At 40.1% G+C, this 60,379-nt stretch overlaps 5 protein-coding genes across 15 annotated transcripts; 2 read left to right on the top strand and 3 right to left on the bottom strand.

Moving 5' to 3' along the window:
• Positions 1-775: 775 nt before the first annotated feature.
• On the bottom strand, positions 776-5,559 carry drc5 (dynein regulatory complex subunit 5). 4 transcript variants are annotated; one of them, XM_084378020.1, is made up of 6 exons: positions 5,462-5,559; positions 4,932-5,108; positions 4,275-4,843; positions 3,013-3,462; positions 1,783-1,939; positions 776-1,295 (listed from the first exon to the last, which is right to left on the bottom strand). In XM_084378020.1, exons 2-6 carry the CDS (start codon positions 5,086-5,088, stop codon positions 1,258-1,260), a joined length of 1,371 nt encoding a protein of 456 aa, XP_084234146.1. In that variant the 5' UTR covers positions 5,089-5,108; positions 5,462-5,559; the 3' UTR covers positions 776-1,257. The 4 variants fall into 4 exon arrangements, with proteins under 4 accessions (XP_084234146.1, XP_084234143.1, XP_084234145.1 ...); XM_084378017.1 differs by lacking the exon at positions 776-1,295 and adding an exon at positions 1,552-1,672; XM_084378019.1 differs by lacking the exon at positions 776-1,295 and adding an exon at positions 1,552-1,669.
• A 10,380-nt stretch (positions 5,560-15,939) lies between these two features.
• On the bottom strand, positions 15,940-24,182 carry rnf8 (ring finger protein 8, E3 ubiquitin protein ligase). 4 transcript variants are annotated; one of them, XM_084376683.1, is made up of 9 exons: positions 23,948-24,182; positions 23,576-23,704; positions 21,614-22,062; positions 21,263-21,470; positions 20,628-20,690; positions 20,386-20,475; positions 20,182-20,289; positions 19,778-19,982; positions 15,940-16,317 (listed from the first exon to the last, which is right to left on the bottom strand). In XM_084376683.1, the coding sequence occupies exons 1-9, from the start codon at positions 24,068-24,070 to the stop codon at positions 16,103-16,105; spliced, it is 1,590 nt and encodes a 529-aa protein (XP_084232809.1). In that variant the 5' UTR covers positions 24,071-24,182; the 3' UTR covers positions 15,940-16,102. The 4 variants fall into 4 exon arrangements, with proteins under 4 accessions (XP_084232809.1, XP_084232810.1, XP_084232811.1 ...); XM_084376684.1 differs by having other exon boundaries at positions 15,940-16,314; XM_084376685.1 differs by having other exon boundaries at positions 16,229-16,317; positions 19,771-19,982.
• A 1,159-nt stretch (positions 24,183-25,341) lies between these two features.
• On the top strand, positions 25,342-33,044 carry aida (axin interactor, dorsalization associated). Of its 2 annotated transcripts, XM_084378005.1 has the most exons (11): positions 25,342-25,713; positions 26,449-26,515; positions 26,602-26,655; positions 27,828-27,882; positions 28,079-28,142; positions 28,322-28,425; positions 28,589-28,597; positions 29,289-29,411; positions 29,633-29,755; positions 30,591-30,708; positions 30,798-33,044. In XM_084378005.1, the coding sequence occupies exons 1-11, from the start codon at positions 25,607-25,609 to the stop codon at positions 30,895-30,897; spliced, it is 924 nt and encodes a 307-aa protein (XP_084234131.1). In that variant the 5' UTR covers positions 25,342-25,606; the 3' UTR covers positions 30,898-33,044. The 2 variants fall into 2 exon arrangements, with proteins under 2 accessions (XP_084234131.1, XP_084234132.1); XM_084378006.1 differs by lacking the exon at positions 28,589-28,597 and having other exon boundaries at positions 25,343-25,713.
• A 1,414-nt stretch (positions 33,045-34,458) lies between these two features.
• Positions 34,459-51,308, bottom strand: mia3 (MIA SH3 domain ER export factor 3). Of its 3 annotated transcripts, XM_084377999.1 has the most exons (28): positions 51,083-51,307; positions 49,612-49,745; positions 49,428-49,514; positions 47,172-49,299; positions 45,236-45,565; positions 44,729-44,877; positions 41,356-41,487; positions 41,107-41,128; positions 40,928-41,016; positions 40,752-40,829; positions 40,464-40,574; positions 40,309-40,380; positions 40,112-40,216; positions 39,885-40,007; positions 39,703-39,790; positions 39,543-39,595; positions 39,328-39,418; positions 39,068-39,206; positions 38,705-38,867; positions 38,570-38,605; positions 38,396-38,463; positions 37,638-37,723; positions 37,254-37,367; positions 36,521-36,583; positions 36,387-36,433; positions 36,234-36,302; positions 35,410-35,794; positions 34,459-35,243 (listed from the first exon to the last, which is right to left on the bottom strand). In XM_084377999.1, exons 1-28 carry the CDS (start codon positions 51,201-51,203, stop codon positions 34,987-34,989), a joined length of 5,340 nt encoding a protein of 1,779 aa, XP_084234125.1. In that variant the 5' UTR covers positions 51,204-51,307; the 3' UTR covers positions 34,459-34,986. The 3 variants fall into 3 exon arrangements, with proteins under 3 accessions (XP_084234125.1, XP_084234127.1, XP_084234126.1); XM_084378001.1 differs by lacking the exon at positions 37,254-37,367 and having other exon boundaries at positions 51,083-51,308; XM_084378000.1 differs by lacking the exon at positions 36,234-36,302.
• A 1,164-nt stretch (positions 51,309-52,472) lies between these two features.
• Positions 52,473-58,138, top strand: taf1a (TATA box binding protein (TBP)-associated factor, RNA polymerase I, A). 2 transcript variants are annotated; one of them, XM_084378003.1, is made up of 11 exons: positions 52,473-52,631; positions 53,267-53,430; positions 53,733-53,896; positions 54,201-54,314; positions 54,418-54,616; positions 54,858-54,979; positions 55,343-55,501; positions 55,744-55,810; positions 55,952-56,075; positions 56,195-56,349; positions 57,211-58,138. In XM_084378003.1, the coding sequence occupies exons 2-11, from the start codon at positions 53,304-53,306 to the stop codon at positions 57,255-57,257; spliced, it is 1,278 nt and encodes a 425-aa protein (XP_084234129.1). In that variant the 5' UTR covers positions 52,473-52,631; positions 53,267-53,303; the 3' UTR covers positions 57,258-58,138. The 2 variants fall into 2 exon arrangements, with proteins under 2 accessions (XP_084234129.1, XP_084234128.1); XM_084378002.1 differs by having other exon boundaries at positions 52,473-52,746.
• The last annotated feature ends 2,241 nt before the right edge of the window (positions 58,139-60,379 follow it).

Below are 60,379 nucleotides of genomic sequence, written 5' to 3'. Positions count from 1 at the left end.
AGAAAGGATTTGTACTGTAAATAAAGTAGAGGCGAGAGGTTAGAATGACTGTCGAAGTGGATCTTGTGCTTAGCTGAATGTGTCATGCACACTTAGAGGTAAAAGAAGCAGGGACGTTTCTGACGTGTTTGTTGAGTCACAAATGGCAATACAATCCATGTAAAATGTTTCAGGCAACAGCATCTTTGTGCTACTTTTTATTTACAATTTTGGATTATTTTCTCTCCCCTTAAAACCCATTTTTACATTTTTTAAATCATATTTGATACACTTTTATTTAACTGAAAATGTCAGAATGATTCGACTGATTTAGGATCAGGTGCACACACACATAAACACAAACACGGGTGGTTAATGATAGCTAATACTGATCTGAAGAATATCAGGATTCTATCATATGTGGATTACTTTATGTACTTGTCCACCATCAATTTACTGAATAGCTTTGTCTCTTTTTCTATTATTCTAGAAAACAACTAGTTATTTTGCAAGACTAAAAACTAGGAAAATGTTACATTAATTACACTAGCAAAGATGTTACTACTATACTATTAGCAAGTAGATATAGCTAAAAAAAAAACACGAGTCTGTATGTATTTCAACACCACCACAACCACAACGATGCCTTGATGTTACATAAGGACTGAATACCAAATCTGTGTATCAAAAATGGTTAAAAGGCTCCTCAATAAACTGAAATGCTCACTAAAATATGTGTCAAAAATTACTTTATGACAACTGTTGCCACATTGCAAAAGATTTCAGCATGCAATGCTTTGTGTATTGTAAATTTCTACATCTTAAATGCTGATGAAATGTATCGTCACAGATTTTTGTCTCTGGTTTATATGCATGTTGTTTTGTTTGAAGTTGTGTTTGTAGTATTAACTGTATAAAATATAGATGAAGCTTCCAGGTCTGAAAAGTGAGGCTCACGCAAGAGCCATAACCTGCATGCTCTCTGGCCAGCAGGGGGCAACTCCACTACTTGCCAAAACAAGTCTGATTGTATGTAAGCTTATAAGAAAATGACCCTACTTCTCATTTGATTTATTACCTTAGTAAACAGTTTCCTAATGAGTTTATGTTCCCAATCGCTAGTTTCAGGTCTACTTCAACAAAGCAAGATGTTCACTTTGTAAATTATGGTCCCATTTAGAGTAAAATAGAGTATGCTGTACAGCGTGGCTACCTTGTGATTACCTCCTTGGGGTCTCAGTATGATCCAATCAGGATAGAGGCTTAGTAATGCTTATCCTACCAAGCTCCACTCTCTGGTCCAAATATGGTCACTTCTGGCTCAGAAAAAACAAGATGGTGATAGCTATCCCAAACTCGAGGCTTCAAAACACTAGTCCACAATTATCGGTCAGATATATCAGAATATATACCATCAAATATCAGAATGGACACAAAATGTGAAGCTGACAAAGACAAAGTGTCATAAGATAGGATCTGAAACAAAAATGTACTCACTGATAGATACCAGCCAACCAAATATGCCTGATTTCTTTGATTGGCAGCCCCAATGTTAAAGAAAGTGAGAAAAAATTCCTGGTTATGTCACTTTATCTGAATCTGCAACAAGAGTTAATGGGATCTATTGTGGGCCAAGACCCATCCTACAGCCAAGTTTCATGGATATCTGTTCCGTCGGTTTTGTGTAAACCTGCTGACAAACCAACAAACAAACAGACATGGGTGAAAACATCACCTCCTTGGTGGAGGTAATAAAGATGGGTTTGTATTCAAAAGGAGCTGCTGAGGTCTACTTGGTTTTACTTTCTTGAGCAGGTCTCTTTTGCTCCAACTCCTGGTTGGTCCAGACCACCTGGTTTATGAAGGCAACGCTCTGCTCATCAACCTCTGTCAGACGGATGTCACATTCTGTAATGCTGCTGTTGTGAGACATCGCCTCCTCCAGAGCTTTACCTCCATCCTGCACACACACAGGTAGGGAGAGAGAGAAATAAAACAAACACAGTTGGCAATGATGCATGCCCATGTTGAACACATCACAGGATGCCGTTCTGATGAGAGTCTTGACAACCTTGAAAAATCACCCCTCAGCAACTCTCTCTGTCCCAAATAGCCTGCAATATCTGAGCTGCTTATTGTGAGTGTCACCAGTGTTTTATTATTGTGTCTGAAACAGGCATTTCTATTTTTGTGGAGAGCAGACCAAGGTCACAGATATTGATGGAACTGAACGTTGCATTTCAGCTATGTGGGTGATTTTTGATCCTCCGCAATGTATTCCAATGGAGATACATACTGTACAGTGAAATCTTGAAGAGCAGAGAGCATGAGAAGGAGAAAAATCTGATCTACCTCTCTTGGGGAGACAACACTTACTCAGCTTTCCATTATAGCATGTTTTCCACACATCTATGAATAATTGAAACTCCTTGCACTTTGTGTCTGCTACCTTCGCTATACTATGTCTACACAGGCACTAGCATGGTTTGGGAATGAAGAAAATCCAGCATCCACACACAGAAGGTTCTTCTGCTGAGGAAATTTGATAATTTTTATATGAGAACTAGTTGCCTAGTTGTTTTTACAATAACAATGTACACACATTGTTATTGTAAAAACAAAACCTTTAAGGATTTTAAAGTTTTTGTTCACATTTCTTTTATCCACTTTTTTGGAAAAACAGATATTTCTATTTCCATACCATATCTTGAGAATATCTGTCGATATATCACCAAATTCTGCTCTGTTTCCTCCATTATAATGTCAGGCTTCTGAACTGGTAGCACTGATTTTGAGGCGTGATAATAGATTTTCTATGGTTAGTTTGACGCTCATTTCCAGATTTAATGCAGCTCAAAGTGCATCTAAGCGCAAGTATAGCTGAAGTTAAGGAAATACACATTGTCTCATGAAATTTATCCTAAATTGAGCTTGACAAGCTGGCACTGCAATATAATAAATCTGACTGTAACCCTTTTTGATTTGAGTAACAACATGGTCTTTTCTCTGGCACCACCCTCAGGTAAAACTCACCACACCCAGGTTGTTGCAGGAGAGATTGATGCTCCTCAGCGTGCTATTCTGAAACAGCACTTTAGACAGTGCAATAGCAGTAGGTGCCGTCGCCTCATTGCCTTCCAGGTGCAGGCGACGCAGGACGTTGTTGCTCAGCAAGGCCTTGCCAATCGCCTCACCCCCTTCGTCTCGCAGACGGTTGAGACGCAGGTTCAGTGACAAAAGGGTGGAGTTCTTGGACAAAGCATTTGCTATAGCTTTGGCTCCCGGGCCTGTAATATTGTTGTCGCACATGTTCAGGATCTCCAGTTTACTCCTATTGAGCAATTTGCCGATGGCCCTGGCTCCTTTGTCTCCGATCAGGTTGTGAGAAAAGTTGAGCTCCCTCAGGGACGGGTGGTCCAAAAGGTGTTTCACCAGCACCCTGCACTGTTTGTCTTCAATGTGGCTTTGACGGAGCCTTAGAAGCTGTAGAAACAGGTTTTGCAAAGATTAGCAAGGTTATGTGATGTGTTGCAGAAAGAATTTGATCACTAAGAGTACAGATAAGTATGAAAGCACATTTCCACCAGTTAAAGAGAAAAAAATTAACGAAAAAAAAAAAGATAATTATGGGATGGATATTTGGAATAATGATAAAAAGTCAAATTATGAGATAAATGTTGACTTTAGTCTCATAATTTTGACTTTCTAATGTAATAATTATGACTTTTTAATTTTATAATTACGACTTTTTTTCTTCAGTGTGCAATGTGTTTCTTCAACTGTTGGTTTGGCAAAAGAAGCAGTCTAAATTATCGCATGGGAGATTCTGGAGGGCATTTTTTCTATTATTTTCTGCAATATTATAGACGATTCATCAAAACAATTATCAACCGTTTAATCAATCATAAGTTGCTGCCCTACAATCAACTGCAATAATCTCGTTAACTGTTCCCATATCATGCACAGAAACCGGTAACAGATATATGCCATTTTCTCCAGCAGTGATAAATTACTGTGACAAAAATGTTGTGGCAAATAGTGACTTATTTAGGTTGCAGCCAGAGGCTCTGCTGTCTTTTCTTTGACATTAATCAAGCATGAATTTAATGCTTGGGTACTGCCAACAACAATTTCCCTGTTTCATGTCATCCGGGACTGTAAAATGTCTGTAAATGATGCTTTGTTACTGGCAAGAAAGTCAGAAGCGCTGAATTACAACAAACAAACATCCTCCAGACAGTCGGAGCTACAAAATGCTTCATTTTATCAACCAATGAGCAGGAATCAATATTCACCTTTAGAGTCTTACAGGACTTCAGGGCCTTGGCGAGGGACTCACAATCTCTGTCGGTCATCTCAAACATCTTCCATTCAAAGTTCATACCACATTGTTTGACCCTGTACACCAAATGGAGCTCTTCCAGGTTCGTCAGCTTGTTGAGCAGGATGTTAAAGTCAAAGTGGTCCATAGATGGGCCATCATACTCATTGTCACTCACCAACTCTGAGCCATATTCCTCTTCCTCCTCCTGGGGCTCCTTGACAGGCGGCAGGAGTTGGGAGATGTCCAGCCTCTTGACATAGTTCTTACAAAGGGGCACCATTGCGAGAACTGTCTTTGTCTCTGTAACATCTGGGATAAAAAGCTCAATAATGTTCTCCAAGTACCTCTCAAAGAACATTCGTTTCCAGCTGTGGCCATAATGAGAGACGTCACAAAGGTCCCACCGCTGCTCGCAGCATCGCTTCCAGTAGACACCATCGCTGATCAGGTTGGATGTCACCTGCAGTGGCAGGGAAGTAGACAACCTCTCCTGCACAAAGTCTTTCTGGATGGGTGTGAGATCTTCAAATATGGGCTTTTCTGTAACAGGTTTGCATAAAGTTCAATTTATATTATAAGTGAGTGTGTAAAAGTGGGGATGATAATGGCACGGGAAACAAAAGCATACCCTCAAAGTTTTTCACGATGCTCTGCAGGCAGAGGTTTGATAAAAAGGGTACTATAGCCAGGGACCAGTTTGGATCCTCAGCAATGATCCTCCTCATCTTACTGTAGTCTTCAGCTGGGTTGAGTTTGGATCCTGGAGAATAAGTGGACCTGGGCATTGTTGTTTGCAGTCTATCCTCTGCTTAAAAAGAAGACACATAAAATAACACATTAAATATTCCAGAGATTGTTGATGGGTTCTTGCTTATTTTCTGGCTTGGATATGTGGTGACAGTTTGCTTGAGTACATTCAACGCCAAAATAAATTGTTACTGAATATCTATTAACATTACCCACTAAGCTAACTTTAACTGCTAGCTAAAACGGTGCCGAAAGTAAGTTAGCTAAGAGTAACATTTAGCTCAACACACCCTCATATATTTAGTTTAACGTCCTTGACCCTCATGTTAGCTTAAATGCCACTACTTTACAACTGTGAAAACCAATGAAAAACATCTTAAAAGTGATAAATATATATAAACATATACTTACATGTTCATACCGTTTAGCCACACACACACGTTCAAACGTCGTAGTACGCTGCTCTAGCCTTCACCTGTCTCCTTGGTAACAGAACGCTCTGTGCTTACTTCTCTTAACCCGGGAAATTTGAGAACTCAACCCTGAATGCTACCTAACGGCAAGTGTGCTGTACAGTACGTCGAGGATAAACATGCTGTGACTATCAAACGCTTTTATTTTAACAGAGTTTGACACTTTTGAAAACAAAAGGTGGAGAAATCGTGAGTTTCCATGTCAGTACTGTGTATCTTTGTATACATTTAACTGTCAGGAAAACGGAATTTCCGACGTCCATGGAAGGTATCGTACGATTTCCTCACCTTACTCGCTGTGTGTTATACAGAGTGATGGAGTATAACTAAGTGCATTTACTTAAGTACAATTTTGAGGTACTTGTACTTTACTTGAGTGTTTCTATTTTCTGATACATACTACTTCCACTCTACCACATTTCAGAAGGTAGCCTACATATTGTTGAAACTAACTTAACACTTTATAGTGCAGCAGACATATAAGATTAATTAGGCTAATTAATTTATTCAAAGTTGAAATATAATGTCGAAAACTGATGCATTTTAAAATGCTAGACAGATGTCTGTCCATATGCTGATTTGAATACGATACAACTTCCCCACAAACACAAGAATAAAATACAGAATTTCAATATTTTGCAAATACGAATTCATTCTTGAACTTAAAGGCAGTGCTGTGTAAATGCAGGAATAAAAGAGAGTTGCCTGCAGATGAGCACAAAATTAACATTAGACTGCTAATTATTTAATCACAGTAATATCTCATCAGTTGGACATAAAAAGAGATGTTATATGAGTGTGTGTTTTGAGGTCTGTGTGACATCACTGTTACAGGAGGCTGCTGCAGGGTAGAGCCTGATCATGCTGTGAAGAACATTTGGAGTCCACAAAACTGACAGATGGGCCACGGATATGGATCATGGGCCTTTTGGACACGAGCACGCTGTGAATCCATCTTTCTTACAAAACAACAACACAGAACAGGTGCACAGTGACAGTGTAGCGGGTCAGAAATCAGTAGAGACTGCATGAAAAACAAGCAAAAACAGTAAATATGGTTTTTCCCATTCCCCAATCAAATCTGCTGAGAAGAAAAACTGAGATAAATTAAAATTCTGCTTGTTCAGGCTTTAACATATCAGAAAATAATTTAAAATGTCCACAACTTCAATCCCAAGGCAATGTATTCCAATTTATTTTCCAAAAAACAGCACAAAAACCCAAAGATATTTGGTTTACTATATATGGTACTACTATATGTCAAAGAAAAACATCAAATCTACACACTTAAGAAGCTGGAACCAGTGTATTTTGGGCATTTTTTGCTCTAAAACACGTCTGAAACCATCAATAGTTGCAGCTTATTTTGCTGCCTATCAGTATTATAATTTCAACTTGAGCTACTTTCATGCATTATTCATAGGTAACTCGTTCACATGTGGATGGAGGCAGGGAGGTGATGCAGCAAAAAAACGACTCCTATGAAGGGCTGGCCAAGAGAGAGGGAGGGAGGGAGGGAGGGAGGGATGGCTGTAACTGGCATCATAAGGTTGCATCAAGAGTGGGATGGAGGGTCGGAAGGAGGAATGAGAGGCTCCAACTGTAGCCCCGAGGCAGTCCATCACTGTCGTCCTCGTGTAATACGTCCTGACAGACACACGCTTCCTTCGTACTCCGGCTTTAATGGACTGGCGTGACATCAGCCATCCCCAGCACAGGAGGCAAACTCTCTCTGTGAGCTGTTGTTCCAGTGCACTCGAGTCAGTGTGGGATGAATCACCGTGTTGGGTGTCCCTGAATATGCAAAAAAAATAATAAAAAGGACTGTACAGGTTGGCTGATCAGCTCGATAATCATTGAACACATAATAATGATTGATTTAGTGATTGATCAGTGAACTTATATATGAATCCCAAAAAAATACAGTGTGTGTGGAAATTTGTTTGCATTTCTGTTCTCAATTAATCAATCAAACTTTATTTATAATAGCACCTTTCAAACAAATCAAAATGCATTACAAAGTGCTTCACAAGTGACAGAAAAGAGAACATGGATTCTTACATCACAAGTGCTTTTTCTTGGAAACTGTTAACAAACAAGTTGACAGTTTCAGAGTACTTCTTCAGTGAATTTTCATCTTTTTATTCAGGAATGTTGTGGAACCTATATGGTACAGCTTTGTGTTGATTGCACTGAAAAGGGAGTAATCTCTGACAAGTCATATAGTAAAATCCTGGTAATACCCTGCAAACAGACAAGAGAGAAAGTGCTCCGGTGGTGTGCGTTACCAGGTAAGGATCGATGTCATTTTTCAACTTAAATAGAAACATTGCCATAGTTTCCAAAGTAAATCAAAGTACATTTTGTGGCACTTTGAGCACAACAAGCTGAGTGTCCCATTTAGCTCCATTGCTTTAAGAGAAGGCAGACGTCTCTACAGCTGATATCTCCAAAGCTCAAACCAAAACAATACATACAGGTAAGACGAAAAATGTGTATTTTTGATTTTGGGATGAACTGACTATGCTCATTATGAAGTAGTAGTATTGTGTAAATGTATAATGTGCTCATTCCTTAGAGGCACATCAGGAAAAGAAAAAGTGTTACAGCATCAATCATGGCTGTTCTTCAGGTGCCCCAGTAAACCATGACAATGAAGCAGCAAGAACAACATCGGGACCCTGAAGCTGAAGCAGCTAAATGGAATTCAGCCACGATCATGTCTTTTATTTATTTACATCGTTGTGATTTCTACTCTTACAAGTCAAAATGTCATTTAAGTAAAATGCTAATCTATCATCTGCCCAAGAACTGTGACTGAAAAGGTGTAGCTGGATCCTCTGTCAATATTTGAGAGAAGCATCTGCAGGTGCTTGTCATCTCCTCCTGGTGTCAGCAGGTGGAGCTGGGGCCTTGTTGATGTGACATCACATGGAGACCATAAGTTTCTGTGCTGCTCTATAAGTCCTCCAGGTCTGATTTCACAGAGGCACAAAGACTGAAGAAAGCCTCAGAGTGGAACAACCGTGAGAACGTATCTGAAAAATAAGAATTTTAGGCAAATTTTATTTGTTTATTGTTTATTTTCCTTAATTTATTTTTGTGGAGTTTGTGTGAGACATCATATGATTATTTAATAATCGGATGATAATAAATAATAGATAATAAATAACCAGGAAATGACTGAATGTGAATCTGAATGTATGTAATTTTTGTCCATTATTATGACTTAAAGCATGATTGCAAAACATCTGCCAAGTTCTATCCAATCCAATACTGCTGTCATGTCCACTAACCCAGAGGGACCAGAACTCTTGTTAGCTTGAAGTCATCCTCAACTTTTTTTTTTTCTTAATTTCTTCAAGTCAAGTAATCATTATCCTTGATTTCTTTATTTGGCCTGTGTTTCTGTGCAGAACCGTGTGGACCGTCATATTTAAATGTTATCAAGACATACATCAAGCACACTAATAGGGCAAACACATTTATATACAACAATGGGATTAATATATAAACAACATTAATACAGAGCGCCTGGAGTCCCAAAAGCTTATATTTTGTGCCAGGATTCATCTTTTGTAAAATCGATATTGTGCTCGAAATGAGTAGATTTTTTCTTCATATATTGTTTAATTCCCAACCCCGAAATAAACTGAAATAGCAACAATGATCAAGTCGAGATAATTTGGCCAGGACGGCCGAAAATGCCGGGACAATGACATGAATTCACCTCTTCTATTTTTAGAATATGAACATACATCTTAGTCATTGATCCTATTAGACTGATTGATTTATTGATTGATTGGTTGGTTGATCAGTGTGAGTGGAAATTATTCGCATTTTCTGTTTGCTATCTGTAACTATTTGGTCCTATTACTGCAACTTCACTTCCGCCAAAATGTGCCGAACGTGTCCTAGTGCGCGTGCGCGTGTTTGCGTGCGTGCGTGTGTGTGTGTGTGTGTGTGTGTGTGTGTGTGTCCGGTGCGCGCTTTGATGTGCTCTGATGTACTTTGATGTGCTTTGATGATGTGCTCTGATCAAAGCTAAATAGTGACGTCATAGAATCCTGGATGCATAAATACTAACGCAGGTTCATAAAAGCTACTTTTAGTTTCTACTAAAAACAGGCGCTGACCAGAACAGACCACACGCAGGAACCACAGCTAAAAACTACACATAACTGGACAATTTTTAGCTAATTTCAAACCAACTTAAAGAAAGGAAAAGACATGTTTACAGTGGAGCAGTCCGTATCCCCGATGGATAACAGTATCGTTATCTATCCAGAGGCTGTGAAGCCCATCGTGAACAGACATTTTAATCAAATCTCTGAAGCACAGTGGAGCCTGTTAGCTGATGGGATTTGTGAAACAGGAGTCGACACAATACTGACTAATATGCTGTCTGAAATCATACAGACACTCTCTGCATCAGCTGTGAGCATAACCTTACCAATGTTTCGGGAGCGTCTACTGAGGAATGATTCACAGGCTGAAATAAGTACAGCTTTGAAAAGCCTCAACACGCAGCTCGGAGACTCCCTCATTGGTACTTTTGCTGAAGTTCTTCACGTCTCACCGGAAAAATGTGAGAGTGCAGAAAAGCTGACAGAGCTGGTCGAGGAGGAAGTTCTACAAAAGGTAACCTCTGCTGTATCTCTGGCCATCAACAGCCCTACACAGCAGGCAGGGTCTGCCGTTTTTGTATCTGGCTCCATGTCTAGCACACCGTCTCTTTCTCAAATGGTGAGTCATGCTACAACATGTCTGAAAAGATTTACAAGTATGCTGAGCTCCAGTTGCCTATGCTGTTCGAGGTTCGACTCCACAACACCGACCCTTGAACCAGAGAGATGTGAGTCGTCTCAGAGCACGACATCCAAGATTTCTGTTCCCTGCGTAAGACTTGAATCTTCTCAGAGCACGACATCCAAGATTTCTGTTCCCTACGTAAGACTTGAATCTCCTCAGAGCACGAAATCCGAGATTTCTGTTCCCTCAGAGAGATGTGAATTGTCTCAGAGCACGAAATCCAAGATTTCTGTTCCCTCAGAGAGATGTGAATCGTCTCAGAGCACGAAATCCAAGATTTCTGTTCCCTCAGTGACATGTGAATCTCCTCAGAGCATTAAATCCAAGGTCTCTGCCATTTCTGTGACTCAAGAAGTGGCTAAAATCCTTGACAAATGGTCCACTGAAACACTGGATATCCAAGAAGAGGCTGACTCTGCTCTCCAGCCTCCCAGCCCCTCTTTGGATGCTTGTGATGCAGCGTTTGAAATTGTCTCCATTATAAAGAATGACCTTCACTATTCGGACGGCGGAGATGATGGATGCAATGAGAAGAGTAGCTCATCCAAACATCATTTCAATTTGAGATTAATACTTAAAAATGTGAAAGACTTTTTTGCCTCACGGGCCACACCTTCAAAGGACACCACAAACCAAGAGAAGTGCAAAAGCAGATGTTTTAAGTTTGCACGAACACAATTTAAGAAACTGACATCAGAGCTGAAAACATCGCTTGAGAAAGAAGACCCTGACTTTATCGTGCCTCTCAGTCAGACACTCAAAAAAGAGGATGCATCTGATGAAGATTTTAATTTACCGGGAGCTGTTCCAGAGTCTCCAAGACCAAACTATGAGACTTGCATTCAAACCAGGACAAGGCCATTCATCAGTGTAGAACGGAAGCTGGCCTCTTCACTAGAGTGTGATTGGATCAAATATGCTGTTGAGGCCTTGTTTAATATTTTTAACCCGCCAAAGAAATCTGCACCACACGACAAGAAAAACCTGAAAAACTTGGCCAACCAGCTTTCAAAAGACTTGTCTGATGAATTATATGGTCATTGCATGGCTGTCAGCACTTATCAAAATCCCCCAAATACAGCAAGAGGAAGTTTATCTGACCCTGTCATCATTCGTCTTGAGCGGTGGGTGAACCCAACTGGGTCCAGCCCTTCTCTTGAAAGTATCATGATAGAAGATTCAGTGGGAAAGTTCTTGCAGCGGATGTGTCTCTGGGTGGAGAAGGAGCAATCAAACCAGGCAAGTCACAGTGAGAAAGTGTCTGGTGCGCTAGGCGACATCGAAGACCTAATCCAAAGAATAGTGACCCCACCAGAAGAAAAGGACGCCGTCGCACCAGAGCCCCTTGAAGCCAGCGTCAATCACACTACAACACCCTATTGTTCAACTCCAGTCTTACCTTTCAACGATTTCTGCAATGACGACAGTGATGACAGGGAGTTGAACCTGACTACTGATGATAGTCTGATCTTGGAGAACAATGTCAGAGTGGCTTCAGGAGACATATCTCCTAAAATAACTTCTGAGAATAGACTGATGTCTTCCCGCTGTCCTTCAGTGTGTCAAAACAACAACGTGACAAGCACTGAAATATCAGACGGGGGATTCTCATTAGAGTCAGCTGACACCTCATCTTGTATGTCAGAGAGGACAACCAACAACATTATCACGGTTCTGCTCATGAGACTCATCATGACTGCCTCTCAGAAAACCAAAAAGTCCGCTCAGTCAAAAGACATAGACAACATCGTGAAGCGTCTCTCAGAAATGGCGCGGAATAACATCGACATTGCTGATTCCAATGTCAAAAAAACTAGAAACAACATGAAAAAAATCAACAAAGCAGTGATCAAGGACCTTAAGGAGAAGTTTGGCTCTTCTGAACAGATACTGGAGGCTGCAATGGCAACAAACAATTCATCTTTTGATGAAGCTGTAATTAAGTATCTGAAAATCCATCTGGATGACCTCCACAGACCAAAAAGGTCTGCAGTTGCCAGATTCTTTTCAAGGGTGCGAAAAGCTTTAACCAAAGCCTTTAGGTGCACCACTGATCACAGCGACGACTAAATAACCACCTCGACCTTTTTCACCGCCCCCAGCTTCTTTTAACATCTCGAAGCCTTCAGCAATCATCTTGAAGGAAACAGGTTCCCAAACTATCACACCTTCCATCTCACCTGAGTTGTAGTAGGTCAGATGAAGTGGAAATTAGCTGTGGAACTTCTTTCCTTCAAGATGAATGCCATCAATGGACCTTTCTCAAAGCAATGGTTAGGGTTGGATTCCCAGCCTCCATCGTAGCTTTGTGGAGTTTCTTGACTCCCTGGTAAGTACGGTTTCCTCCGAGTTGCTTCGGTTCCCCGACGCTACATTCGTAATATAAAAAAAAAACGCTAACCAGGCCATTCATGCAGTGGTCAGGGTTGGATTTCCTGCCTCGATAGTTGCTGTGTGGAGTGTCTCGACTCCCTGTGTTAGTACGGTTTCCTCCGAGTCGCTTCGGTTCCCCGACATTACATTCGTAATATAAAAAAGCCCGCTAACCAGGCCATTCAGGCAGTGGTCAGGGTTGGATTTCCTGCCTCGATAGTTGCTGTGTGGAGTGTCTCGACTCCCTGTGTTAGTACGGTTTCCTCCGAGTCGCTTCGGTTCCCCGACATTACATTCGTAATATAAAAAAGCCCGCTAACCAGGCCATTCATGCAGTGGTCAGGGTTGGATTTCCTGCCTCGATAGTTGCTGTATGGATGGTCTTGACTCCCTGGGTTAGTACGGTTTCCTCCGAGTTACTTCGATTCCCCGACATTACATTCGTAATATAAAAAAGCCCGCTAACCAGGCCATTCAGGCAGTGGTCAGGGTTGGATTTCCTGCCTCGATAGTTGCTGTGTGGATTGTCTTGACTCCCCGGGTTATTACGGTTTCCTCCGAGTTACTTCGGTTCCCCGACATTACATTTGTAATATAAAAAAAACAATGCTAACTAGGCCATTCAGGCAGTGGTCAGGGTTGGATTTCCTGCCTTGAACATTGCTGTGTGGGGTTTCAAGACTTGCCATGTTGCGTGGGTTTACCCCCGAAATCCAGTTTCTTTCCACATAGAAAATAATTCAAATCCGATATAACAATATTAAAAATAAAAGAATCAAAATTGAAAAATAAAAGCAAATGTTTGTATTTTTATAATGTATACTCAAGCTGATTCAAAAGAAAATAAATCGTGTGCATTTATATAAACTTATTTTATTTCGATTACCTTTTATTATTTATTTATTTACATGGTAACAACACTTGTTTTGTTGGTACATGTTGTTCCACTGAAAAAGAGATTTTTGTCATTTCATTATAGGCTACATTATAGAAGGTAGCGGTCTATTGTGTTTCATATGACTAAACCTACAATTAAAAATATTTATTCCTATCTCATACCAGACTTTGATCCTTTGTCTGCTCATCCCTGTGTTCATTCATTTATTTAAAAAGATCTAGGTTATCTAATTGTTCTATATAGGTTATTTGGGCATTTTGTTGAAAGGACCTAAAAGGTAGTTTAATAAGTAATATATTACTAGTAATATGTATTATATATTGGAGCAGTTGGCACTCACATAGCTACCTTAACCGGGAACCTCTGCAGATCTTTTTTTTTTTAATTTTGGGATATTAATTAAACTAAAATTCATACATAATGCACCCTTCGAGGAATTACCTAAGGCTTGTTTTGTACTGGAAAACAGTACTTCCTAGTTCAGGATAACCCTGTTGAGTTTAATTAGAGCAGCTTTGTCACAGCAGACATTTTGATTTGTCATAGCAGGAGAAGCACATGCATTACTAATCATCTTTGCAATGGCTCCATTATGTTACAAGTAAGTGGATATAATGTGACAGTGAGCCTGAACCCTGAATCTGAAGCTACTAAATGGAATTCAACCATCATTGATTTTCACCGTTGCTTCTTATATATTCCTACATTATAATGATCTGTTCCTGTGGATATCAACAACTGCTCAAAACACAACTTTAAAGTTTAAAATTGTCCTGTATGACACCAGGAATACTCCTTAAAAAAGAATGCCAGCATAAAACCTGACAGTGCAGCAGGATACTGGCTCACACATCTCAGTGTGTGCAGGACATTTCATATGGATATTAGAGTATTGAATATATGCAGTGATTATTTATGGTACAATTAACACCCCTAGCCCACTTGTTGGAAAACGCAGCATCAACACTCCCTATCTCCAGCATGAGAAACGCATGCTTCACCTTCCACTTCACACTTTTATTTGCTTTCACAGCCCAGGGAGCTGTCAGCTGCTAGGCAACACTGCCTGCATGTGATTACCAAAAGATGGAAGGATTTAGCAGTTTCTTTCCAAGAAAAAGTATCTTTTTTTTTTTAAATGTGACACCCACAGCACAATGAAATACCCTTACATAAAATAATAAAGGCGAACATGACAGCTTTTGCTTATTAGTGAACTTAAAGTGAACTTAATCAACATTTCTCACATTATGTTGTGAGGTGGAAGCATTCAGTTGTTTATGTAACTCAGGACCAGTGAGATATGAGATAAACTCTGGAGAGTTGCCAGTGGAGGTGATTAATGCTCTTCCCTTTTTTTATTTAGCAGTGCACCACACAGCTTGTGTGCAAGGCGAGGCAACTCCCAGGTGGGCATGTAGATGAATAGAAAGTAGGGCATCGCTGAATGAAACATAAAATCACAACAATGTGAAAAATGTGAACCGTTTTTGGTGATTCAGTGACTTTCAGGAATTATTCACACTTAACGGTTCATTTTACTTGTGCTGTTGGTGTTCTATAAGTTGTATTTGAAATGAGACTTTACATCTTTGCAAACCACATACACCCTTGTATCAATACCCAGCCCCGAAGATTAAGTATCAGTCAGGCTGAGTTTGGAAAATGATGATACTAACCACTGACTGACAGCTCAGAAAACACTTTAAAGCCATGGAAAACGGTCTGCAGTGATGTACTGTATGAGAGTTCAAGAGTCTGCTGCCTTTCTAAGGTTGTACTTAGTCACAGTGGTGCTTTGAGCTAAATGCTAATACCTGTCAGCTCGGCATGTTAGCATGACATCAAATTATGATTATCACTAAACACAAAGTACAGCTGAGGCTGATGGGGATGCCATTAGCTGTGCAGGTATTTGGTTTCAAAGCAAAAGACTGGAAAATGTTGTTTGTTCAAATCTTGTAGATATTGCAATAGTTCACAGGATAAAAGAAAACTTGGACCTACTAGTGGCACAAGAACAAAAGTCAGAGTATCAACAAAGTTATTTGGATTTTTTCCCCCATCTGACACTTGTTGAGATATTTCAGTCTGAATGTGGTGGACCATGTGTTAAGCCACGCCTGAAAACAAAAACACTGGTCTGGTCCTTTCAATCCCAGCAGGTTGTTTTCCAAAAGTCAACATTTAAACCCACCATCACAACTTATAAATTCAGGCAGCATCAAGAACACTTAAAAGTACTCTGATTTAATAAGATTTACTATTTCCTTAGAACCATAAACACAATGAAAGTCAACATGTACATCAGAACATACAGGCAGGAGTGACTGTGAAAATGCATAGGAAGAAACTTTATTTATTATAGTTGAAAATAAGGACAATAAGACAACAGATCATTTTACAAAAAGAAAAACATACCTTGACTGAATTCTGGACTGATGATGAGACCTTCTTATCAACACCAAAAAGTCCAATTTATGTTACAGACCCATCCTAATCCTCAAACTCATCAACACTTTCATCAGAGTAACCACTGTAGGCCGGACTGGAGTCCAAGTGGATGCTACTGTCTGTGTCCACGGAGACAACAGAGCTGAGGCTACTGTCTATGGACACCATACTGCCGTCACTGACATCACTGTCACTGCTGCTGCTGCTGCTGCTGCTGTCATCATCATGGATCACCATCACCTGGGCAGAGTCAGCTGCTGGAAAACAGAAAACAGTTTCTTTTAACACACATCTACACATGACTTTTTAAAGAAAAAAAACTTGCAATATTCTAGATTTTGCTTTAATGTCAACAAATCCAACAAAGAGTTAGTCTCTCAATACTTTTTAGGTGGTATTTGTTTATTTATTTACCTACCTTCTTTTCTCCTGTTTTTTCCCTTGACTTCCTCTTCTGTTTGTGAATACTCTGATTTTCCAAACATATTAAATATCTTTTCATCTGCTAGTTTATCTATATAGTACTCTATGTGCTAAGTTTTAGGTTGCTGCATACATTTTTGTTAGAGGGGCACTATCTAGTTTTGGAGAAGAAATTCAAACTCATAATTTCAATATTTACAATATTAGTGAGTCACTTATACAAACTCAGAGATATTTATCTTTTCCATAACTGAAGAAACAAGCTGTTCTCAGAGGAAAATAAGGTCCCCAGAACACTGTTTGAAGCTAGAAAGGTAGCAGGGTCCGCCACATATAAACAAAGTGAAACAGTATGAAATTGTGTCAATTAAATCTGATAAAAATGTCTCAATGCCCAAAACTACATAGTGCACCTTTAAGGAAACAATACAAATCAGGATTCAGAAGAAAAAACTTTTCTGGCACTGAAGTTGTAACTCTTTGAAAACAGGTCACAGATACATGAAGTTTCATTTTTAAAGAAGGCTCAGGGATTTTCTAAAACAGCTGGACACTAGTTTTTACAAAACAATACTCACCAAGGAGTAAATAGGGTATTTATTATACATTTTTCAGCTTTTTTGAGTATTTACAACAGCACTGTGAAAAGAGTTACAACAATTTGTCAATTAATCGATTAATTGAACAAAAGAAAATCAGAGGAAGCCGTTTTGACATTTATTTAATTGTTGCAGTCATTTGTCAAGCAAAAACATCAAACACTTGCTGGTTCCAGCTTCTTAAATGTGAGGATTTCTTTGTCATTCATGACGGTAAATTAAGAATCTTTGGGCTTTTGGACTGCTGGTTTGACAACTGTAATGAGCATTTTTCAAATTTTCAACAATATTTTATTGACTAAACGATCAATCGTGAAAATAATCAGCAAATAAATCAATAAATAATTAATAAGTAGTAAGTCTCAGCCATAACTGTGTATGTGGGAATGGCCCTGTTTGTGGTAATGAAGGAGCATGTAATCCAGTGCAAGTGGCTCTTTGATGTGTTTTTCATTTTTGGACAACAATGGCATTTTACACTACAGAAATATAAGCTGTGCCAGGCTTTGGCTACACAGACAGTACTTGTTAGCAGAATTAATTCATGGTTGGTTTAGTCTTTTATTTTAGACTGATCCTTTAAAAGCAAACTGGGCATCCTTCAGGCTTTTATCATGGTTAGACATGTGCCTAATCCTCAAAGATGATTTTTTGCTTTAACTATCATTAAATCAAAATTTCCCACTATGTTTTGAAAATCAATTTAACACAGTCAGGAACAATCAGCATGTGTCTCATGACTGAGATCAATCAGACCACACTGCTTGCTGTTTTTGATTAGAAATCACGTTGAAGCATTGAGAAAATAACATGTGTCTTTTAAGTGAATTCCTCCACGATCAAGGCTCAGGGTGAACTACCGTCCCGCTTTTACTGTTTTTGCTCAAACAATGTTGTAAAACAATATTTCCCTCAGTATTATATCAACTGAAACAGTGCCACATTTTAAAAATCTTTAAAAAACTTCCCCTAAAGATAACATTTTATCTTAGATCTTGCTTCATTTTGATTCCCTGTGTTTCACCTTGTTATCATTATTGTACTTTTTTGCATTTATATTGTATGAATCATAAAGCATTTACTTACAATAACCTCAATTATATCCGTTAAGTGCAGCACATGCATGTTATTTTTCCACTTTTATCTGGAGAAATTAAGCTCAATTTCAGCACCTTGTAACCTCATTTTCATAGTAGGAGTATTTCAATGCTGCATGCTTCTTTTTATGGAGAATTTAATTGTATTTTAGCTGTTATTTGACCATTTCTAAAATGACATGATACAAAAGGAAGACAAGACATGAATCAGCCTCATTGTGCTGCCACCTTGTGTTCACTGTGCTCTACACTCTGGACCACCCACCCCCAGCCCTCCTTCCCTCGCTCCACATCTATCAAGCCAAGAAAGGGTGAAGCAGCGAGTCCGTAAACAGCTTGTAAACATATTTTCTTCACATTTCCGAGCAGCTTCACCACACCAGCTCAGGGTCGAGCACTTTGCTCAAGGACACTTGAGTGGTTGCTGCTGAGGGCGAGAGTCACTGAGCTCACCCACACATGTCAAGGCTCTCCAGTCATTTGATCTGATGAATGTGGCATTACACACCATTGCTAGTAAGTAGACTGTCAGGCAGATATTAATGCTGCATGCCGGGTCATGCGTGTGGGTAGCTTGTGCATGAGTGTGGTCCTGACTGTCACACACTGTAGTTTGATGGTTTTTTGAGGGTTATAGATACACTTCTTGTCTATCTGAGTAAATTTACTAGTGTTTTCAAAAAAACCCTGATGTTTTTCAAAATGACAGCAGATGCTGAGTCGAGTATTTAAGACCGCCGACTGGGACAATTGTTAACTGGTCCAATTTCACTTGATATGCTTCCCTTTGGTGGAAGAAATGTAAATTAAGCCAGAGTGTGTTTTGTACAATAGCCGTTTTTTTTTGAGCCGATACTGATAACCAATGATTTCACATTTTTGTATTTTAAAAGGAAGCTGGTGAACTGTAGTTTATGCACAACCGAGGTTAAGAAATGCCAACATGTAGTGAGCAAAGACAAATAACTCAATATCGCCTTCTCTTCTCCTCCTCTGTGTTTATTGGTGGATTGCAAACCCACTTCCAAGGTGCAAACAGTCACCTACTGTATCTAGGTTTGTAAATGCTGCTCTTGTTAATTCAGTGAAAGCAGTTTGGCGTCTTATTATGGGCTTTATTTACTGGCTAGAATTTCATCAAAACCGATAAATAGCCAATAACAGAGCTTTCTCAAATGGAGAGAAAAAACATCGAAAGAACCTTCATGCAGGATTATTTCCAGTCTTTGCTGCAAGGACAAGTTCCATCATCTGAGTTTGAATATAAACCACCCCAAAAGGATGATATTTTATTAGACCTCACCCTGTTTAACGGTCAGACTGACTCTTATCTGCTCCTTAACTCATTGTTTACCACTCCCAAGGACATTTCAAGGCTTTCCACTGACCTGACCTGCTGACATCATGGTCACAAGCCATGGTCTCTAAAACAAGGAAAACTCACCTGGATCAGTTTGTGTTACCTATTTTTTCTGTAAAAATTGGAAAGGTAAATATTATGTATGACATTGCCTCTACTGGGTTCATGTTCACGTTTCTCTTAAAAACAAAATCAATCTAACTCTAAGATATGGCACTACTGGTAACGCACCTCTCACCTTTCCTCTCAGTGATGAGCGTCTGCCGCCTCGCCTTCATGTCCAGGCTCAGGTTTTCCACCATGCTGTTGATGCAGTTGTCCAGGGCCAGGCAGCGGGTCTGGGACTGGATGGCTTGACGGCAGATGGGACATTCGTCTTTCTTTTTACGCCACTGCTTGATGCAGTGACAGCAGAAGCTGTGGGCGCAGTTCAGGATGACTGCCTGCAGCGATATCAATGCAGAGTCAATAGTTTATTTCATTGTAGATGTGTTCTGAAACTTCTGAAGTACCTCACAGAGGTACAAGTTTTTTTTCTGACAGCTGTTAATATTTTCATTGCTGTCAAACACAGTCAAAGATTTGTACAGAGAAATCAAATACAGCCCTTATTGTATTAGTAAAAGCTAGATTGACTCTTACCTCGATGAAGAGCTCTGAGCAGATGATGCACTGAAGCTCGTTCTCCAGAACTTCAGTCACTTGTGTGACTACTTCCTCTTTTTGGGCCCTTGCCTTTTCTTTCTCCTCCTACAAAAATGGACAAAATAGTTAATGAAGCTGTGTTGATGCCATGTGCAACTATGCAGAAAGCATGCTCATAGGACTATGAATATATAGTCATACCTTTGTCACTTCCAGCTCTTTGTTTTTGGCCGAGAGAATCTCTTCAAAGGCTTCTCGAGAAAGAGAAAGTTCGCCTATAACTTTCTTTTGCTGCAGACATTGAAAACAGATAAAAATTAACCAACGTATTAAGAATTTTAGTCCAATTTATGTTTTTTACATCACATTTTAACACTAAATTCATGAGTTGCTTGTACTTGTGCTGTAACTATTCATTAATGTTCCAGTTTAATGCTGCGTACCTCTTGCAGTGCATCTTCCAACTGTTTTTTCAACAGTTCCTCTTGTTGCTGTGTTTTCTGTGCCTAAACACATTAAAAAAAAGTTTTCTTTTAAAAGTTTTTTCTGATTAGCAGTCGTTCATATAAAATTTGTGCTGTTTTTATATGCGTCCACATCTTTATACATAAATGAGAGAAAAAGAACTTTTTACTTTTAGGTTGCATATTATGATAAAATAAATCAAACATTTTGACATCAAAATAAAAGACAGACTTCTCTGCACTAAAGAAGAGTAAACTGAGATCACCAAGTGTAAGTTTTAAGTGAAAAGGTTTCAAGGCATTAATCTCTCTAAAATGTGCCACCACACTAATACAATTTGTGCTAAACAGAACTGCATGTGTGTTGCTCAAAACACTGAACAAAATGAAACCTGAATCTCAGAATTGCAGCACATGCATCCAAAACTATGCGCAGGGCCAGCTATCACGATTTGCGTGAACTGGCCCTTTAAATGATCCTGACTTCTTCTCTGCTCTGCAATTTAATGTGTTATATGAGGCTGTTTTTATTTTTCAGCAAATCTACGTAAAAACTGACATACGACTGAAGAGGAAAGAAAAGAAGAAGAAGAAGCTACTGAGACACCTCTCACCTCAAGCTGCCTCTTAGTTTCACTGAAGGACTTCTCCAACGTCTCCATCCGGTGCATCTTGGCTCTGAGCGTCTCCAGCTGACCTTGCAGCTCCTTGACCTGCTCCTCCCTGAGCGGGTCTGTCTTCTGGGGCTCTCCACCTAGTGATGCTACCTGCCTCTGGGTGTCGTCCACCTGCTCCCTCAGCATCAGAATGTTCTGGCTGTACCTGCAAACGTAAACAAATTTTAACAAAAACATAAGGAAAATCAAACTGAGCATCATTAACTCTTTCGTTTAATTTGTACAACATCTAAACAACATAAAATATTATGTTGTTTAGATGCATGACAAGCACAAACTGAGGCTTACATCTGCAAGTTATCCATGTCGCATGGAGTGCTGGAGCCATCTGAGGGCCGGTCTACTTCCTGGACTTGTCTACTGGTTCCAGTTTCCTCCGGCTGGCTGTGACTAGGCCGCTGCTGGCGTTTCACTGGTGACAGAGGACAGGGCTTTGCAAATGACTTGTCTGCAGAAGAGCAGCGGTAGAGCTTGGGCTTTGAGGTAGACGGCTCAACTTCATCCACGGCCAACTTCCTCTTGGGCTTCTTGGAAACGTGGGCTGCTTTAGCCCCCTGTCCATGTCCCTTTGCCAGGTACAGTTTAATGTCTTTGAGCGGCCGCTGGACGAGGATGTAGTCAAACTCTGCTTTGGTTCCGATTACAGCAACCCCAAGTTGTATGGAGTCGCCGAGCCTCAGCTGATGGGCTTCTTCCGCAGGAATGCGGTTTCCATTCACCCACACACCGTTCAGACTCTGGAAGAAAGAAGCAAGACTGTGTTTTTCGGATGGTGATAAACAGAATATCACAATACAAAGAATATTAAAAAAATACATTCTGTGACTTCATTGGGTCCACCTGTTAAATCGAAATGCAATCTAACACAACAGCCCAGCCTCTACAAAGATAATAAAATTAAGCGGTATTAGTTTAACTAATAATTGATGAGCCATAACATTTAAACCTCTTACAGGGGGTCTACATGTTGTTGATGATCATCTCAATACAATGTTCTGCTAGGAAACCTTGGATCCTGATCCATGGTTGGGTCTCTGTGGATCAGACTTGTTCCAGCATGTCCCCATGGGTGCTTGATCTGATTGATAGTTTGAAAGCGTCCTTATAAATTAACATAAAGTTGAATTTAAAGAACTCAGAAAGTTTAATCGACACTGAAAATTGTTACCTTGTATCTCATAAGAGGGCCAGGGAGTGTATCATTAAACTTAAAAAAACAAAGTGATTTGGTTCAAATTTACGCTTCGAAACACCCTTTTGTTTTAATTCTGATTTCAATACTTAATTAAGTATATTAGGTGACCCACTCAGTATAGTGGACTGTAACGACTTAGTTCTTTTTGTGCTATAACCTGCAATTACATAAGTAATAAATGGGAGATATTCGGTATCCAGAGAAGGAGGTCTCCAGTTCAGAGCTAATTGCCCATCGTCCTCTGGTGATATGCTGAGAGCTCAGGATTTGGTTAAGGCGGTGGACAGCTTTGCACAGAAAACTGATTTACCACAAAATTGTGGTTTAAGCTAGGATGTTCCTAATGACTATTTACCCCCATGTTTACACAGAACTTTAAACTTAGACTAGTCGACTAGCATAAAGGTTTGAAAACACTTTTATTTAGCACAGTTCAAACATTTAAAGTTTAAACATTATCCCCAACTACAGTACGTGTATTTTTTACCTTTATAACCGGTGTTAACATCAATAATGATGCTCTTTTTTCTATAAAGCAACATGTGACTAGGAAGACATGACATTTCAGTGCAAATTATATGGATTTAACTGACCGCACCCATGCCTTTTGAGGTGAGAAAGATCACAATGTTTTGCATGTTTATGGATGTTTCATGAAAACTGCAAAGATTTGACTCAGCAGCCTGACATGCATTGGGGGCGGTTGACAGGTGCAGACCGGCTTTTGATTGAGAAAGCATTGTATTGTTTGATTGTAATGTTCCATAGCATATTTTAATGATCCTGTGTGGCTGATAATTAGCGTTTAGTTTGTTGCGAGCAAGGCTTTTTCTGTATACACTGCAGTCATTGAATTCTGCTGATGTTAACATGAAAACATGAAAGAATGGGTCGTTCTCTAGTCCACGTCGTTGTTTGTTGCCATTTTCCACATCAGTTATAATATCTTACTAGAGAATAGTAGTCAGGATTTGTTTGTGTAGTAAAATCATTAAAATGTGAATCAAAAAAGATAATGAAATACTCGTAGGTGAGCAAATAATAAACCTGGCTACCTTCCTATCTGTCACTGTCCACTGGCCATCTTCCCTTTGCTTGAAAGTGCAGTGCAGTCTGGAGATCATCAGAGGACAACTTGGAGACAACAGTTGGTAGGTTACATCCACACCACGTCCAATGGTGATCTGGACAGCCACAAAACAAACATGTCAACAGTTAGCAAGCTTTCTAGCCTACTGTGCAGCTCTTTACCCCATTAAGACACATGAATACTCTTATACAACCACAAGCTGAAGAAATAAATAAACACTGAATGCAGAGTTTATTTTGTAAGAAAATCTGAATCTACTGAGAACTTAAAAAGTTTTATGGTTATGAGTGCAAGGCTAATTTGGCTAAGTTAGTTAGCTAGCATTAGCAGACTGCACCTCAGTATTGTCGAACAAGCGGAGCCAGTCTGAGTTTCTCCCGACTCTCATCAAACATAAAACCTCTGAGTCCGAACAATCATCCTCCTCAGCCGCAGACGAGTCTGCCGTTACAGTCTCCATCTTATCTCATTCTGTCAGCGGCTAATATCGACCCGAAACACTTGCTATGTTGTTCCTCCGTCCATAGCTAACGTAGTAGCACAAGTGTCAAGATGGACACTGACAGGGAAGAACCGGAAGACGATTGGCTTGTTTTCAAAATAAAGGCGTCAGATGAGTTGAGCTGACAATTAACTTTTAATTAATTTAATTTGATAATTTTACATGAAAAACAAAATAGATTTAAAAATTCACAAAGAAATAAATGATAACTAAATAAATATAAAGTACGGAAGCCCTAAAGGGCCATGCATATCTCCGGAAAACAAAGTTTCGTTATCTCGAGATCTCCAGAAAATTATCCCGTTATCTCGGGAAAACGGCAGTTGTTATTTCGAGATAATTGAGATCTCAAGAAAACAAATGAAATTAATTTGTTATCACAGGAAAACGGAGGAAATAAAATGTATGAATGCATGGCCCTTTAGGGCTTCTGTACATTCACACTCTTATATTTCATACATTTTATGACAAAGTGCCACTTATTGAAGTTGAACATTCCTGAAAAACTTTTTAGATCCTATTTGACCACAGTGTGATATTTTCTCAATTTAAAAGATCATTTTTCAAGTCTATAACATCGCATTTTGCCTGTGATAATACATAGCCTAATAATAAAGACGAAACAGCTAACAGTCAAGTTAGTGACGTTGTCTCCTTGAACGGCCACCAAAACCCGTAACTTAAACATTGTAGAGCTGCTCCTGTATATCAGCAGCTCACAAACTGACAAACTCTCTCTTCACATAACTGCAGTTGACAATATGACCAGATTTACTTCTTTAGTCCCGCTCTGTGCCAAGTTGGCAGCCATGTTGGTGTTGGTGACATACGTTGAGCGAGACGATGTAGTTCACTGAGCAGTTTAACACAAAACTACAAGGTATTTTACTTTATTTATGACAAACGGCAACTTTCTTGACTTGGGAAATTATCTTTGTAATTCACAAACGTGTAATTCATGTCACAACTCAAACGGGATCAAACAGCATCACCGTCTTGCTCGACAGACGTCACCGACACCAACAAGCCCGCGACCCTGACACAGAGCGGTACATACAAGTACTTTATGTGTACTGGATACTCCTTTCAGCCCAGTACTCACTCAACCCTAATGTAAACTCTAGCTTATTATATGGTGAAAAAAAAAAAAAAAAATCCGTCTGCACCTTTAAATTAAACCCCACTTGACCACTTTGTTTCCCCGCTGCAGCGCTGTACACCACCGACATCCTGTTGCCGTCCACCCGGGCGACCCCACGCACCAAAACACGCGCACCCCGAGCTCCGGGCGGGACTTCCTCTGTATTGCGGATGCGATATTAGGGTGAGCAGGCAGAAAGGGCTTGGTCGGGGTGTCACTGGTCTATCTGTGCGCCTTTGGACAACAGATAACCGGGCTGACGACGCCGCCGCCGCCGCCGCCGAAGCCCCGTAGATGAATCTCCTCCTCGGCTATGCTGCCCTGAGAGCGCCGCGAGTACCCGCCCTGCCAACATGTCTGATGTCAACAAGACTATTCAGAAATGGCACGCCAGTTTTAGGAAAGGCACAGACTTTGACTCGTGGGGACAATTAGTGGAGGCTATAGATGAGTACCAAATGTAAGTTGCATTCAACATGTGTGTCCTCTCTCTCTCTCTCTCTCTCTCTCCACACACACACACACACACACACACACACACAGCTGCAGCAGCATGTTTCTCTTTCCTCTTAATCCACCTCTGTCCTGGAGGCGATCAGCATGTGGCTTGCATGGTGCTTCACAAGAAGAAGTTGTCGCCTCTCTCTGAGCCGTCAGTCAGTAAACAAACCCTAACCCATCCATGACGTGATGTGGCAGTTGTTGCAGAGGGAGCAGTGTGCATGTTGCATCCCAGATCCATCCACCTCCACCTCCACCTCCACCAGCTATAGTTCAAGGAGTCCTTCCCCTGATCCTGTCATGGAAAACCATCCCGAGCTGAATGTTACATTGTGTGTCATGCAGTGCAGAAAATGGGCCAATATTCCTCAAGAGTGTTGGGAAATAGTGAGCCACACCCTCTCATTGTTAAGGGTGGGTTTCATCTGTGCAGCGAGGAATGTTTCCTGCGTTTCATCACCGTCTCTGCAGATGTTTCAACACCTGATCTGCTTTGTCACCTCATTAAAAACCTTTATCTGAAATTAGACAAGACTAATAATACAAAGATAATCTAGATCCTGACATCTTATTTTTCTTGACCGCAAGGGGGCGCAAACCTACATGATGTAGCCACCTTACAGTACAAGTTTTTTACTGCAGAGCTTTAACGCACTTCTCTGTTGTTGTTGTTGTTGTTGTTGTTGTTGTTCAGTCTGGCGAGACAGCTGCAGAAAGAGGTCCAGTCTACAAATTCAACAGACTTCACAGAGGAGCAGAAGGTAATCATTACATCTGGATTCAACCTTTTGTACAGAAAAGTTAAGTCCTGCATAAACTAAGACGTGTTTTTGTTCCTGTTTTAAAGAAAACTTTAGGAAAGGTTGCAACATGCCTGGAGATGAGAAGTGGCAGTTTGCAGGTTTGTGTTTGTGTCTTTTTGAGGTAAACATGGCATAAGTGCACATTGTCATATCTGGGAGCAAGTTGATTTATTTATAGAGCACAAATGTTGCCAAAGTGCTTTAAATAGAGATAAAGATTACAATCAAATAAGATGAAGTGTGGTGTCAGTATGTAAAATTGTGAGGCCCGTTAGAGCTGCAGCGATTACATGTCAACTATTTAATATAACTATTTTGACAATTGATTTATCATTTTATGGAGTAATTTTATAAGAAAAAAGGTAAAACATTCTTAGTTTCCAGCTTCTTAAATGTGAAATCTCTCTGGTTTCTTTACTCCTCTATGACAATAAACTGAATATCACTGGTTTGTTGACAAAACAAGACATTTGAGAATCACTGATTTTGACATTTTAAAGACCGAACAACTAATCGATTAATCGAGAAAGATTATCAACAGATTAAAGAGCAGTGAAAATAATTGTTAGCTGCCGCACTAGAGGTCAAAGGTCCAAACCTTTTTGGTGCTCCCCTCAGAAAGTGATTTTTTAAAAACATGTCGCACAACAAGTCTTCTCCAGTACACCAAACTTTATTCAAATTTTAAGCTATTTAGTGTCCATCAACCATCGCGATAAAGATATGAGGAAATATCCTCAAAGTTATATAGATTTTTTTTATGTAACTGTGTAGTTAGTTCATTTTCTGTACATTTTTATCCTCCTGGTTGAAATCCTGATCAGAACCTGTCAGGATATAATTTTGTTTGAAGAAATTTATACCTTTTTATTTTAGTGAAATTGTAATGATTAATATTATTATTATTGCAAGAAACAGACCTTTTTTTAAAGTATATAGAGTCCAAAAAAATATTAGAATCTGCCTAAAAAGCTCTTGTTCAGTTCATGAAAGCCACCGAATTCCCAGAGACGATGTCGAGGGCGGACATCAGTGTTGTTACTGGTACCTGTGATAGTGGTATGTTGAACTGTTATAGTTTAGTGAATACACTGAAGCAACTGGTAGCTGAAGAAATGTCACTAAACTGGGAGGAGAGGTGACATTATTATTATTAAAGGTCCAGTTTACTCATTGCTTTGGTGTCTGTTTCTCTATCAGCCATCGCAAAGGCATATTTTCTTATGAATTTTGTAAAGATGTAAATAATAATCATTGATCTCCTCTGTAGTGCACACAGTCGAAGGAGGATTTCAAGTTAGAAGAACTGAAGAAACTGGAAACCAGTAAGTATCAGGTGTTGTACTTTCAGACCTATAAAGCTGTAAAAGGACGAGCTCCCTTATATTTTTACAGCTTTATTTCTGACTCTCTGGGTGATGTGCTCTTTAAATAAACAGAAGTCGAGGTTACTTGTAATCCTGCCGTCATGACTGCGTATTCTGATCTACTAACACCTCACCTTTCTCCTCTTGTTGACAGTAATTCAAAATATACTGACCTACAACAAAGAATTCCCCTTCGATGTGCAGCCAGTGCCCTCAAGGTAAATATCTGTAACGATGCTTAATTTTACAGGAAGTGTTCACAAGCTAAAAAGATACTAAACTGCTAGTCTGAAACTCTCTCTCGTCTTCTGGCATGGTTTGATTTCATCACAGGAATGTTTGAAGTTTTATCTAATCTGCAGATGAGGTGATCAAACTTGCTGTTTCTCTCTGCCAGGAAAATCCTCGCTCCAGGCGAGGAGGAGAACCTGGAGCTGGAGGAGGAGGAGGATGCTGCAGCAGGAGCTGGTTCTACAGAAGCCTTCCCCCCGCGAGCCCCCGGTACTGTTCACATGTCGATAACAGTTAATCAAACGCTTGATCCGTTGTGTCATGTCGTCGCGTTGTCCTGTCTTTGGAGGGCTGTTTGACTGTGTGTCTTTTTGTTCTCTCCATCGGTGCTGTGCATGGCTTCATCGCTCATTCCTGCCTGCTTCATTTGCAGCTTCGCAAGGTACGGCGTTATCGACCGGCAGCATCTGAATTAGTTCTCTACTGAAGGAGAGTTGTGGGAATAAGCAGCCTGTTGCTGCATTGACAAAAATGTGAATGGATGATATGTAAAATTAGTGACGAAGCATCATTTGTTTGATTTGTTTAAATTGTCTTACATGTGAATGAAACATGAGGTTAATGGGATTGGGATTTTTTTTGGCTGGATTCTTAAAAGATCTGTCCGACTCTTACTGTTTTCTCTAATTTAACGGCAGCTTTAAAGTGTCAGATATTTTCCATAGGAGTTGGTGGAGACCAAAAACAGAGCTAAAAGCAGAGTAAATATTCATCAGGTGTGCAGAAACATGAATCCAGTGCTCAGGTTGTTTCATGTCTGCATGATGTGTTAACAGGCAACTGCCAGCTCACAGGTCTGACAGATCATCTTTATGTGGTCATTACATGTCTGTATTTTGACAAGTGGCTTAAAAATAAATGACTGCGACTTAATGTCTGTTCAGAAAACCTCATTGTCATGTAAGAAAGATAAATTCAATGGGAAAATACATTGAAAGCTAGCAGAATAGAAGCTAACAGAAGCTAACCCTCACACTGAAGATGATCTGCTATTGGCTAATCTTTGGTCCCAGGTGATGTCATCACTTACTGTTATGGTAACTGTTAATGTCTGTACCCTTTGTCCTCTACAGGTACCTTGTTGCCACGGTTACCCTCAGAGCCTGGGATGTCACTACTTACTATAAAGATTGAAAAAATTGGGTTGAAAGATGCCGGCCAGTGCATCGATCCTTACATGACCATTAGTGTCAAAGGTAATTTCATATATGTGTGTGTTGTTTGGGTTAAAGTGAGCAGTTTGGTGACAGCTGCTGGTCTCAGATTACAGCCACACCCTTTTCTCTGCTGCGGTGGTTCCTCAGCTCTCTCACTGTCTTTTTAAGGAAAAGTTACTCAAATGCTCAGAAAATGCCAAGACAGTTCTTGTTACCGTTGTGCAAAAGCAACAGCGTGTTCTGTGTTTTTGTGCCCGCAGATTTAAATGGTATAGACGTGAACCCAGTGCAGGACACCCCTGTAGCCACCAGGAAGGAAGATACCTACATTCATTTCAGTGTGGACGTGGAGATCCAGAGACATGTGGAGAAATTACCAAAAGGTAATAAATGGCATTGAATTTCGACATTTCACAAAGGATCTTACAAAATTAAAAGGAGCGATTTGTAAGATGTGGTCAGAATTTAAGTTTAAAACATATTAAAAAAAACTAACATTATCATCAGAGTGTAAAGAAACAACAGTGGTGACATTATGTTTATGTCTACTGAAGTTAGCATGCTAACCACCCAGCCAATGAAGGCAATGAACTGTTTTTGCACCTGCTTTCCTTACTAAAAAGAAAAATGCAATGGCACGCCTTCTGAATTCAAGTCTCGTTCTATGAGCTACATTGCCTCGTTAACTCATTGTGAAACACAGTATATTCAAACTCGCCAATATCAAAATAAAACTCATTAAAACAGTCTCAGTTTGGTCCGTTTTCACCCGTTGCTGATGTCTGACTCACTCTTCCACCGCTTTACACCTCTCCTGTTCCTGCCTGCCATGTCTTCTCGTCCTCTGAGTCATAGTCTGTAAATCGCCTCCATACTGTATCCCCTGTCTTCAAACTGGCATCTGTCGGTCTCAGAGGCCTTGTTCAGTCCAAGTCCGGCGATCCACGGATAACTGAGCTACTTGCAAACAGCAGCTTGTTACTCCAGCCACAGATAGTTACAGCAGAGAGTGTAGTGAGCAGCAGTAAGTGATATGCTGCCCCCGAGAGTTTTCTGGCCATTTCATCTTTAAACCATAAACTGACTATCTTCCACAGGTTTCTTATAGTTTACTGCCCAGAAGTCTTAGGAAATTACTACTTTGAAAAATGAATTTGTCGACTGTATGATGATGATTAATCCTCTTTATGTTGTTAAACCTGCTGTACATTCTTCCAGGAGCAGCTATATTCTTTGAATTCAAGCACTACAAACCTAAAAAGAGGTTTACCAGCACAAAATGTTTTGCCTTCATGGAAATGGACGAGATCAAACCCGGCCCCATCGTCATTGAACTGTGAGTCGACTGTATTCTTTGTCTGAATGATTTGAGCGATACCTTTGTTGTGAAACATGAAGTATACACTGTACCTTCTCGAATTCCAGCTACAAGAAGCCGACAGACTTCAAGAGGAAGAAACTGCAGCTTCTAACAAAGAAACAACTCTATCTCCATCTTCATCAGACGTTACACAAGGACAGCTAAGTCGGAGCACGCCTCGAACTTTGAACCACCTCGTTTAATCTGTCTCTTGAATCCACATCCAGCAAAATGTGGTGCTCCACCTCATCACATCCAGCAATACTAAAACAAGGTTGTAGTCATTTGTTTCCCATGAGTATATGAAGAAAGTAAAGGGAACTGAGCCAAACAGTCACATCCGCTCAGACTGCCACATTAGTTCTACATTTTTGTATTCTTTGATTTTGTTTTCGATGTCTGTTGCAGGAAACGCTCCTCAAAACCTTTAAATTCATTTTCATTTCACTAGTCAGAGATACAGGAATTTCATACTACAGCAGGGTTATGTTAAGAAAGTCAAACCAGCTCATCTCCAGTCTTCCTTAGCTCGCTGATTTTGGGAAACGGGACACAATGTGAGTTATTGCAAGTGCTTAATTTGAGTCTTGATGGAATTTGACTCACTCTGATTCGGGTTTGTGCTGTCGGACTTTGGACTCTCAAGTTAAATTTAGCAAAACATTAAAAGCAACTTGAGTTGCTAAACTGCAATGCAAAGCCATTGAATAAATAACACGCAAACAGAGACGACAGTGTTTGCTACATCGAGCCACCAGAAGTCACTAAGTTCTGTCAAAGTCCAGAAGGGTTTCAGGAGTTTGGAGTGTGCCATAATTGTAGACTTTTATAGTGTTTAATTATTATCAATTAAATCAGTTAATTAAAAAAGTTATTAAAACTATTAATTTGTCCGCCTACATAAACATCTCACACTTTGATTTCTGCTTTAACATTCTAGGTTTCCATTTTGTGATTTCTTTAACATTAACCAGCGTTAACTGATTTTACTTTTGGCCACTTGGGGGCAGCGGATACCAGCTGTAAATACAACACTGACATATCACCACCTTTTTATAGGTCCAGCGTGAAGGATGTAGTTGCATCCAGCCGTGCGGTTGAGGATTGCTATTCATCCTCCCCTTAAGTGGCTGCGAAAAACACAAAATGCGCTCTCTTGAGCCAATGTCTGTTTTGCTCTTGTGGGCTACTGTAGAAACAAGAAGGCGCGTCATGGCAGAAGAGGACCTGCATCCTCTGTAGCTATAAAAGACTGGATGACTGGTACTCATAGGTAGCGTACACATCTCTAAATAAAGAGTTGCGGTTATATTATGGCGATCATGAAATGGAAACTGTAAATTGATTATAATTACACATAATAATCATAAGAAGAATATTTAAACGCTAAAAAAAGTTAATAATTGCCCTGGTGGCGCACTCAGACTCTATAAAGAGGTGTTAAGTCATAGACAGTATTCAACTCAGCAGTGGCATTTATATTTTGAATAAACAGTGGGTTTAATTTTTATTGGCTTTGTCAGAATATTTCACAAGTTGTATTTTAAAGCCAGCAATTAAGCAAATGTTTGTTTAAACCCAGAATTAATATCATTATGAGCCAGTAACAATTAAATGCCCCCATATTTCTGATGGCCTTCACATGCCAGTGTTCAAGCTTCAGTATGTATTGGATAAAGTATGTTTAAATACGAGCAGTATGCTTTAAATAAGAGTAAATTGGATGCAGCATTGGTTGCATGCTGTGGACGTGTATCCTGTATTCAGTGTGAGCGGCCCAGATGTTTAACACCCACTAGGAAGTGTTTTTTAATCGAGTGTTTCTTCACAGATCAGATGTTTTATACGCGGTCAAACTTAATCAGTGCTCACATGCAGGATGCAGGAATTGTGCTTTTGGTCTGACTTTTTAAGAAGCGAGAGAGATTTCTCTTACATTGCTCCCCAGAAAAGCCCACTACTTTTATTTTGAAATGACACGTCACCCTGTTATTAAGGGCTGTTGAGGATGAAGTTGCATGTAGCTTTATGTTTCCGTTCTAACTTTGCAGATTCACTAAAACATCTACATTGTAATATTTGATTTCAGATTTTTATTTTTGTAACGTCACAATATTCAGGACTGTAAATTAACTGTAAGATACACTAACCGATGAGTATATACAGTAACTGTGTGTATGTATGAAGCACTATGATGTGGTAGGACTGAGACCTGTGGAGCGTTTTAGTTTTGATGACAGACTGAGGGGAATTGTATCAAACATTTACAATGCTTTTAATTTCTAATAAACTACAAATGAAGCAGTTCGGTGGATGATTTCAGCGTTTTATTTGGGTTCATTTAAATAAAATGCAGTGGATTCAGCAAATATTATAAGCCCCTCGAACTTGTTGTATTTCTCTATCAAGGACTGAGGATTGTAAATATGAATTCAAGGCTTTAAACAATGTCCAAAACTATGACTTTTGTTTTTCATTCTCTCTAAAAGGCTTCAGTTACTTTACTTTTACTTTATTTCTCAAACTGATGTACTTCTTTCTCAAAATAATGATATTGTTGATTAGCAGGCCAGGCTGTTTCTTCAGGCTTGCTAGTACTATAATTTTTTATTGGTTTAAATGTCATGAGCTCTAATGAAACACACCCTCTAATGGTAGTATTAAAAAGTCAGTTCACTCAAATTACAAAAAACCCCAAGCAAACCTATTTTTTTACTTGCCTCTTGTTGCAGCTAGCCAGGCAAACAACCAACACCGCTCACAGAACACAAATAAATACTAAATTAAAGTTAAAATTAAATCATAAAACAACATAAGGATGTAATTTCCTAACAGTTTTTATTGTGCAATATAGTTTTATGTTGTGTTCGTCTATGGCTTTATTTTACGAGCCATGTTCTGCTGCTGGTGTTGGTGTTTTAGGAAAGAACTGTAGAACGCTGTAATTTACAGACGCACTAAGGAGCAAGTGAAGGTTTTTTTCTGGTGATCCGTTTTCTAAGTCTGATCTCTCCTGTTTTTATGACTTTGGAACGGGTGAAAAGAAAATTTTGCCAGGATAAAGTTAGTCCGGAGGAGAAAAAAACATGAACTTGTGGTGCTTACAGCGATCACATTAAAATAATTTTGCAGTAACACATCGCTTCAAAACCAGGCAGAAATCTTAGATCTTAAAATCTGGCCCAGTTAAACCAGTTGTCTGCTCGGTGGAAGAAAAGAGACAAGATTTTTTTTGGCTATTTGGGTAAACTGATCCTTTGAGCCTCTTACATCTATCTATCGTAATCTATCTAAATATAGTCACTCAGTGTTTTGGTCATGCAACAATGTGCCCTAATGCCCCAGATTTGCTGTAATCGCTCACAATGCCAGACAAGGAAACGTCCAACCTTTTAAGTACTACAATAGACCGTCCATGGGAGCTGAATCTCTTTGAGCTATGAGACCATGGTTCCACATGTTTGGATCAAAGTGATAGATTATCTTAAACAAAAAAGCCAAATAGACGGACAGATGCCTCGAATTATTACTGATATTCTACCAGTGTTTGTTTCTGCTTCTCACGAAACTCAATGATGATCATGAGCAGAACTGAAGTTGATGTATGAGCACAGATGTATGCCTTATTTTTTCAATAAAGCAAAAGCCTCAAGACACATGTTGAAAAAGAGAGCCTGTGTGAAAAGCATCTTGTGAACTGCACCCACTTGATAACATAACACTGACAGCTTTTACATTCTTTATTATTAAAAGTTCTACCAACATAGTAAAATAAGTTATACATCTGGCCATCAAATTACACATTTTGCTTTACAGTCGGTTCTAGCGCAACAGCTTTGGGAAATGATGGTATTCCTGAAATGCTCGAAGCTAAACCTCCCTCCCGTTTCTCCTTTTTTAAAATAATTTCCACAGGAAATGACATTAAAAAATTCGCCCCTTAAAAATCATTGCTATATAATTTTTTTTAAAAGATCAACAGAAATGAAAATCCTCTGGCTTATAATGAATTATTATTGCACAATAAGCTGTTTATAAAAGTGGTAACCCTCTTTAACTCATATTCATTCAGACACAATTATTGATGATGCTTTAATTAAGGACCATGTTTTTTTTTTTGTTTTTTTTTAATAAACATAATTTGCGTTTTTTCTTTTATAACTGAAATAATCATGACCTATGTCTCTGGATCTTGGTTGTTAATGTGATGCTTTCGGGGTAAGTTCAAGTCCTCTGCCGTAGCTGGCGGCATTTTTAAGGCTTGACCATGGCTGGCCTCGCTGAGTCCTGAGGGGCCTCCTGCTTCACATGCAGGTCCTGTCCGGGGCCGCTGTGAGCTCCTGCTGAGTTCTGGAGGGCATCGTGTGCAGGCTGACCGTAAGCATCACCATGTGCAGGATGGGGAGGGACACCTGGAGGCAGGTTCATTGGTGGGCCCGTGTGGTCACGTGGTCCTTGGTAGCGCATGTCAGGAGGGATGGGTGGACGTGGTCCCATAGGTCCACGGACAACTGGACGGAACAATTGTGAAGAGAAATATTAATGATATGATGGGGAGAGACGGGCCGAAAAACATTGACAGCGAGTTCATTTCATCTTATTTGGGTCTTAACACTCAAACTAACCAGCACTACTCAGTAGCATGATGATGTGTTGGAAAGAAAGAGCAGAACGCACCGTGTTGCGGAGGCACCGGTCCAAAGTGATGAGGCAGAGGGGGACGGAAGTGTGGCAGTGGTGGACCCCGAGGATCAATGACATGTCCAGGGCCTGGCCTGGGGTGGAAGGCATGTCCGTTGGCAGGTCGAGGCCCAAACTCTCCTCCCATCGGTCCAGGCAGGGGCATGCCTGGGTGTCCGTTGGCTGGAAGTGGAGGCCCATGAGGACCAGGCGGAAAGTGATAGGGGCCGGGTCGTGGAGGTCTGTAAGGTCCAGGAGGTGGCAGACGGCCGTGGGGTCCAGGAGGGGGGAGCTGGTCATGGGGCCCAGGGCCGGGTGGAGGTCCTTGGACCATGGGGCCTGGCGAGTCCCTGATCGGAGATGCTAGGAAGGATCCAGGGCCCTGAAGAAGACAGATGAAAGCAAAAAAAGGTAATTTGTTAGTCCTGTGAGTGATGGATTAAAATATCAGTCATGCAGTGAAGATCCACAAACCAAATTACTCCCAACAAAAAGTGCATTTTGCCAGGGCTCAATCACATGACCAGCAACCACACACCATGATTATTTGGATGAAAAAAACAAACCACTCACATTTATTGAACCTCTGACACACATACTTGCAACATTCACAGTTCCTAAAAATTTCCAAGACACATTTCAGCTTAAGTTTAGACCCATTCAGTGCTGTGAGGACAGGTGAAACCACACGCTCAGCCCAAAAAGTTAAGTCATCCCCAGTGAAGCAAAAACGCCTTGAACCTCCTCCCAGATGCAGCTTGAGGGAAGAGGGGGTGCTGGCATACACCTTCACACCTGGACTGAACAGCCTCTATACTCACTGGCTCTGGACTCTCTGTGGAGGCCTCAGCCTGTGTCTCTGCTTTTATCTGTGGATCTACTGCTTGTGTCTGTTTTAGAGCAAGGACATACATAACGGACATGAAGGTAGGCAAATATAAAAATGAGTCTGATCAGGTTAGAAAAACACTTACAGATATGTCCATGTTGGCAGGTGAGGAGCTACGGGGGCCCATCATGTCTGAAAGAGGAGAAACATCACAGTGTTGGAGGTAGGTACAAAGGAAAAGGTGAACTCTTTAGAAAACAGAGACGGCAGAAGACATACCCATCCCAGACATGTGTTTGTTGTCAGGGTAACGACCATGTGGGTCTGATGGAGGTCGTGGACCTGAGGGGAGAGGAAAACAAGATTCAATGAAGAAGGACATCTCTCAATACTAGAGCACTTTTCCAGGAAAGACACAGATGTAAGAGAGAAATGCAGAGGAAACTAAAAGGGAAAATGTTGGTCATCGCTACTCGAGGACAATCTGAGAGGAACAAAGTGATCTGGATGAGTTTAAAGCCCCTGAAAACTTTTGAAATTGAATTTTCTTTAATTCATTGCTGCAAAAGCCAGGATCAAAAGGTTATACCTGAAAAAGAAAAACCCAACCACTTGAAATTAGGCTCATCTGCTTCATCAGGACGCTTATGCTTAGACTAAGAAGCTGAATGAGTAAACATGTTTTTAGGGGCTTTAAAGAACAAAAAGATGAAGCAAATTTGAACAGCAACACAAGAAAAGATCCTCCACAATACAGACATTTCTAGATGATTCAACTGAAAGAAACAAGAGCAGGAAAACGGGAGTTGAAGATAGAGGAACCAGGAAGAAGCGGGATGTAAAACACACTGGGAAGAAATAAAAGGAAGAACTCAAGAAGGTGAAAGGGCTGAAAGGAAAAAGGAAGTCAGGTGGGTAAGAGGAGAGAGTGAAGGACACCAGGCTGCAGCAGAAGGATGGTGTCCAACAGTGGTGAAGATCAGAGAAGGTGAAGTAATCCGCTGGGACTCACCATACGGGTCAATTCTTCGCCCCACTGGGGCAGAGGGAGGACGCCTGGGACCCTCTATCATTAGTGGAGGGGATGGTGCACCCCCACTCACAGGAGAGGGCCCATATGAATCACCTGTTATGATCAAACCATCCATTTACTGAAGGAAAACAAACGGCTGGTAATACACAACTGGTGCAAAGAAGAGCTCCTCGGTCCAGGCTCTGACTTCGAAATGACAAATGTACAATCACAACAACCTCCTTCTCATTTAGCAAAAACAAAATACAGGAAAAAAGGAAATGCAGGATTTTATTAGAGGACAACTTCTTCTTCTTAAAGCTCTGGAGGATTAGAACTATCTCAATGAAAGATAACAACAGGCAGGGGTTGTGGGCGGGTTACCTTGGCGAGGGCCTGCATTTTGTCCAGAGTTCGGTCTGAAGAGAGGAGCGCGGCGCTCGTTCAGTTGGGAGGTCAGCACAGCCAGTCTGTTAATGGGCAAAAGAAAGACATGTTAGATGAAAATAAGTGGTGCAGGCTAACTTTTATTTTTATTATTGATTAATCTGCTGAGTGTTTTTTCAGAAAATGTCTCAGAGCCCAAAGTGACACCATCAAATTGCTCCTTTTGTCCAACCAACCACCCTAAACCAAACCATATAACATTTACAATGAGATTACACAGAGAAAATGCTCACAGTTAAGGAGCTGGAACAAGTGATTTTGCTTAAAGGGAAAGTCCACCCATATTATACATTAAAGTGCGTTTACATGTCTTGGGAACTACTACTGCATGTATGAAAATGCTTTGTTTGGCTCCAGAGAAAGCTGCATGTAGTCTGATAAATTTCCTCCAGTGATGTGGCTGAAAATGCATTGTGGGTAATGTAGGCGCCAGGTATTGAAAAGCGGTCCGGTGGTCTAACATTGCACTCCTATAACACTGTTAGACCTGTTATAGACAGTTTAACAACTTCTTCTTTTTCTCTTTCAAAACCTGGCACTCACAACGCAATTTAACCACGGAGTGACATCACTGGAGGCAAATTACATGCAGCTTCCTGTGTAAAACTGTCGGAGTTATCCTTTAAATTTCTGCTGTACTACCCGGAAACCTTCACACTTTACAAAAAAAATTAAAAATCTGTAATTTTACTTACTTCTCACGGAGCTTTGATGCTTCGAGCTTCTCTTGATTGAGAGCTCGCTCTGCATTACGAGCATTTACCTGGAGACAGAATAAAAACTTAATGTGCAGGTAGAATCTTATTATTGAACTGAAAGACACTGTTTAAAGCATATTGACATTAGTGCAATCAATCTGTGTAACATACCCAGTTTGAGTGAGTTTTGTTTTCCTGTTCTTTTATCTAAAAAAAAAAGAAGAAAGAAAACAAAAACATTCAGTTATGAATTTGTCTTTTACTTGCTCATTTAAAAATGACTACATCTTTATTCTGAGAGTCTACCTGCTCTTTATAGACTTCCTCAGTCTTCTTCATCTGATCCTCCATTTCATTAATGCGTTGCCTTAAGAGTTTAACTTGCTCCTCGGCCTCGACAGCCTTTCCTCCCACCTCAGTAAGCATACTCTCTTTGCTGCGTCGCTCCAACTCTTCCTTCGTTAATCTCCTGTGAAGCCGCAGAAACAACTCTTTGAACGACAGTCACACATCTTCTCCACTTCAAAGACCCGTGCTTTTAATCAGGAGATGTTTGACTGGATTATGCTAAAACTGTATAGCTAATTCATATTCATGATGGTGAAATGACAGCAGATTATTCTTCAGCAGCTGATAAAAGTGTTGATCAGCTGTCACGGCTTCACTTACTGCTGCAAGGCGTTTTCCTTCTGCTGATACATTTCGACCATGATTTCATTTTTCTGCTGGAGGATTTTGAACTGGTTTTCAACATGGCTCTTCTCGCTTTTGAGGGTTGCGATTGCGTGCTCGAGCTCCTGGTGTTGCTCTGTTGCAAAATATAACGGTGTGTTTAGAGAGAGACAGGAAGAAAGTCATTCAGAGGCTTCTTGTTTACTCAACTTTGTTAAGAAAACCAGCTTTAATCAAAAGAAACATAACCAACATACCTTCCAGTGACTTTCTCGTCTTTTCTTCGCTCAGCAGTTTGCTCATGAAGCGGTCACGCTCTTCTTCAACCACAGAGAGAGTGGTCTGGACCTGGTTTGGAACATTTAAAACAAAATAAACACATTACTGTAAAAGCAGGTTAACACTTACAAAATAGCAGTATTAATATTTGTCTTCCAGTTCTACGTTGAGCTTTGTTATCTTGACATCTTACCCGAGAAACATCCATCATCTGTTTGATCCGGTTCTTTATGGCTGTCTTCTTGTCTGAAAAAGACATTGAAAGTCTGTTAACCACTTGGTGGGATGCTGAACATCATTTATACTGCGACTGACAACACAAGCACAGACGCTGAAGTTAGTAACAGACTCACCAGGTGCAACTTCTCCATTGGCTAAAACTTTGGTGTCACCTTTTTGGGAATCGCAAGCGTCCAGGTCTGCCAGAAGTTCAGACAGCACCTGCCAGGAGACATTTTTATGTCGGTGTTAGTTAATAATTTGATGCAACCATGAAATATTGTGATTGTAGTTTTCAAAAAAAGACAACCCTGACCTCCACGTTGTGATCTTTGAGCACCACCGAGTCCTCCAACTCTTTCTGGGCCTTTTGATAGACTTTAATCTGCTCGCTCAGCTCCTTATGTTTGTCCTCCCAGCCCTTAATATTAACCTTTAGCTGTAAGAATAGGAAAAGTCATGAGAGGGCCTCAGAAAAACAACATGTAGAATTTTGCTTTTCATCAGATCATAATTTTAGATTCAGTCTACATGTTGTCTTACAGTTTTATTTTCTTCTTTCAGCGCTGCATAATCTTTCTCAAGACATTTGTGCTGAACGTTTCGGGCATCTTCCCGAATCTTGGCCTCATCCAGGAGGACAGTAGTCTGTGATAAAGACATGCAGTTAATAAGAAAAGCTGAAACCACAAGCTTCATGTGATCTCGCAATGTGCGGAAGATTATGCAACGACTCGTACCTTGGCAAGAGCTTCCTGAGTCCTTTTTCTGCTGAGCTGTAGCTTCTCGTTTGACTTCTCCAATTTCTCGATCTGTTAAAAAAACCCGTCAGGCATCATGAATCTGAGACAACACTTGAAGCTGTGACAGGAAGTTAAACATATTAAATAGTTACCCTGGTTTCATTTTGCAGACAGTTTGCCCTCTCCGCTTCAAGTAGTTTCACATATTTGTTCTTTTCCTCTGCCATGTTATCGTTTAGTGTCTCTGCCTCCAAAACTTTACTCTGCAAAGACGTAACAACAGAAATTTCACTGACAGTTTGTTGACAAAATGAGAAGCCATTTTAAGTGACCTAATGACACAAAACATCCAAAAGCAATTTACAGATACAGCAGGTACACTTCCTCATTCTTAAAAACGCACACACAGCCACAAGACAGAAACAATCCTTAGTGCTCACCTCAAGGTCTTGTATCCTTTTCATTGTTGTACTAACTTTTTCTTTTGACTGTTTTTGACTTTCTTTCAGTTTTTCAGTCTTTAAAAAAGAAAAAAAAAAACAATTTAGAAATCAAAACATTCACTTTAACCAAAAGTAACTTATAGATATTTGATCACATTTTATTTGAAGCTCACCTGTTTCTGGAGTTCAGACATTTTGGTGACAGCATCATTCTTCTCCTTTTTGAGTGCCTGCATTTGCTCTGTCAGCTTTTTTTCATCCACTGTGGCGACAAAAGTACAAAATCTTTTAGACTTTATGCTTCTGAATTTTTGTCATGTAATGCAAAATGAAAAGAACAAGTAGGACTCACCAAGGTATTCTCTCTTCTTCACCTGAAAACGTTTAGAAAACAAATAAAGAAACAAATAAGTGGATCAGTTTGATGTCTGATCAATACAGTTTGTAGCAGCGTGATCATCAAGTAGTAATTTAAGGTTAATCACATCTTCAGAATTAAAACCAAACTCAATCTAATTTTATGCCATTTCTTGTTTCGTTGTTGGCACATCATAACACATGTTTTGAGAAGAGATGAGAGAAGCAACAGTACAACACTTACTGCCAACACGGTCCTCCAGAAGAAGAGGGTGAAGGTCACTACTCCAATCAAAGCGGTGATGACAACAGCTTGCCAAGGACAGCCATACAAGGTTTCCCCCGGCTTCCACTCTTCTGGGAGTAGTGAGATTATCTGATGGCACACAAACAACAATATTCAACAGCGATCAAAGACATGATCAGCAGTAAGAAATGCAATAAATGAGGGGAGAAATGTTATCGTTGCCCTTCTTACTGTGATTTAAATCTGAATATTATGACGAGACTAAAAATAGAGACAGAGAAACAGAGTCAATATTTGTTCAGTGAGACTCTCTAATGAACATACAGGAGGTTAATCTGCAAGACAACTTCTAATATTTACCTGTACCCTTAGAAACCCTGTATTCATTAACGTAAATGTGATGAAAAACTAAAGAAAAGAGTAATGAGTGATCTGTTACTCCATTCACAACACTGAGAAGAAAGCTCGTCAAGATATCAGAGCATTACCATACAATAATAATAAAACCAGGTACAGTAGCAAGCAATGTCCTTACACCATGTATTTCAGGTAGTGTCACAATTGCAGTTACCCTTCTGGCATCTAGTGATTCTTCTTTGTTTTTGTTTGTTCCCAATGACTGGTCACATATTATAATATTTTACCACCAGCCCTTTCAATAGAAGAATCTGATCATTTGAATGACAGTTGTCAGGGCATAAAACCAATCATCTGTTGAACTTAAAATATCAAGACTTCACTGTCCAACAATAGCATAGCCAGGCAAAAAAAGGTTCAGATGGAGAATTTAACTGAACATGACCCTAAAAATTGAAAGCCAAATTAAATCATTGATGTGGAGAATCGTGACAGCCTTAGTATAGAGGGTATTAGGAAGATTACTGTGAAAATTGCTGTTAAAGTACGTCACTGGGGCAGGAAACCAATGTCTAATACCCACTTCCTACTTCCAATTTCAACCAGCGATCATTTAGACCACAGGTGGGGTTTATTTTCCACTTAAATCAATTCAGATTCATATCAACAGCCAAAATGGAGCATGATGTGACCACTTCATTATCGTCCAGTCGTACCAAGAAGAGTTCTGCTTATTGCACCAACCACAAAGTAACCTTTGAACTGAGCGTGAGGCCATTCAGACAGGAACAAACACACTCTATGTCTGTAATGAAATGAAGGGATTACAGATAAATCACCACCACACATTGTGTGGAAGATTTGACACGCTCGCTTCAGCCCTTCCACTCACCTGCACTTTAAAAGTTTATTATTTCTAATGTAGCAATGCAGAGAGGCAAGACTATAATCATGCTACATTTAAGGGAATTCAAACTCGCATCTAAACAGAAAAGAAGATACTAAAAGACCCATGTGGAAGTTAAAGATCTTTTGTCAACATATAAGGAGCAACATCTCCTGCATGTGGTCGTTTGGTGAGTAAATAACGTTTGGGTGAATGTGCATTAGCCATATGTTCAATAACACGTAAGCAGGCCATGCTAGCATAAGTATTACACACAGGGATCAGACAAGCTAATCTTTTCACTTACATGTTGCAGCTGCTTTAGAAAAAACACGTAAACGTGATCCGGTTCCATTACAGGTCGGGGTATTGTATCACTCTCCATGCCAGCCTTTGAAACAAGAGCGGAACTAGCCCGAGTATGCTAGTTTGACAGATATTAGCTTGCTAGCACGTCAACGTTAGCTATCCTCTTAAGTTAAGTGTACACTGAAGCTAACGTAAGCTGTTAGCGTTAAAGGCAACACGGTCTGGAAAATAAGAAATGATGTCCTTGAGAACCACGACAACGTTAGATAGTCGACACAGGTGCTGAGTAGGACTTGGCAACAACAGCTGGCTGACGTGAATTACAGATGACTCGTCGTATCATTCACTATCAGAAAATCAGGCGATGAGCCGGAGACGTTAGCTGAGCTGGAGGTTCAAATGAGGACAGCAATTTAAGTTAAAAAAAAGCGATTAGGAAGCAAAATTAACGTGACAGCACAGAGTTCATCTTACGACTGTGTCTTATGATAGCTATCTGCCTTTCCATGCCACAATACGGCCCGCCGGGTTGTGCTAGTAGCCAGCTCAGCACCGGCTGTGTTGAACTTCAGCCTACACCGCGACAGTCAACAAGACAGGGGGAGGGCCGCGGGGCGTTCAGGGACAGTCGGAAATCTGACTTTTCAATGTAATTACTGACTGTATGAATTCAGGAGAATGTAAGTGCTCACATTGCTTTAGGAGAAATAGCACAGTTATTAGTGACAATACTTTTTTAAAAATATATATCTGAGGGTTTGTTCTTCATCTCTAAGTAATATTTGTATTTGAATCTTTTTGGGACATCCTCATTATGTCATTACATGATAAACAACTATAAAATGAGGCGAGAACCTTTTAGTGAGCATATTGAAATTGGACCAGATTTTTGGCTTTCTCAACCTTTTTTTTTTTTTTTTTTTTTTTTTTTTTTAAATGGGGAACTTTTTCATAGTTCTAATATTGTTTCAGACATGCCATCAGCATGTGTGGTTTGCAGCATTCAGGCACGGTCACACATGCAGGAAATTAACAGTGGGGAATATTTGCCTCCCGTTCACTTCCATTCTATACGAGTAAAGGGGCAACGCGAGGTTGCAGCTATGACCAATAGCAAAAGGTGTGTGGGTGTGTGTGGTTGGGCCCCTTAAACAAACTACAAAACAGAAAACCAAGTTCTTTGCGCGTCACATCCTGCACTGCCCACATTCAACATAGGCAGGCAATGGACATTTGCCGACATTCATGAATTTGTGACCGTGCCCTTCTTCTCCATGGATGATTTTGTGGATCCAAAGGGAGAGTTCATCCAGAAATCAAAAACACAGATGTTTCATCAAACCTGTAATGCTATTTATCCATCCAGATTGTTTCGGTGTGAGTAACTGAGTTTTGGAGATACCGGCCTTCAAGTTGTCTGCCTTCTCTCGAATATAATGGAACTAGATGACACTGCTTGTTTTACTCCAAAAAAATACACTTGACACACTCAACAGCAGTGTCTCTTTCCAGAAATCTTGACCTGGTTACTCCTAGTTAAAACCATATCACCATGCACCACTCATGGATGAGAGGTTAGCTAACCACGTCAACTAACGTTACTGCTCAGCCGAGGGGCGCGCCATTAAAGTACACTTTCAGTGCTGTCATAAGCACGAGCCTCTCACACCAAATCAACTGATGGATAAAAAGCACTACAGGTAAGAGGAAAAGTATGAAATTTTGATTTGGAAGTGGACTGTCCTTTTAAATGCTAACATTTAATCACTTTAGCAGACACAGCTTGCTTTCACAGTAGCTTATGATTCTTTGACTTACCTCAGTGGTCCATTCTGTAGTTTTACTCTTCACCATTGAAAGGATGCAGCCCATGTAAACAACTCCATTTGAAAATAATCCCGCTTGTTCTTCTTCTTCTTCTTCTTCTTCTTGAATATCAGGCACTGGTTCAATGGTGTCCACAGAGCCTGGTGGAACACAATTGACACATGAGCTATGAAGAGAGGAAGTGACGTGTTTTTCATCCAATGCATTAGAAATAAGTGTCATGTGATTATCAGCAACAATCAAAACCAGGAACAAGGACAGAACAAGACTCATATATGACTTTAACGTGATAAATTCAAAAGGTGGTGGACCTTAACAGCTGACCTCAAGAATGAACTTTTAAACCTACTTGTGCTATTGTAACCCATGTCCAATGAGCTCACAACAGGCCAAAAAAAGTGATGTTTTTTTAATAATTAAGATGAGGGCTTGGCAGAAATAGTACTCCAGTCCAGCGATCCTGAAAGATTAAAAGTTTATGTCATTTGGCTTACTAACCTGAAGGCGAGTGATCAACCTCAATACCAAGGCCTATGTCCAAGGGATTTTCCAGGGTTGCTTGAGGGACTTTCTGCATCTCTTCTGATGCACTGAAACTTGGCTGATTGTCTTTGTTTTTATTAAAGTGTCTGCCATCCTCCTTCACACTGACATCCGGTCCACTGTGCACCTCATCCAAAACTATCTGCTCCTCCTTGGTCTCTGCTGGGCTTTCCTTGTGATCTGTTACTGTCAGGTTGTTGTCACTCTCAGCCTCAGGGACGCCGTCAATCTTTTCTTCTTCAACAATGTGGGGCGTGTCATCTTTTATGTTTAATTCATGTTGACCTACAACAACAACAACAACAACAATAAAATCAAATTAGGGCAATTAGGGATTAGTCAAAGAGGTACATTTCCAGGTCTCTCCAAAAAGTTTCTTATTAGAAAGGACTAGATTCCTGATAGATCTAATTTTTTACTTGTTGAGCTCTGGTTTTGATTAAACATATTTGCTCTAATTACAGCAGGTGTGGTCCATGGCTTAGTAACGACTGCAGTGTTTGTTTAGTGGGAGGTCAGTTTAACTCTTTAATGTGAGAGTAAACACTGAAATGTAGGGCTAATACAGTCATCAACAGCAACCAAACTATTTTAAATCATGAGTGTATGTGTACACACTCTACTAAATTGCATCTTGGCTGCTGCAGGCGAGAGGTCAGCCAAAGCACGATACTGTTGGATCAAATGGCTCGAGCTAGCTACCACACTGAAAGTCAACTTATTTAACTTTGCAGAGCCCACAGAGCCTGAAAGACAAGTACATTTAGTAGAGTTGAAGTGGTTATGACTAGAGCTGCTACAACCATTAGTCTAGTAAATGATTAGTCGATCCAAAGTAAATTACCAACTATCTCGCTAATTGATGAATTGTTTCAGTCATATTTTGAGCAAAAATATCAAACATTTGATGGTTCCAGCTTCTTAAATGAAAAAATTTGCTGCTTTCTTTATCATTCATGATGGTAAAAGAAGAGAGAGAGGGTTTAGACTCTAGGTTGGACAAAATTTGAAGACGTCACAGCTCTGGGAAACTGTGATGACCATTTGTCTTTTTATTTTTTTGCTGTTTTTAAAAAAAAATTTTTAGGCAAAACAACTTAGCAATTAATCATTAAAATGCTACATACTGTAGAAAGTGAGATTTCCTTCCTTTTTTGATTAAGTCTAGGTGATATTTAAATACTGTGAAAGTTTCAAAACAATCCACAGAGACACGCACACAGCTGTATGCAGAAACTGTGTCTCAAAAGGTTGTGATGTCAAAACTATACTGTCAACACCCTCAGCCAAAAAAATTGGTCTGCAGCAATGGATATATGTATGAACATTTTCTAGTAGACATCCAAGATAAAAGTGTAAACCTGAAAATGAGCATAATATGATATCTTTGAAATGATCTGCAGATCGTTAGGTGTAACCTGAATGATGAAAAACAACTAGGACAATATTTCCAGGGTTAAAAAAGGTGAGGTATCAAATAACTGGTGCAATGATCTTCTCTTATTGTATGGCCAAGCAAAAACATATTTCTTTTTTTTGTTCCTTGCTGGCATTGAATTGAAACGCTATCATAAATGGTCACTTGAGACATGTCCTGATACCAGGTGCGAACTACAATCCCTTTAAACAACAATCAGGATATATCAAGAAACAAGATACTCGTCTTAACAGTGTCTGAAAGGACAATTCAGGGCGGCTTATCTGCAGTGCCACAGTATCAAATTCAGCATTCACTTCATCTGCGAATCATAAGCTGATGCAATAGGCTGTACTTGTCTGTGAAAGGCCTCTATCAGTATTTAAAACAGAATATTACCAATCACAAAGGAGTCAATCCTACAACCCTTATCTATACCAGATACTCAAATTAAAATAATAAAATCAAAGCTACCTTGGTCATCAGAGGAGGGTTTCTCCGTTGCCAAAGGCGTGCTGTCACTGGCTGTTGAATACTTCTGTCGCAGGCTGAATGCAAGCTCCTGGAAGTCATCCAGTATTTCAGTCTCCTCATCTGTGTCCATGTGTTGGTCATAATGTTGTTTCGTGCCCTGGCTATCCAGCATCTTCTCAATCTCGTCCAGGATGGTGTTCTCAGAGGCTTCCAGGATGCCCTCAAGTGAATTTTCAATGTCTTGCGTGGTACCAGTGTGTGACAGACGGGTGGCCTGCATTTCTGTGTCCAAGTCAGAGAACATGGCTTCCAGTTTGAAGAGATTATCGAGACCCAGAAGCTTCTGTATCCGTTCCATTTTCTCCTCCGTGAAGTGATCTCGAAGAAGAGTGAGTCTCAACACGCTATCGCTATACTCTGGCTCTGGAGTTGACACAGTGGGCAGCGTATCTTCGGGTGAGGGTTCGTCAGAGTCTGTGTCATTTGATTGTGAGAAAGAAAGTGCATTTTCATCATCAAGTAATTCTTCCTTCTCCTCCTCTTTCTCTGCATCTTTCTCTTGTTCCAACTCCTCTGTTAGAGGCTCCTCATGAATCTCTGGTTCCTCCACAGGTAATTCTGGTTGACTATCATTACTCGCTAAATCTGTGACTAAATGGTCATTTATCTGATTACGTAGGCTGTCCTCTATTGTCTTTTCAGCATTGTTGACATCTGAATTCTCTCTAGCGAATGGGTCCAGCTGTGTTTCAGTTTCGGTACTGGCCAATTCTTGATTGGTCGCCGTTTCGTTTTCTGCCAATTCATTGTCGTAATCCTCATGCTGCTCCACTGCAAAGTGACCGTCCTCTATATCTGCGTCATCACTATCGTCCTCTGAATCTTTTAACACTTCTCCCTCTTCCTCCTCCTCCTCCTCCTCCTCCTCTTTGTGCTCAAAGGGTTCATCAGCTGTTTTAACATCTGATAGTCGAGCCTCAGGAACAGCAGAAGTATCATCTTGTGATACTCGATCCACTGGTATTGTACTTTCTTCTGTTGATTTCAAGGTTTCCTCCCAAGCGTCCTCGGGTCCAATCACTTCTCCATCAGCCTCAGAGTCACTGTTTGTTTCTTTATTATCCGTCTGTACAAAGTTGAAAGGAGGATCTTGACGAACTGGCTCTACGTTCTCTGGATCTTTTGGTGACTCTACTGATACCAGTTTGTCTGTGTCTTTCTTTGCTTCCTCAAAATGCGGAGGGGTTTTTAAAACAACTTCCTCTTCCTCGTCGTCATCTTCGTCATCTTCCTCCGAGCTCACATCATGCGCTGTCGTCTCTCCCCCAGTTACAACTGAAAAGACAGCATCTCCAAATGTTGTCCACATGTTCTTCTCCTCTGCGGTCTCTGGTTTTTGGTCATCTGTTGCTGGAGGACTCTGTTGCTCTTTGAGGTGATCAGATGCTGGCGCTCTTTCTTCAGAGAAAGGCAGCAACGGAGTTCCAACAACAACATCAACGTCATCTTCGGGAGGATTCTCCATATACTCGCTTTCCTCCTCTTCATATGGGGTTACATTCTTGGTGATGTCTTCATCGGTGGTGACGGCATCAAAAGTTGTTCCAAGCGTAGTTTTTAACTCAGGGATTTTCACTTCTTCAGAAATTGAGACTGGGTCGTTTTCTGAAACAACATCAACTTTGGCCAGAGATTCCACTTCAGATTTTGCAGGTGTATCTTTGGTTTCACTCGTTTCTGACAAAACATTCTCAAGAACAGACTTGACTGGGTTTTCTTGCACAACTTCTGTGTCTTCTGCAGCTCTTTCAGTAGCTGCTTTGGACTCTACTTCTTCTGTAGATGGTGATTCAGCTGCAACTTGGGGTTCTGTTAAAGAGGCACTTTGATTATCTGGGACTTCATCAAGCTCCTCAGAGCTATCATGAAGCTCGGTTTCTGTTTCACTGTCAGTTGCCTCGTCTTCTGATGGCTGTGTTTCTTCCTGTGCATCCTCCGCCACTGGGCTTTGGTCAGATGTTCCCTTATTTTCATTATCATTCCCCTGCAGTGAGGAGCCTAGTAGTAAATCTATGTCGTAGTTGTCAAACCTATCGAATCCAGTGTCAAAACAGACGAAATCTGTTTCCTGAAAAGAAGACAAAAAATTTATTTATAAAAAATGTTTTGTTATTATGTTGATCGTTTGAAAGCTCCACTGTATTCAGACTGCATTTTGACTAATTTATTCAGTGAGTCAGCAACAGATTTTCATACCTCTGCAGGAATTTCATGTTCTTTGTCGGTATAAATGTGGTTAACTGCAAGAAGGTCCTTTGGGAAATAGCCAAAGACACTCCCAACCTATCGACAATACAAGAAGAGGACATGTTGAGTATAAATAAACAGCCGAACTCGGATGTATCCACTCCTGATTACACAATAACCATAGTATACTTACACTTCCGGCCCACATGTCGCCCCTTCTGCCTGACAATTTGTAGTATACATAGATAGTTTCAGATTTCTTGAAAGACAGGAACCGACAGTCGGGTCCTGAGAAATCTGCCACAGCTTTTCCCCGACACAGGAGCACTGTGAAGGCAAAATAAGAAGCATCAGCACTGTGTCAGAAAGGTATGCTTTATCAAATTGTTATTTCTCTCGTACTGCTTATTTCAAGAAAGCCAAATGCCAAATAGGAAGCTAGTTTTCATGACACATCCAGACAAAATGGAAATAGAGATACATGGATTGGATTCACTCATAATATTGATTCATTTGTTGTGTCATTTATATTCATGATTAATCAGTTGAGCATTTGGTCCCAATGTATCGAAAACGTCCCAAGCAGACTATTCAAATGTCTTGATTTGTCCATCGTACAGGCCAAGTCTCAAGCATGTATGGTATAATGTAACAGCAAAAAAATCAGCACATAGTCACAAAGACTTAGAAAAAATAAGACTCACAACACTTAGAAAAGATTAAACTGCACGCATTGTCTAAGTGGCATGTCACGGTAGGTATTAAAACCCAAATCTCCTGGTTTTAGTCCACATATGTTGATTAAAAACATCTCTTCATAAAACAGGAATGAATAGCACAATAACTCATCTAGTTATGCCTTTGTTTTAGGTGTTAATCAGTCTAGTCTTGACTGTTTTATGACTTACAACCAGCTGTCCCAGATGAAATGTCGCCAATAAAACAGTTTCTTATCACCTTGACAAGCCTTTTGTTTTGTTGTGAACACTTCGAAGATATTTTAGGTAACAACAGCTGTAACAATCCCCCTCAGGCTTGTCCTGTGTTGGCTTTTCTCTAACAATGCACCCTGAAACAACCCTGTGTTAAAAGTACCTCAATCTGAATTCTCCATCAGTTTGTCGCCTTAAGCTAACGTCAGATTTGAGGTAATTGCTGCCTAGAGGGAGGTTAATTTGCGTTAAGTAGCATTAGCAACAAGATGAGAAGTCACAACCAAAGTCAGTGTTGCTTAACAATAGAGCTAGCGAGGCTTGTACTTCGTTAGTTAATGTTAACTATTGTTTATTCAGGTGCTAGCAGAGCTTTTACCCAACAAGCCGGCCGGTGGCTAATTAGCTAGCCGCTAGCATTAGCTGCTTCCCTATCGATCCGTTGAGGCAGGCCGGAGCTGCCAGGCAACCAGCCAACACAGGCTGCGTCTGAACGAATAACCTTCCCAGGCTAACGACTAACGTTAGTGTTAGCCTCCCGTGAATTTAATAAGCAGCACGCAGCTTAACAGCATCACAACAACTCCCGGAGGCTTTACAGATAGCATATATCGACTGGCAACAGGTCAAGAGATAAGGCGCAGTTTATGGCTAGCTGTGGTATCGGGATGTGGGAAGAAGCATCCCTGAAGTCCCGCTGAGCTAACAGTCCCAACGAGCCTGGAAACTTACTGCTGCACTCCTCATCGGCGCATCTCTTAAAGTCGGAGAAACGTTTCTCCAAGGCTGCGGTGGAAATAAAATTAAATAAAAGTAATAAAAAGCCTTGTCGGTAGAAGTGTTTTGCTGCCATGTTGGCAGTTTTGTTGACTGGCTTGATTCTGCTGCTGGAGCATGAGCACTGGCCACAAGGAGCCGACACGTCAGCAGATCAGATCCGGCTGGGTGTAGGCACGGAGAGGTTTTCACAGCAGCAGCAGGGATCATCAGGCTGCTTCAAGGGACTGTGGGAAACAATATGTCAGACAGATGCAGGGACAGAGAAACTATCAGCCTCATCGTTCATGGATGAATCCATCACACATTCAGACATTATGATCACAAAGGTTTATGAGAGTGAAAAACTGGGTTTCCTTTTTATAAACAGGTTCTTTCTTGTTATATAACATGTTTATGACTGTTCACTCACTAACATTTAAACTGGTGCATTGTGATGTCATGAATCATCCCCAGAGCCCATGTGTAGTTTAGAGTCAAGATAATAGAAGATTAAGATGTTTATTGTCAACAACAAGAAACAAACAAACAAAAAACACAATACTTAATAGTTTAGCCTTTTTTCAAGATATCTTTATTATGCTTTTCAACATAAACACAAACAACCACAACACAACAAATGTACAAATGTACTTATTGTAAGTCGCTTTAGACAAAAGCACCTGCTAAAAGCCCTAAATGTAAGTGTAAATGTAAATGTAAATGTAACAAACAATGGCCACATTATCACAGTCTCCGTGCACACATGGATAAGGAAAAGCTCAGTCCCGTTACATTTGGCAGTTATCAACAAAATAACATCTAAAGAGAAAGAATACAAAATAAATATTTATAAATTTGAATAAAAAAAACTATTACTATTCCACCTCACACCCCACTCCTTTCAACATAATATGTGTTAGTCATTTAAACCGTATAAGTAGAGTGTCTTAAAAAAAATCATCAATTTTACATTTAAATCTGTATGTTAGATATTCCATTGGTATTATCTCAAACACCAGTCTGTTCCAGCTCGCAATTGTAGGTGGCTTATTAGCCATCCACCCTGAGAAATACATTTCTTCGGGCAGCAAATGTAAATAGATAGATAGATGGATAGACAGAGTACTTTACTAATGACAGTGCTAGTAATATAAAAAACACACAAATACAAACAATAAAAAGTACATGTAGGATGATATCTGTATAAGTAACTGTATATATTAGTTTATTTTAGTATAGTATATTCTTATGTAAATATTACCCTTATTGTGCTAAACTGTGCAGTAAAATGACAAATAAATACCAAGCAGTGGCTCGGAAGAAGAAGAAGAAGAAGAAGAAGAAACGTGCCCCGCCTTTTCCGGTCACAACAACCAATAACCGTGTAGCTTTCCTCTCTACTTCCGTTTTTGCTGTATTGACTAGCTATCAACATGTGGACCTTACAATAATCTTCAACACAAGACATCGCATTATAATTCTCTTTTTTCCCCAAGAACAACAGAGATTCGAGTCTGAATCGGTACTGTGAGTTGGACTTGAGCGTTAGCTTCCCGTTGCAGGTTAGCTTAGCCGTTAGTTAGGAGCTACACATTGTTTACCTCCAGTGGCATCTGAGTAACGTTATTCCTCAGCAGGTAGGAACTGAGCTACCCTTATTTTACAAGAGATAAGCTTGGATATGCCTCTCCTGTCGACAGATATATCATCTAATAGGGGTAGTTTGTCGGAGGGAACTTTTATTCAGCTAGCTAAGTAGCTTTATTCGAGTTAGCCTCGAATAAAAACACCTTTACACATGTAGAATAAAGTTAACTGACTACTAAAATGCTGCTACTGGTGTATCAGTGTGTGCCAAGTAACTATTACACCTTAATGAACTACACACTATGAATGATAAATCGATTAAGTGATTAGTTGATGGGTCATACTGAAAAGGCAATTTGAAAACATCAACTTGGACTTTCTTCCACATTTTTTCTCACACCTTCTGTCGTTTTATTGTTGAAATGATTAATTGATGAATTGAGCCAATAATCAGCAGATTAAACAATAGTTAAAACAAACATTCAGTGATGATTCATGGCGCTTGAAGCTGGGGAATCATTATGTCTTGTTAGTAAGTTGCTCACTGACACATATTATTTTACCCTGCAGGTAAAGGCAGCTATCTCAGCCGAGTCTCTGGCTGATAATGGATGACTTGGAAAAAGAGCTCGGGGCTCTTGAAGACGTAGAGGATGACAATGCTTCCTCAGATGACAACTCCTCAGTAGTGAGGAAAAAGTCACAGCTCCCTCTGGTTAATCCCACGTGTCGAAGTGAGTGTACAGTACCTGCATACATTGTTCTGCTTACACGTAGAACCTTTTGAAGAGGGACTGATAAATCATCTGGGCTAATATATTTGCTTACATTAACCTATTGAAGATATATGTCGATATCTCTGTATATTTTTCAAGACAACTTAGTGCAACTTTTAAATATCCATATTGATATCACCATTGAAAGTCCCAAAGATTCACTGCTACCAGTCCCATATCACTCTTTGTCTATAGGTAATAATGTTTATGACAAATGCTATTTATGTCATCAAATTATAGTTTTGCTTTTTTATCTTTAGAGACACCGAAGGAAACTGGGTTTCACCAGAGTACGAGAGTCTGTCTGGAGCAGATCAGAGAAGCCCTGCTGCATCACAGATGGCAAGAAGCAGCAGAATACATGGCGTGTTACTCACAAATGTTAGAGGACACGACCAACGGCAAAGCTCAGCAGTGCAAGGAGGTAGATTTGGTTTTGTCTGTGTTATTCTTTTTTTGTGTCATGCAGACAGGGATAGAGACAATATTTTTAATGTAACAGTCCAGTTACTACACATAATTCTACAGAACAGCAAGAACAGACAGTTTGCCACAAAAGCCCTTTTTCTAAAAACATACTTGAATTATTTTACAGTCATCCAGGCAAAATAGCTTTGCAAAGATTGCAAATATTTTAATTGAGTCCTTTAATAAATAAAATATTCGTTATGTAAACAATCTGATAAATCATCTTGATATTAAATCTCTTTTTGCAACTTCCACCCCAGCTTATTTGGAGAATCAGCACTGAGATCCTTCACCATCACCCAAACTCAAAGCTGGAAGACTACAACAACATCTATGAACGAATGAAACACTCCGGAGTTAAACATTACCTGATGGTATGTTAGCTGGTAGACCTGACGACACAGTGCACTGCCATGTTGCATTACTTTATTTTACATTACCGAAACACATTTGAGACGTGTCCCTTTGCATCTGTAGATCTGTCTGGAACATTCATTCCACCTGATGCTTAACGGCCACATCGAGGATGCAAAGCGTCAGCTGTCTGTTGCTGAAAGTTGGAGGCATGGGAACGAGTCAGCAGCTCAGTATCAGAGCACTAAACTGATCCAGGCCTACAGGAGTTTACTGGATTACATCATCTGGTGTGACAAAAAGTTCACACACTCCCAAACTGGTAAGATGATACGCTTCTTGACAACCAAAGCATCTATTATTCATTTATATCCATTACCCAGACCTGCTGCAAGCTCTTGTGTGATGTCATACTGCCACCTACAGGTCAGACACAGCAACTACTCGTATAAAAAAAGAGCGATAGAGTCATTCGACTAAAAGCCCACTTGTGCGATTGAATATTTAAAAAATCTTGGTATTTTTGTCTCACACACAGTGTAAACTAATCCTTCTGCTCTCAGATTATCTTGTCTCTGGTGACAACCAAGACATGCACAGCTACTTCAGACAGGCCTCCGTGAATATAAAGGAGATTTTGAAAAGTCCGGGCGTCTGGGATCCCTTCATACTGAGTTATGTTGAGGTGAGCACTCAATCCCAACTGCCCGATTTAATTAAAGAAGCATATCACAAGATGCAAGAAGCAAAGATTCACTGCTACCAGTTCCTGAAATGCAATATATTTTGTTGTTAAATAGTACTCCTGAATTGTGTGCTGTCAAAGAGTAAATAGTAAACCGTAGATCTACCTACCTACCCTTCATTTTGATCTAGAAATCATCAGACTGTTTCATAGTCCGGATTAAAGAAATAATCTTTCTTTCTTTCTTTCTGTCCTTCATGTTTTCAAATGTTACTTCAGACTTGTTATTGTTTAATTTCAGGCCAAATTCAAGTGGGACGTCGCTGCTCTTCTTATTGTTTAACCGTGGTTGTATTTTAACAGATGCTGGAGTTCTATGAGGATCACGAGGAGGCTATAAAAGTCCTGAATGACTACGCTTATGACAACACTTTCCCACCCAATCCCAACGCACATGTCTACCTGTACCAGTACTTAAAGCGGCACAATACTTCAGACAGGAAACTGATGAAAGTATTGAAGGTACAACTGTTAATTAAAAGCACTGTAGCTAAACATGTAGTTTATCTCTTAATGGTACATTATTGAATTATTGCTTTGTTTCTAGTTTGGGTTGCGGTTCATGATACTTTAAACAGTATTTTAATTTGTGTATTTCTGATATTGTAAAGACAGATATACAACTGTAATGATGTGAAACTGTGTACAAGTTATGGTATTACCTGTTAAACTTGTCCTTAAAATGTCACTTCTTTACACTGCAGGTCCTTCATGCGTTAGTCCCGAGCCACGAGTTGATGTTGGAGTACAGCTCTCTCCTGCTTCAGTCAGGTAAAAGCAGGTTTGATTTTCATTAAATATCTACCGTGTAGCAAAAAGTTCAGTCTTATCAGGTTTTTATTGATATAAAAATTCAAATTCATGTTTCTCGGTTCCATAATGTCCATTATTGTTGTGTTTTGTTCTCTTCAGAGAAAAAAAGTGACCCCCAGAAAGCGTTAGGAGTCATTCTGGAAATGCTGGACTTTGCCTGCTGGAGAAGCAACCTGGACGTATGGAAGAGATTAAAAGCCATTATTCAAAAAATACAGTTACAGTACGTATAAACTGTATGGGAAATTGGAACTTCTATTGTTGATTCACCTTAAAGGACACTAGCCTTTTTTTAATATGTCACTAATTGTTGTATTTCTGTATATTTGTGTATTAAATCAGAGAGGACTGGAAGGATGTTGTCTCAGAAAAAATGGCGGCAAGAAAAGACTGGTGGCCTGCGCTGCACTTCACAAGCTTCCACGCCAGTAAAGACTCTGAGGAGAACCCGGAGCTCATGGAGGTGAAGGCGTCACTGACAAAAGTCCTTTGCCCAGGTAAGAAGATGAAGAAAACCTCCAGATGTGTATAAAATCACATCAGGATGTTAACTGTAACGTTAACCATTACTTAAGTCAGGCCTGAATGTTAACTGTAATTACACAGCAGAGATTTTTAGACACAAGAAATACTAACAGTCATAACATGCTAATTTTCAGAGGGATCACATTTTATAAGCTGTAAACTTTGCATTTTACGATTTAAGGGAAGCCTGAAGATAGATAAAAAAAGAAAACTCCACATGGTTATTGTGCACCGGAAACTAATACCAATGATAGAACTTTGTGTTTTATTAGTTTTTCCTCAAGATAAATCAATAGAGCTGCAACAATTGATAATTGCCCACCGTTAAATGAACCTGCAACTATTTTGATAATCGGTTTGAGGAATTTTTGAAGGAAAAAATATGTCAAAATTCTGATTACAGCTCCTTCAATGTGAATATTTTCTGGTTTCTTTACTCCTCTATGACAGAACATATCAATCGGTCAGATTAATCAAGAATGACAATAATCAGTAGTTGTAGCCATAGCAAACAATAACGTTGTTCTTTATAAACATAATGAATGCTTAATAAGGTAGTTAGATCCATTGTCTTGCCTCTTGCACACCATGGAGCTCTTAAAGGAGCAATATGCAAAAAACAAAACAAAAAAAACAACCCAAACTATTAACAGAATGTGAAGAAATAAGAGTTTCAACAACACGTCAAAGCACACACTTTGCAGCAGTAAGCAGTTACTCTGGTGATATGCTGCCCTTTGTTTGTAGCACGTATTCAAGACGTGGCTATTCTTACATATTGCATCTTCAGTGTAATGTTGCTTCACCGTTCATCAATGTCTTTCTCCTTACAGACCTCATGCTGAAGTACTCAGCTGGACAGAAAACCAGTGGAGAGTGAACTTAAGAGAAGAACTCAGACAGAACATCAAAGCTGTGTCAGATTCTGCTGAGCTTCTGTCAGGAACCACCCGACAGAGGCGTCGCGACGAGGAACAGTCTCTACAGAGTCTTTAATAATGCACTTCTTACATGAAGCTACATGTGTAGATATGTGTTGCCAAGGTCAAACTGGAACCCCCATATTTTTTACTTTTTCAAAAATTGTTCCTTCATGTTTGGTAAATTGCATCTTGAGTTTTATTATGGATGCACAGACTGGATTGTCCACCACGTGGAGCTGTTGTTCTGTAGTTTATTCAGTGGCGTTCAGCCTGGAGGGTGACCACTTAAGTGTAGCTCTGAATGTTCACGTTGGTTTCATGGTTTGTGTAAACATTTTAATGGAAGCCGAGTCAGCTGATCTTTGACCGCGTTTTAAGGCCACAAATGAGTGTACACAACACACAACCTGAGGGCTTTTCTTTCTGTCGAGTCTGATGTCATGTGAGAAAAATCAACACAGACCTTTAAGCAGTGTGACGAGCAGAAGTGGGACAGAGCATTGACAGGTGGTTGCCGCTATTATCTTTGAAATATTCAGATGTTTCCTCGAGTATTCGTGCTTTTCCTCAGAATCTGAGAGATGCCTGCATTAAAAGATCGTCATTTCTGCACAGTTTATCGTGCTAATACGTTGTTTAAATCTATCGCTGTCAAGTCGGAACGTTTCAGTGTGCCTTGTATCTTGTACATTTTGATGCCATCTATTCATTTTCTGTGAAAGAAAAAAAAAAATGTTCGTGCTAAGAATGTTTCAGGACTTTGGCCTTCAGACACTGTGCTTACTCTCCTCTGGACTGAACCATGAAATAAAGTCTTGCATCCAGCAGCAGGCCAATTTAATAAGTGGAAGTGTTTGTAATGATTCTGTTTCGGCTTGCCACAATGTTGGCCATGCAGCAACTCGCTCAGCCGTACTGTGTGTGTGAGTGTGTGCGTGTATGTGTGTGTTTCTTTGCAGTCATTACATAAACCAAAGCCCAAAGCACTTGCCCGACCACAGGAGCAGCTGCAGAAGGGATCTGGGAATACACAACACATGTCGTTTGAAAATTCAAAACTCGGGGAGCAGTGAAGAGGATCGAGTTAGGAGCTGGTCGCTGCTTTGTGTCCTGGCTGTGACCTTTTCAAAGGTTTCTTCTTTTTTTTTTCAGGGCTTTGAATTTTTTAATCACCTACACAGATGCTCACAGTTGAAGCAGCCATTGCACTGTTCCTTCTGTCGTGGAGCGGCTCTATTGGGGGTTTGTTTTGTTCCTCAAGGACATCTTGATCCCTTCAAGCTTATTTCTTTCTGCCCAGGGATTCACCCGTGTCAGGCCCTCAATTCCTAACGTAGTCTAACCGACCATCACTCCACAAAGGAGCATCTCGGGCTGTCCCTCAACTGATCGCAAGAGATTTTGAATTTTTGATCAGTTTGATTCTTTTCACACCAAATTTGTCAACGAGCATCTGGCTTGCTTCAGGCTTTAATACATCTTCAGACAAACTGGAGAGCAGTACGACCTCAGAGGTAGATGTAATCCAAAAAGACACAAACAACAAAAAGTGACGTTCATGCAGCCATCAGCTCATTGTTGCCTCCTGAGGCAGCAGCAGGAGTCTGGGGCAGGGTGTCCTCACTGTTAACAACACTGTAACTAGAACTTTGCAGCTTTGTTTCCTGCAGTGTCCATGTGTGCTTAGTCAAGCCCATTTCCAATTTTGTACGTCATCAGAAGCACCTGAATGGTGCACTATGCAACTTTTCTGCAGGCATATAAACAAACAGAGAGAGAGAGAGAGCTCTCGATACATGGAATAGCAGTGTTCAAGCTTCAGATGTACTTTAAATCCCTACGTTTACATCTATATTTAAACATGAAAGCACCAACTTGTGTTTTGAGTTAAGGTCAAGTGAGTGTATGACTAAAATTGTTACAAAAAAAGTCATATTGCGCCTGTGAAGTCTGATCTGACATGAACTGGAAGTCAATCAAGTGAGGCCAGGACTGGTGTAATATCAAATTTTCTTGTTCCATTTAAAGGGATAGTTCGGGTCTTCTGATGTAGGGTTGTATGAGGTACTCATGTCTAGTCAGTGTATTACCTGCAGTAGATGACTGTCAGAGCAGAGCAGAGCATTGTACTACTAAATGGTACCGACAGGGTGACGTATTTTAGCCACCTGAAAGAAGGCCACCCTGAAAAATATATATCTGTTTAAGTGTACGCGACACTTTGAACATTTTTGGTTCTTTACATTGCTGACTGGTGAATTTCTTCCAAACTAGTGGTGATTGTGAAAAGACAAACCAAAACTGTTTTGGAGCGTTTTATTTAGTTTACGTCTGGTGTGTTTTACAATCAGTTAACAACGCAATTAAACTCGTCTTAGTTCCGTGAAAGAGAGAAAATTGAAATCAGAAAATACACATATCCTATATGCTTATTATTTTTTGTTTAGTAAGAAAAAATAGAAGGAAATACGTTTCCTGAGTTCATATTGTTTAACAGGACAGGCTGGGGCTAGCTGGTTGTCATACTAGCTTCAGTAGATATCTCTTAAGCACGCTGTATAGATGTCTTTGAAATAACATCAACATCTGGCCATATCTGACAAATTCCTACTTTCAAATCAGCATCAAGTTTAGCATCATACAAACATAATTTACAGGAAATACAACCAAGCACACAGCCACTAGCTCTTTTCCTCAAAATGATATATTTGATGTAACCTTTATTTATCCTGTTCACCAACTGTAGAACTTGTTTTTTCTGTACCAGTCTGGGAGAATAATAACAGGTGGAGGGAGTGTTAAACAATTTCAACCTGCTGAGTACATCCACTGGTGCAACTGGCCCCTGAGCGGCTCCACTGGTTCCACCAGCTTGGTGTGTTCAGCCTTACACGAAAAGCAATGATGTATGTTCATCTGGGAATGCACCCCAAGGTTGTTAAGACACACAGTACTGTAAAATCTATCAAGTAAGAAAAAAACAAAAAAACACATCCCTTCTCTGTAGGCTCATCTGACGACTCTAACAGGCCCGATTTGCCTCCTCTAGCTCAGGGAGAAATTTACCGACGTCTTCGCC

The sequence above is a fragment of the Pagrus pagrus genome, assembly GCF_965226575.1.
Source record: "Pagrus pagrus genome assembly, chromosome: 16".
NCBI classification, from domain to species: domain Eukaryota; kingdom Metazoa; phylum Chordata; class Actinopteri; order Spariformes; family Sparidae; genus Pagrus; species Pagrus pagrus.
Note: the sequence above shows the minus strand (reverse complement) of the source record. Positions and strands in the feature narration are given on the sequence as shown.

What these genes read in the sequence shown, in the direction of transcription:
- taf1a (XM_084378003.1), top strand. Translation starts at nt 53,304, where the DNA reads ATGGATGACTTGGAAAAAGAGCTCGGGGCTCTTGAAGACGTAGAGGAT. An exon ending in AAGCTCAGCAGTGCAAGGAG is followed by an intron (nt 53,897 to 54,200) that starts GTAGATTTGGTT and finishes CTTCCACCCCAG; the next exon opens with CTTATTTGGAGAATCAGCAC. An exon ending in TCATACTGAGTTATGTTGAG is followed by an intron (nt 54,980 to 55,342) that starts GTGAGCACTCAA and finishes GTATTTTAACAG; the next exon opens with ATGCTGGAGTTCTATGAGGA.
- drc5 (XM_084378017.1), bottom strand. Translation starts at nt 5,088, where the DNA reads ATGCCCAGGTCCACTTATTCTCCAGGATCCAAACTCAACCCAGCTGAA. An exon ending in CATCGTGAAAAACTTTGAGG is followed by an intron (nt 4,844 to 4,931) that starts GTATGCTTTTGT and finishes AACCTGTTACAG; the next exon opens with AAAAGCCCATATTTGAAGAT. An exon ending in AAAGAGACCTGCTCAAGAAA is followed by an intron (nt 1,673 to 1,782) that starts GTAAAACCAAGT and finishes TTGGTTTGTCAG; the next exon opens with CAGGTTTACACAAAACCGAC.
- mia3 (XM_084377999.1), bottom strand. Translation starts at nt 51,203, where the DNA reads ATGGCAGCAAAACACTTCTACCGACAAGGCTTTTTATTACTTTTATTT. An exon ending in GCGACATGTGGGCCGGAAGT is followed by an intron (nt 49,515 to 49,611) that starts GTAAGTATACTA and finishes TATTGTCGATAG; the next exon opens with GTTGGGAGTGTCTTTGGCTA. An exon ending in GTCTGCAAAATGAAACCAGG is followed by an intron (nt 40,381 to 40,463) that starts GTAACTATTTAA and finishes TTTTTTTAACAG; the next exon opens with ATCGAGAAATTGGAGAAGTC.
- aida (XM_084378005.1), top strand. Translation starts at nt 25,607, where the DNA reads ATGTCTGATGTCAACAAGACTATTCAGAAATGGCACGCCAGTTTTAGG. An exon ending in GTGCAGCCAGTGCCCTCAAG is followed by an intron (nt 28,143 to 28,321) that starts GTAAATATCTGT and finishes TCTCTCTGCCAG; the next exon opens with GAAAATCCTCGCTCCAGGCG. An exon ending in GGCCCCATCGTCATTGAACT is followed by an intron (nt 30,709 to 30,797) that starts GTGAGTCGACTG and finishes CTCGAATTCCAG; the next exon opens with CTACAAGAAGCCGACAGACT.
- rnf8 (XM_084376683.1), bottom strand. Translation starts at nt 24,070, where the DNA reads ATGGAGACTGTAACGGCAGACTCGTCTGCGGCTGAGGAGGATGATTGT. An exon ending in GGACAGTGACAGATAGGAAG is followed by an intron (nt 22,063 to 23,575) that starts GTAGCCAGGTTT and finishes TCTTTCTTCCAG; the next exon opens with AGTCTGAACGGTGTGTGGGT. An exon ending in GCTCATCACTGAGAGGAAAG is followed by an intron (nt 16,318 to 19,777) that starts GTGAGAGGTGCG and finishes TCTGTTTTCCAG; the next exon opens with CAGCTGACTCTGCCCAGGTG.